We start from the raw sequence: 70,448 nt of genomic DNA on the forward strand, positions 1-70,448 counted from the left end.
CCCCTGCAAACTGTGGGAGCAGACAGCTGCTGCCAGGGCAGCACAGCATGCTGCTTGTTGCAGTGAAAATGATCCATGCTCACAGCTGAGGCAGGACAGTGTAGCAGGGTGCTCTGTGGAGATGGTCACACAGTTATGCAGCCTGTGAAGCAGTCTGTGTTCTGAAAAAACCCAAGGGGGAGAAAGTAACTGAGATTCTTACCTTGGCAATTAAGATGTGACTCTTGATGGACATTGTGGAAGGAGCAGGACGGAGGATGGGCAGGAAAAGCAGGATAGCTCATTGGGTAGCAAGCTGGGTCATCTGTGCCTGAAGCAGAGACTGAACTGCAGCAAGGAGAGATGTGCCTGGGACTGACCACTGAAGCATCCTAACACGAGCTTTTGGTTATGGGAGCTTCACGCCACAAATAGACTTGCCTGGCTGACCTGTTGGATTTGCTGATTGCTGACACATCTGTCTTGTGAATGGAGCTGATTTTAGTCCCTGTTAATTCCTTTCTCAGTTTCCCCAAAAGGAAATTAAGCCATGGAGCTGTGTGTACCCAGAGCACAGCCTTAGGGTGCCAGCCTGAGGATGACCTCCTGATGCCACCTGTGCAAATTTGCTTGTTTCCACTGTATTTGTGGTGTTGGTCATGAGAAAAACATGCCTGAAATGACCACCAATTTGGTCACAGTTTCTAGCTTGAAGTTATGGCCTGAGTTATGAAGACATTGGTCCAGGCAGCGCTCCAGGTTGCTGCTGCCCTAGGTCTTGGTGCAATGAGTGCCCAGGAAGCAGCACTCAGCCCCCACACTCCAGTGGGATGACACTGCTGGAGATGGTCTCTGCATCTTAGCAACTCTTTACAAGGTCAGAGTAAATGGGCAGCAAATATTCTAAAAGTAAGGTGTCTAGAAGCCATTAAGATGGCTTAAGCCTTAACAGATGGCTATGTCTAAATGCTGTCTTTCTGTACTAGAAAGCATCGATGAAACTGCATCTTCTGTAGTGATCTCCAGAACTGACCTCTCATATAGTGAACATGACCCCTGGACATCCCAGAGAAGGAATTGCTGTTTGCTAGTTGAAGTACAAGGCGCTTCAAGATGTATTAGGGGATGTGGCAAAACATGTGGTCTGTAGCAGCTGGATATTGCTTTCCACACATCAGTGCCCCGTGCTAGCTCTGAAGGAGGGCTCTGTGGTGCTTGAGGGGAAGTGGGTCTTTGACATGCCTAAAATAAAATTTCCTGCCATATGCATCCTGTCATCCTTGCTCCACCTGATTTTTTTCTTATTGGAGGGAACTACCTAGGCTGGTTCAGCTTTCTGCAGGGGGTATTTAAGGACCCTCACTTGGGAGAGTCTGTGTGGCTGCTCCAGGTTTCTCCCCTGTAGCTGTATCACTGTCAAGATAAATACTGCTTCTGACTCTGTATGGGCACAATGAGGGCATCCCTGGGAGCCGGCAAGGCCAGAAAGGGCAGTAGGGTGCGCACAGCCCCTTTCTGCTGGCACCCCATACTGGCCTCTGCTGTTCAGTGTGGACAGGAGTACTGTGGAGGGGATAGAGGGCTGAGCACGTGCCTTGATCACACATTTACTGTCTTAGGAGCCCTGTCCTAATCTGGAGGAGTCGGAGACATTAGTGTCACCAGAGTCAGTAGTGCAGCACAGATGTTTCTGGTTGTGGTTGTCCAGTCTCCCCTGTCACCAGCTGTGTTCAAATCCCAGCTACCACTAGCTTCTGTTTGTCCTCATCAAATAACCTAAATAAATCTTGGCTGCTCTCAGAGTGGGGTTGTTATAAACCCACAGGGCACCCTCACCCGTGTCGCAGCATCGTTCGTATTTATGTGTATTTATATGTTCGTCCCATAAGTGAGGAGGTCACCGCGCTGCTGCGCCGTGCGTCCTTGGAGGTCTGCAGCGGAGGTGTGTCTGTGGCCGGAGCTGCTGCTGCTGAACATTCCGGGGCCTGCTCGCGGTTGCCTCGGGAGCGGCGTGTGCGCGGCGGGGCTGGAGCTGGAGCGGCCTCTGCTCCGAGTAGCCTTCGGCCTGTGCCCGGGGCCGGGGATGCGGTCCTTTGTTCAGGAGACGCAGCCGCGGGGGAGCCCCGCAGTGTGAGGGGTGGCCTGGGGGGACGATGCCATGTGGAGGGGTCGGGCCGGGCGCGGAGAGTGGCGTATCCATCACACCGCCGGGGCGGGAGGGGCCGGGCCGGGCCGAGCCGAACCGTGCGGGCTCACGCGGGGGAAGCGGCGGTAGTGCTGAGCCGAGACGCAGGGCGCACCGCAGGAGCCGCGCCCCAACGCGGCCGAGCCGCAGCCGGTGAGTCGCCGCTCGGGCTGAGCCGGGGCACCACGGGCTGCTTTGCGCCGCGTCCCGTGTCCCCGCCGAGAAGCTGCGGAGCGGGCGGCCTGTACCCCCTGGGACATGGGGCACCTCCAGCCCGCTCCCCGGGCCCCTCGGAATCATCTCTTTCCCTTCTCCAGCGACACGCGTCGGGGGCTCCCCCGGTATGCCCTCGCCGGGCGTAAAGCCTCGGGTTTGCTGCAAGGCGACTGCTTCGTTAATGCAGCTCCGCCGGCTGCCCTGCGCTACCTCCGGGGCTGGAGACCGATCTGGTTCTAGTCTCCAGAGGCCTCGTTCTAATGGGAGCGGGGCCGGTGGAGCTGGTCCGAGGGAGATAGTGGGGAGCAGCAGCCTCGGGGTGGAGCGGTTCGGCGGCTCTCCCGGCTTGGGCTGGTACTCAGAGGAGCCTCAGGGGTTTTCCCAGCTGCAGCCCAGGCTCTGTGCAGGATCCATGGAGATTGATGCCTCTCACATGGTCCTTGGTTTTGACAAGGGCTCTGGAATTTTTGGAAGACTGCAAGAAAAAAGTAAATCCCAAGGGACGGGGCAGGGGGAAATGGAGTTTGTGCTTGGTGTGCAATTCTAGGCAGTGGCTCTATGCCAGTCTCCCTGTGTCCAAGCAAGCAGTTTGCTTCCGCTGCTGCTCTGCTGCTTGCACATACCATGCACACCTGACTCAGGTTGCTTTGCTGAGGGAGGGATGGATGTGTTTTCAGCCCGGTCTCTGCTTTGTAGAGAGGATCCCAGTTCCCCTGCTTACCCTTGGTGAGGGGAGACATGGATCTGTCCCAGGAGGAGGAATGTGCTGCATATGGCAAAAAATGGCTCAAGGTGGCTCAGGTAGGATTCTTCCACATTTGTGGCCCAGCAGCTCCAGGATGTCTTTCTTCCATTTTCTTTGCCAAGTTCAGCAATTCCAGTGCAGAAATAGTATCCAGGAGAGAGCATGCTGAAGCTGCAGAATCCTGCCTTCAGCTTCTATCCCAAATGCATCTTGGGTTTCCTTTTTTTTAAGCCAAACTCTAAGAAAAAAGGAAAAGTCGAGTTAGAGAACATGTAAAATCTGCATGCAAAGAGTAGATAAGGCTGTGGGGTAAACAAATGGTAAAAAGCCAGTGCTTAATGAAAGGATTGCTGTTATCATACAAGGTCAGTCGCAGCATGGCACAGCCCTGTGAGGGACTCTACAGACCCAGCTGGAGCTGTAATGTTCAAAGTGCTATCTGTGGGTGGGGGGCTCTAGATCACTAGGTGGAAATTACAGTGCTCCTATCCCTGAACACAAAAATAATAGACAACCATGCTGGACCCAAGCAGTGGAGCTGAGGGATGCACCAGGCTGCTAAAGTGAGACGTCAGCTTATGCCAGCATAGGCCTATCAGCATGGAAAAGACCGGACAGCACTGAGGGTCTTGCAAGGACCTCACTGGAGGGTCCTCACCTGGCCTAGGGTCCTTTCACAGAGAAGTCAGGGCTGAGTCACTCAGGGCATGTATTCTTGTCCTTTTCCCATTGAATCTCACTCTGCTGGAAACAGGAATGTCCCTGCTCACACCTGCAGGGTGTCTGTACATGGTGAGATGCAGCTGTGTTTGCAGCACCTCTGTTGTGTGTTGGTCCCTCTGTTGTGTGTTGGTCCACCAGGCAAGGTGGTTCTGGCACAGTACATCCCTCAGCACTCCCCACTGCTCTTGCTTGCTGCACTGTAGTTATTTTCTCTTTCAGTTACTAACCCTGTGATCATTACTTTTGGTGTTTCTAGTGATGTTTCAGCAGTGCAAAAAAAAAAGCAGTGCATAAGCTCATGGGCCAAAATGGGAAGTTCTTTCATAAGCAAAGGACACACCTCTTCGTAAACTACACCAGCTGGCAAAGCTTCTGGGAGTATGTTCAGTATCTCCAGGCTGCAGCCAAATGCATCTGCATCTGGAGGGGTGGTACAGAAGTTACCTGGAGAGCCTAGGACATAAATGGGGAAGCCCACTCATGGCGAAAGTTGTGATTTTTTTGCCACCTCCACATTTCTTGCTGCATGGAGATATCTGCTGCATCTCTGCCTTGTGAGTACAGAAGCTATTTTCTTCTGGGGCCTGGAAGCTTCTTGCAGTCAGAGCTGAAAACATCACGGCCTTTCAAGAAAACACGTCAGGGTCATTCCTGCTGTTCATTAAGTCTTGTGTAATCTCCCCTAAGGGCAGATTTTGCAATGAAAATTTAGTGTAAAGCAGCAGCCTGGCTGTTCATGAAGTAAGGCCACAGGCCATGGGGCCTTGACTTGGAGCACAGTTTCTGAGGCAACTTTCAACTTTGAGCATTAATGGATAAAACTTTGGCTCCTACCCCATCTAATCTTCAGTCTGAGTGCTTGAGGCTAGAGGTGCACTTCTCTTTAACAGAACATGAAGTGTTGTGTTGCGGCTGTTTAGCAGATGGTTGGCTGGTGTTGAAGCCCCTCCTGTGTCCTCCTGCGACACTTGTAATTAGATAAATCACAGGTGCTGTGGCTCAGCTCTGCAGTCAGCTCCATACTGCTGCGGGTTTGTTGAAGCCACTGGAGTTACAGTGGCGTGGGAATGTCATTGATGTCCTTGGAGAGAAGAGTTGCAGGAACTGCATTTTCACCATTCTTCTACTTCTCAACTGCTCTGTTGCTGCCATGATTCCCCTCTGCTGCCCTCCCTCTTCTGTGTGGAATTGGGCAGCAAGCACGTGAGCCTGACAGCTGGGGACTCTGCTGGGCACCCTGCAGCTCTGTCAGAGTCGGTCCATGGGCTTCACAGCAGGACGGGGCATGTGAACAGCTGTGGTGGGCAGTGCTGGCAAAGGCACAGCCTGGGCTGATGTTCAGTCCCAGGAAACCTGATCTTGCTCTCTGTGCGGTGGACCACGCTACCGAGGTCTAAACCTCTGGCCAAAGTATGTGGCCTTGAAAATGTCACTTAACTTGCTTTTCTTCTGTTTTTGCTTTAGTTTTTCAACTTGTTATCAATAACTAAGATTTCCTGCTTTGTAGTAGTGGACTAATAAGAGGTAACATCTGCACAGAGGCTGGGTTGCTTTAGCAGGTCACCCTGCTGTGGTACATTGATAACAAAATGCTCATCTCAGGTACAAATCTATTTCTCTTTCCTTGACCCTTTGGGAGCTGCTGAGCCTTTACTGCACTCAGCCATCAGGTGGCTGTGACGTGTATGGAGCTCTTGGGAACAGCTTGCTTGCCTGGAGAAACCATGGTGTTGTGCAAATAGTGCTTGCTTATATAACATTACATGGAGATATGGATTTAATGAGAGTAAATGACATTGATTTCCCTAGCAGGGGTAACCTGGCTTTCTGGGGCATGCAGGAGAGCTGGGCAGTTGTCAGCCTGCTGAAGTTCATCTTCCATAGGCCTCATAGTTTTTAATAAGCCAGTGGAGAGTTAGATACAACAGGCAATCACAAGAGAAAGGCTCAAAGTGGAGATGGGCAAGAGGAGTGAGGAGCGGGGAGAGCAATTCTGGATGCTTGAAGGAAACTCAGTTTGGGGTACTGCCCCCAAAGCAGAGGGACAAACCCCACCTTGGCATAGGAGGATTTTAGCTTGCTCTCTTTCACTTCCCTGGGAAAGACTCCCGTCTTGCACTATTTATCCTGTGGGCTGATAGAGGAGGGCTCATGTCCCCTGTACCTGCACAGCTTGGCTGCAGGGGGCAAGAGCCAGGTGAGGGTCAGGGATGTGGGGCCCAAAAGGGCTGTGGAGATGCTGAACTTCTGAGAAGGCACTTTCCTGCTGTGCTGAACTGGGTCCTGTTACCTCCATCTCAAAGCACAGGCATTAAAATTCTTTCTTACCTTCCTACCTCACATAGCCTCCAGCAGTTAGATTCTTGTGATTGGTGTCCCTGTGTACGGATGGGATGGAGAGGCCCAGCACCCATGGGTTGTTCCCTTGCTGGCCCCCCACCATCCTGAGTGGTTTCTTGAGGTGGCTTTTCTCTGAGCATGAATTAATCTGTTGCAGGGGGAAAAAAAAGCAAACGAATATATCTGTGTTTGCAAGTCAAAAACTACTGCCACAGCTGAGACCTGGAGCCTCAGTCATGTTTTTATAATACTGAGTCGTGAAGCTGGTGTGTTTTCTCTCATCCTGTTGATGCAGCCAGGGCAGCAGAGTTGCATACTTGGCCATACAGCAGCTCCTGGGAAGATTTGGGTGGCAGAGCCTGAGAAATAGGCTGGCTGAGATGAGCCCTTTGCAGTGTAGGTGAATCTAAGAGGATTCGTCACCTCCTGACTTTGCCTGTGTGGTGTGAAGGGGTGGTTTGTTTTTGTGCATGAGCTGCCTCATGCAGTGAAAGCAGGTCTAAAGATGTGTTTTTCCAGTTCTGACAAAGCTTCAAAGTACAGGAGTCTTTTCCAAACTTGTTCAAAACTCAAGCATTTTGCAGGAAGAGGGCTAAGAGCAGAAAAGAGGTTTTCTGCCCCTTATCTATGAAAGGTTGGGGAAATTTCCTCCAAATTCTTTGTCTTTCATTAATTTGTTTTAAATTCCTTGGAAAGATCAATTGTTTAGCAGCTGAACACCATAGTTCCAGCGTTGGGGTTGAGCCAGCTAGAGTCAATGGGGCTGCTGTGATTATTTTTCCACTGCTGGGAAAAGCAAGAGGTGCTCTAGCTGGATTTCAGCTTTATCTACTGGATATTTACTACAGTCCTACTTCAACTGGAGAGTGGAAAATGCAAAACAGAAAATTTGCTGGAGGCTTCTTAAGCTTACAAGGGGCAGAATTTCTCCCACGACGACTCCTCTGAACCAGCAAGGTCCCACACTGTGCTTATCAGCCTTGTGTCTTCAGTTGGATTCAGATATGCTGCAACTGAGATGCCTCTTGCTTGGGGACTCACCAGCACCTCATCCCAGTTGCACTGCCCTGTCCAGCACAAGGGTGGCTTGGTCCATCTGCAAAGATGCTGGGGAGAATGTGGCAATGTGAGAGCTTGGGCTCTTGTCTTGCCATGACTGGGAATTTAAAGACAGAGAGGCTATGGGGAACACAGTATCGGGCTGTGCATTATCTGGATGGTGCCCCAAAGGCTCTTGTAGATGATGGAGGGAGAGAAATGCATCCAGAGGGCAATTTGGTGCATTTAAAGTCCCTATTCTGAGTTTTCCCTGTCTGGAGTCAGGTGAGCTGAAAGGGCTTGGAAATATGGATATTTTGGCATGCCACAGCCCAGAAGAAGCTCTCATGATGGATCAAGATTAAAGTCACACTGGAGCTTCAGGGAAGCATGTGGATCTTTAGAGGCAGAATTAGGAAGTGTGAGTCAAACTCACTGTTGAATTATACTGACTTAAAATTCATTCAGCTGGGGCAGCTCCATTGCTTCCTGTGGATGAGGAGGCTGGGGCAGATTTTCTTCATCCTTTCAGCTCCTTTAGTTTATCTTTTTCTTTGAAACATGACCTGCACATTTGGAGAGGGGAGAAGTGGTCTCTGTAAGAATGGAATAGGATGAATGAATTCTGCTTAACAAAGAATTTTTTTACCTTAGATATTGCAGATCTCGAAAAATGAAGCTGACTCCAAGCATCGCTGAATGGGGAAGGGCATTGGGGCAAGGGTGGGAAGCTGTGATGGTGGAGTTAGGGAGGGACACATAGCAAGGCTGGTTAATGTACCTTTGTTGTAACCAGATCCAGTGGATGCATTGGTGCCAGCTTGAGTTAAAACATTGTCACCACTCTTTGCCTTTCCTTCTGTGCTGCTGCTTCTTGCATAAGGCTGATGGGTTTGCCGAGTCTGCAGGGTCACAGCTGAGGGACCGTACTCTGCCAGAATGGGGGTGGCCTTTGCATTAATGTCTGAGTTTCCTTTATTTTAATTCTCAAGTTGTTTTGCTCAGGTGTCTCTCAGCTGCTGTTTGTCTCTGCTCAAATGGCTGCTGCCAGCAGAAGGACAAACTAAAGCCTGGAGCCTTAAGGGTATTTGGGTCCCAGAATCACCATTCACCAGGTTAGGTCTCTGAAAGTGGGGTTGTCTGGTCCAAGCAGGTCGTTTTGGGCATTCTCCTCGTAGCTGAAGGTCGAAGCACAGGCTGCAGCTTCCTCTGCTCTGGAGATGTGGGTGCACCCATGGCTGTGCTCCCACAATCAGGAGCCCCTTAGGGGCAACTCCTGAGCCCTGCAGGGCAGAGCAGCATCCCCTCTCCATTGAGCATAATGATCAGACCTCTAACAAATTACATGTAGCCTTCATTCTTCTTTTGGTAGATACATGGAAAGACTGGGATTGGAAGTTCATCTCGTTCCAACACCCTGCCATGATTAGGGACACCTCCCACTATCCCAGGTTGCTCCAAGCCCCATCCAACCTGGCCTTGAACACTTCCAGGGATGGGGCAGTCACAGCTTTTCTAGGCCACCTGTGCCAGGGCCACATCACCCTCACAGGGAAGAATTTCTTTGTAATATCTAAATCTCTCCTCTTTTAGTTTAAAATCATTCCCTGTTGTCCTGTCACTGCAGCCCCTTGTCCAAAGTCCCTCTCCAGTTCTCTTGGAGCCCCTTTAGGCAGTGGAAGGGGCTCTAAGTTCTCCCCAGAGCCTTCTCTTTTCCAGGCTGAACACCCCCATCTCTCCCAGCCTCTTTCCAGAGCGGAGGGGGTGCAGCCCTCAGAGTGTCTCCATGGCCTCCTCTAGACCCACTCCAGCAGCTCCACATCATTCTCATGTTGGAGCCCCAGAGCTGGAGGCAGCTATGGAGGTGGATAGATAGTGTAGAGGGGTAGCTTCTAGCCTCCTGGCAGCTCCAGTGCACAGGATTCCAAAAGGACCACAGCTCATTCCAGGTACCCTGTTTTTAGGACAGCTGCTGCAGTTCTTTCTCGCGTGCCATTTTCCACTGAACCTTCTACTCTTTCTATACACCTGCCCAAGAACAACATGAAGCATTTCAGAGTTTATTCTGGTTCCCATTAGCACTCTGTTTAAATGTTGAGATGTGCCTCTGTAAGGGTCGATCCAAGAATCGAGTTCTGTCTCAACATTTCTCATCAGAAATTACAGGTGCAGGACTTATGCAGAGAATGCTGTGTACTTGCCTAAGGCTGGTGCGGAGCGAATGCTTCGTGCCCGCCTAAGGTAGTACGGAACGAATGCTTTGTGCCTACCCAAAGCTGATACGGAGCGAATGCTTTGTACCTGCCTAAGGTGGTACAGAACGAAGACTTTGCACCTGCCTGAGCTGATACAGAACAAAGGCCTTGTGCCTGCCAATGCGGGTATGTGACGAAGGCTTTGCACCCGTTGCCCTGACACCCATTGTGAAAAACCTGCCGACCATGCCTCGGACACTCCTCCCTTGACCCTGCCAAGTGGAGTTTGACAAATCTCCACAAGAATTAAGGGGGGGCAAAGGCGGCTGGCAAGGAGGGACCAGGTGTATGGACTAGCATAAAAGACAGCTTTGGAGTGGCTGAACTCCGAAGATCTTCCCCACCGAAAGATCACATCGATCTTTGCAGAGGCCAAGGAATGCCGACTGACCGGGACTCCAGGGACGCCGGACGTCTGTGGACCCGTGGTGGTAGCTATAGCCCCTTTCCTTCCCTTTCCTCCCCATCTTTTCCCAATTTTCTCTCTTTCTCTCTCTATCGCAGGCCGCTTTACAGGCCAAATTAATAAAGTTCCCCCTTGGATTGAAATTTAACTCCCTTGACTTGTTGCATTTTGTGTTTTCTTTTCCCTTTTTGCACTCTGAGATCGTAGCTGGTATGAACCATCACGCGTCTGCTTACGAGTGGACCATGACAGCCTCGTACTTGTGCTTGGTGCTACAGTGTGAAAGGTGGGACCATGGTGATAGTCCACCGCTCTTTGGGCGGCCCTGGACTTAACATGAGAAACTTTGCTCACCTGAGAGTGGTAGCTGGGATGTGCATGTGATGAGTGAGTGCTTTCCATGCCTGCTGAGCCAGGCATTGAGTTGCTCTGCCTTAAATTCATCAAGCCCCTGAGACATGTGGGAAATATACCACATTCCATCCTGCATTGCTGGTGGGAAATGATGATTTGTAAGTGGATATGGGCCCAAAAAGCCACCTGGAGCCAGGGAAGGGGTGTAGCAGATGCTCCTTCACTGTCAGGCAGCAGCTGGTACGAAAGCCCCTGGTCCAGCCCTGGAGATGTTGATGTCACCATGTCCATGGCTTTCTTCTTCCCATCTTGGCTGCAGAATGCTGCAGAACGTGGCTTTCCTGTGGAGAGGGCAGCAAAATGTCTTGAAGGGCTGTCCCTTTGTTCCCCCCCCCCGCCCCCAGCTTAATGCAAATCTGGCTTTGAGTGAATGTCAGCAGAGTGCTGTTAGTCAGTCAGGCACTGGGCAAGGTACAGCACCTGACCCAGGGTGCTTTTACACTGTTTGGGAGGACATGAAGCTCTGGAAGGTCCTGGAAGCTGGGCTGTACTAACTCTGCACTCATCCAGTGTCCACCGGGCTCTGCTGGAGGCTGCTGTGCCCTGCCTGAGCATGGGCCAGGCTCAAGGGGTCCCAAGTGAGACTTTCCACTTTGCTTGGGGTCATAACAAAAGAAATGATGAGAAATGGTGGGTAATAGTGGGAAATGGTTGTCTCTTGGGCACCTGTTTGCCACGATTCTCCACCTCCAGTAGCACTTGCCCCATTTTGCAAGCTTTGCGGGTTAAGAGCTGTTGCAGAGGGCTGAGAAAAGCCAAGAAAAGGAAGAGGAAAGGTGATGCCAAAGAGTTGCCAGCTGGGACTACAGCCCAGGTGTCCAGACTCAACTTCTTATGGGGCTGTGCCACTTTTGCAGGATTTTCTGTGCTATACAATAATAATCACGTGGAACAGCACAGTTACTGTGGTGACTCTGGTGTCTGCCCACCTATAGATTTCAAAGACCTTAAAATGTTTAATTAATTTTATCATGGTTAGTGCTTTCCTAAGAATGGTTCGAAAGACCAGGGTTTGTCTCTCCAGGCTGTCCCTATCCCCAATGGCACTCAACAGTGCAGTGTTGGAGGGTATCACAGGGACCCATTGAGCTCTTCTTTTCATGATTCCCTGGGAATCTGTAAATACAGCTCTCAAGAGGAGGTGGGTCTGCATTAGCTGTCTTCTTCAGCCAGCTCATCCAGTTGTCTCTGAGGGTTGGAGGTATGTCTGGAGCATAAGTCTTGGGTCTGCTGGATCCTCTCCAAAATGATGCTGGGGTAGTTCTGTGACTTTGAGCTATTTTCTGATGGTTTTCCATGTGTAAAATCAAATTTCTCCCAATCTGGCTCCCAAACTGCAAAGCCCGGTTACTGCCCTCCGAGGATCCCCAAAATGAAATGTTTTCAGAGGATATCGAGCTGTCTATGTAGAGTTCTTTGTGGGTGTTATAAGAGCTAGCAGTAACCTAATGATGTCCAGTGGTTTGAAAAGAGACAAACCGGGCTTAGAAGGAAAACTACTCACAAAGGTGGTGTCTTGGTTTGAAAGACAGGTGTCTGCCAAGAGAGGCTGAACCCTCCCCTAGAGCAGAGGATGTGATTTTCCTTCCCCTCCTCCCTCCGAATTATTTAATTTAATAAATCAAGGCTTTCAGGCAAAGGTATGGGAAAAAAGGAGTATCAGTTCTTTACTAGTATCTATAAACAAACAATAACAATAATAGCAAGCCACAACTAGAACCAGAAAACCAAACAGCAGATAATGTGAGCTGCTGAACTTTCTCCCGTGTGGTGTAATCACGGTTGCAAGCAGCAGGGGCGCTGTTGAGCTCCCGGCTGGCCAGGGCAGGTGCAATGACTCCCGAGCGGCTGCAGGTGGCGCTGTGGCGCAGGGTCAGGCCACTGTCCGGCAACTGCAATGGCGACGGGCTGAGGAACACGCAGCGCAGCAGGAACAGCTCAGGGCAGCGAGGGAACAGGGCAGCAGGAGCGGGCGCTCTCTCTCTCTCTCTCCGGCCAGCGAGAATTTCTACAGTCACAGCAAACACTGTGGTCTCATGCGGCAGAGGGCGGGGGCAGGCAGCAGAGGCAGCCGGACTCTCCCGGCAGTAGCCACGAGGGAAACGCAGCCCGGGGGGGGGAAACGTGCCCTTCCCCGTGAGGAGAAAAGTTGAATCAAAGCTCACCCAGCCAGGAGGGAAGAGAAACAGGGCACAGTTGGATCTCCTCTGGTAGCAGCTGGAAAGCCAGGAGGCAGCAGCCTCTCCCCTCAGCGTCCGAACCACGAGAGAGAGTGTTCCCCAACAGGCTCTCCCTTACCTAGCCCTGCCCAAAACCTAGCCATTGTCTTTTACAAAAGGCTTGATCACTCTGAACATCGGACCATTTGTAACCTGGCAACAGGAATGGGGAGGAATTCTCAACCCCCAACATAATCTACCCCGAATTTTTTCCCATTCCAACACGTTACATTGAGCTTAAACATTTAGATTATATACACACATGCATTACTCTAATTATATACATATATACATACAGATATGGATACACGCACAGTGTTATGGACAATTCAACCCCAGCTAAGGTCTCCCTGAGGTATGCATCGTACTTCTCCATCCTTTTGCATCACCCACCAGGTACACCCTGGACCCTGAGCGAAAACAACCCCACGGGTGGGTCTGTCTTTGCCTGAGGTAGAATCAATCCAAACAGTTTTCCCTAGCATGCCTCTCATGTGTACCACTGGAACTTTATCCCCGTCTGCTGTTTGCAGGGGTTCAGATTGAGCAGGGCCAGCTCGGTTGGTGGAACCTCGGGTGTTAACTAGCCAGGTGGCCTTGGCTAAATGCTGTTCCCAACCTTTAAAAGTCCCCCCGCCTAAAGCTTTCAAGGTGGTTTTTAGCAGACCATTGCATCGCTCCACTTTGCCAGCAGCAGGTGCATGATAAGGAATGTGGTACACCCACTCAATGCCATGTTCCCTAGCCCAGGTGTTTATGAGGCTATTTTTAAAATGAGTCCCGTTGTCTGATTCAAGTCTCTCAGGGGTACCATGCCTCCACAGGACTTGATTTTCAAGGCCCAGGATGGTGTTACGGGCAGTGGCGTGAGGCACAGGGTAGGTTTCCAGCCACCCCGTGGTGGCTTCTACCATTGTGAGCACGTAGCGCTTGCCATGACGGGTTTGAGGCAGTGTGATGTAATCGATCTGCCAGGCCTCTCCATACTTATATTTAGACCACCTTCCACCATACCACAGGGGTTTCACCCGCTTGGCTTGCTTGATGGCAGCACACGTCTCACAATTATTGATTACCTGGGAGATACAGTCCATGGTTAGATCCACCCCTCGGTCTCGTGCCCACTTATAGGTGGCATCTCTGCCCTGATGACCTGAGGCATCATGGGCCCAACGAGCTAGGAACAGCTCCCCCTTGTGTTGCCAATCCAAATCTATTTGTGACACTTTTATCTTTGCAGCTTTATCCACCTGTTCGTTGTTTCGGTGTTCCTCATTAGCTCGGCTCTTGGGGACATGGGCATCTACATGACGGACTTTCACAGGTAGCTTCTCCACCCTAGCGGCAATGTCCCGCCATTCATCAGCAGCCCAGATTGGTCTTCCTCTACGCTGCCAGCTGGCTTTCTTCCACCTTTCCAGCCAACCCCATAGAGCATTGGCTACCATCCATGAATCAGTGTAGAGGTAAAGCTTTGGCCACTTCTCTCTTTCAGCAATGTCCAGGGCCAGCTGAACGGCTTTGAGTTCAGCAAGTTGACTCGATCCCCCCTCTCCTTCTGTAGCCTCTGCGACCCGTCAGGTGGGGCTCCATACAGCTGCTTTCCACTTCCTATTTGCCCCCACAATACGACAGGAACCATCAGTGAACAGAGCGTAGCGTGTTTCATCTGGTGGCAGTTGGTTGTAAGGTGGAGCTTCCTCTGCGCGAGTCACTTGTTCCTGCTCCTCTTCATCCGTGAGGCCAAAGTCTTCACCTTCGGGCCAATTTGTAATTATTTCTAAGATCCCAGGGCGATTCGGGTTTCCAATACGGGCGCGCTGTGTGATGAGAGCAATCCATTTGCTCCACGTGGCATCGGTGGCATGGTGGGTTGAGGGAACCTTTCCCTTGAACATCCACCCCAGCACTGGCAGTCGGGGTGCAAGGAGAAGTTGGGCTTCCGTACCAATTACCTCTGAGGCGGCTTGGACTCCTTCATAGGCTGCTAGGATTTCCTTCTCGGTGGGAGTATAGTTGGCTTCAGATCCTCTGTAACTTCGGCTCCAGAATCCCAGTGGTCGACCTCGAGTCTCGCCAGGCACCTTCTGCCACAGGCTCCAGGACAGACCATTTCCCCCGGCTGCAGAGTAGAGCACATTCTTCACTTCTGGTCCTGTCCTGACTGGGCCAAGGGCTACTGCATGAGCGATCTCCTGCTTGATCTGAGCAAAGGCTTGTTGCTGTTCAGGGCCCCAGTGGAAATCGTTCTTCTTGCGTGTCACCAGGTAGAGAGGACTCACAATTTGGCTGTACTCGGGGATATGCATCCTCCAGAAACCTATGGCGCCTAGGAAGGCTTGTGTCTCCTTCTTGTTGGTTGGTGGGGACATCGCTGTGATCTTGTTGATGACTTCGGTAGGAATCTGACGTCGGCCATCTTGCCACTTCACTCCTAGGAACTGGATCTCTTGGGCAGGTCCTTTGACTTTGCTCTTCTTGATGGCGAAGCCGGCTTCCAGGAGAATTTGGATGATTTTCTCTCCTTTCTCAAACACTTCTTCCGCTGTGCTCCCCCACACAATGATGTCGTCGATGTACTGCAGGTGTTCCGGAGCCTCACCCTTTTCCAGAGCGGCCTGGATCAGTCCATGGCAGATGGTGGGACTGTGCTTCCACCCCTGGGGCAGTCGGTTCCAGGTATACTGCACGCCCCTCCAGGTAAAAGCAAACTGAGGTCTGCACTCTGCTGCCAGAGGACTGGAGAAAAATGCATTTGCAATGTCAATAGTGGCATACCACTTTGCTGCCTTGGACTCTAGCTCATACTGGAGCTCCAGCATGTCTGGCACAGCAGCACTCAGAGGTGGAGTCACCTCATTCAAGGCACGATAGTCCACAGTCAATCTCCATTCTCCGTCAGATGTGCGCACAGGCCAGATGGGGCTGTTAAAGGATGAATGGGCCTTGCTGACCACCCCTTGGCTCTCCAGCTCACGGATCATCTTGTGGATGGGAACCACAGCATCTCGATTAGTCCTGTATTGCTGGCGGTGCACTGTCGAGGTGGCAATTGGTACTTTTTGGTCCTCCACCTTCAAAAGTCCGACTGCAGAAGGGTTCTCTGATAGTCCAGGCAAGGTGTTCAATTGCCTCACGCCCTCTGCCTCGACAGCAGCTATTCCAAAAGCCCACTTGAGTCCTTTCGGGTCTTTGAAATAGCCGTTACGGAGGAAGTCTATGCCCAGAATACATGGAGCCTCTGGACCAGTCACAATGGGATGTTTTTGCCACTCCCTCCCCGTCAGGCTCACCTCGGCTTCAACCAGGGTCAACTGCTGTGATCCCCCCGTAACCCCAGCAATAGAAATAGATTCTGCTCCCGTAAGTCCCGATGGCATTAGGGTACACTGCGCACCTGTATCAACTAGTGCTTCATATTTTTGTGGCTCTGATGCACCAGGCCATCGAATCCACACAGTCCAAAAAACACGGTTTTCCCGTACCTCTACCTGGCTAGAGGCAGGGCCCCTCTAGCACTGGTCATCATTCCCTTCCTGATCATACATTTCAGAGGTTCCTTCAAGGGGATCTGACCCATCATCTTCCTTTCTATTGTACCTAGCAGGTCGGCCACGGGAAGCTGAGGCTACCTTCGCTTTAGCAGAACCCCCTTGGCCAGCATTTCTCTCCTTAAGCTGACGCACCCGTGCTGCCAGGGCAGTAGTGGGCTTCCCATCCCACCTCCTCATGTCTTCCCCATGGTCGTGCAGAAAAAACCACAACTCAGCTCGTGGGGTGTACCCTCTCTCTCTAGCTGGGGGGCGTCGGGCTCTGGTATCGGGGCCTGTGACTCTCACTGGTGCCACATTAATCCTCCTCATCTCGTCCCTAATTTCCTCCCTCAGGTCCTTCATCTCTTCTTTAATCTCCTTCCTGAGGTCTTTAACCACAGCAGAGACCTGAGCCTGCATTGGGTCACTGATCACACTTGCATAATACCTGAGCCTGTCAACTACTGAACCCACCGTCTCTCGATTGCCAGCAACATTAATAGTTGCAAGGTAAGGGGCATGATGGTCTGGCCCTCACCTTATAAAGTTCCACATCATTGGCGTGGTGCACCTGACCTTATCAGGGTCATTTTCGTGCTGTCCATCCCCCCCAAAGAGCATCTCCATTATGGCTGCTTCTCTCAGCCGTTGGATTCCTTCCTCAATGGTCTTCCAGGACAATTTACGGTAGGGATCATGCATTTGGTCTTTGTCGTCAAGCTTCTCTCTTACACCCATTAAAAGCCTCTCCCAGAGAGAAAGGGGCCCTGTCTCCCTCGCGAACACTTTGTCAACAGCCAGGTCTTGGGCCAAGGGTCCCAAATTCTTTGCTTCATTATTATCCAGCTGCACTCCTCGGCCCATAAGGTCCCAAACCCGAAGTAACCAGGTTAGGAAGGCTTCGTGTGTCCGTCTCTTAACATCATCTCGCAGCTTACGGAGAGTATCAAAGTTGAAGGACTCAGTGATGATTATGGGCTCGGATTCTACTGCTGGTTGTGAGGGCAATGGCTCCCCATCATCATTAACTGGGCGTACTGATTTGGTCTTATACTTTGTACGCACCAGAGGGGCAACTTTGGCTGGCTGTGGCTGCTCTTGGGATTCAGCTGGAACCTGGATGGTCGTAACATCTGTAGGTTCCACTGCTGCACCATCAGACTCTTTCCCTTTGGGGCGAGAAGAGGGTTTTATACCTGCTAGGGAGATGTATTCCTTCAGCAGCTGGTGTATTCTGTGTATCATCTCCTCCACTAGCACACCCACCCATTCTGGACGGTTTGTTTCTGAGGCAGGCTGTTGGACAGAGTCAGGCTGTGGGGTATCCCCAGGCTCTGCAACAGCCTTGGGCTCTGTGGCTGCATCCCTGTTCCCTGGCACAGGTGTTGGAATGGTTACCCAGGGTATTTTCACCTTATCCCGGAATGCAAGGTAGGATAAACCTATCAGCCACAGCAAAACCAGGCACTGTATGATATCATAAGCATTTAGAGAATTTCCAAACCTTTCGAGCATTAGTTGAGTAGGCCCAAAATAATGAATAAAAGGTTGAGAGGAACCTTCTCCTGGTGTTATCTCCTCACAAAAGGTACCATTACCAAATAAACTCCAAAAACATGTACTGACGGTGTCAAAAAACTGTAGCCATGTGGCTGCCGTTAAAATGAACTGAAAGATCCAGAGGTTCTTCACCCTATTGGCCCATTGTGCAAACTGGATGACAGCCACAATAACCTTAGTTATAGGACCCATGTTTAGGTAGGGAGCTGCAAATGGGAAAAATGTGGTCACAATTATGTGCCAACCAAACCAGGGTATACTCAGCATAGTACCACTCAATGAGATTTTCATGTTCACCACACTAAAATAGGTCTCACAGAAACTGTTATTCCTTTTCTTCCAATGCCTTCGTGCCCCACGTTGGGCGCCAAGATCTGTCTTGGTTTGAAAGACAGGTGTCTGCCAAGAGAGGCTGAACCCTCCCCTAGAGCAGAGGATGTGATTTTCCTTCCCCTCCTCCCTCCGAATTATTTAATTTAATAAATCAAGGGCTTTCAGGCAAAGGTATGGGAAAAAGGAGTATCAGTTCTTTACTAGTATCTATAAACAAACAATAACAATAATAGCAACCACAACTAGAACCAGAAAACCAAACAGCAGATAATGTGAGCTGAACTTTCTCCCGTGTGGTGTAATCACGGTTGCAAGCAGCAGGGGCGCTGTTGAGCTCCCGGCCGGCCAGGGCAGGTGCGATGACTCCCGAGCGGCTGTAGGTGGCGCTGTGGCGCAGGGTCAGTTTACTGTCCGGCAACTGCAATGGCGACGGGCTGAGGAACACGCAGCGCAGCAGGAACAGCTCAGGGCAGCGAGGGAACAGGGCAGCAGGAGCGGGCGCTCTCTCTCTCTCTCTCCGGCCAGCGAGAATTTCTACAGTCACAGCAAACGCTGTGGTCTCATGCGGCAGAGGGCGGGGGCAGGCAGCAGAGGCAGCCGGACTCTCCCGGCAGCAGCCACGAGGGAAACGCAGCCCGGGGGGGGGGGAAACGTGCCCTTCCCCGTGAGGAGAAAAGTTGAATCAAAGCTCACCCAGCCAGGAGGGAAGAGAAAACAGGGCACAGTTGGATCTCCTCTGGTAGCAGCTGGAAAGCCAGGAGGCAGCAGCCTCTCCCCTCAGCGTCCGAACCACGAGAGAGAGTGTTCCCCAACAGGCTCTCCCTTACCTAGCCCTGCCCAAAACCTAGCCATTGTCTTTTACAAAAGGCTTGATCACTCTGAACATCGGACCATTTGTAACCTGGCAACAGGAATGGGGAGGAATTCTCAACCCCCAACAGGTGGCAAGAGCTTGTGTGTGAATCTCAACAGAGGAGCTTCGCATTGCTCAGAAACAGCTGGCGGAGACCAGGTCCCACTCCAGTAGCTTACTAAAGATATAAAGCACTGTCAGGTGTTACTGCAGTGCTGCCAGTATGCCCATGGCACAGCACAGGGCTGTCTCCAGCCTGGGTGGTTCTTAGGGACAGGAGGGAGCAATGCTTCCAGAGACCAAATAAGACATGCAGGAGAAGATCTGCAGGGCAGGAAACCACATTCTCCCTGACAAGGAGCAATGCTGGTTGGTGCAGGGTTTTTCCGTGCTGAGATAATAGAATGTCTTGCAAACCCAGCCAAGTGCTGTTCCTGCCTTTTGGCATTTGTAGGGCAGATGTGTGTTGGGACTCAGTCCCTGTGGGGTGATCACCATCAGTGCATGGCAGCCAGCCCAAGCCTGCCTTTATTCTAGCTTAGGGCTCTGGCCATCTGCACCGAGAACAATACTTGAGCTAAAAATAATCCCTTAACTTCTGGGAACATCATAGCATGGTTGAGATTTGAGATTTATCTCTGGGGTTTTGGTTGGAAGCCCCAAAGATTAAGGGCACAGCTTTTATCTGCTGTGGGGCACGTTTCGGTTTGCAGGGAGTCCAGTCCCTCTTGGGCTGTGTGACAGTGCAGTGTCTCCTTCCCTTCCCAGCCCCTCCACAGCCTTTAGCTCTCACCTCTGGGCTGCAACAAGCAGCAAGTTACAGTAATGGCCATCACATGATGTCTGAAACATTCAACAGTAAGGTCACACTGTCTTTTCTCATCCCAATGTGTTTTTCTTGCTGGGGAAGGTCGGCTGGTGATGTACTAACCAGCTTGAATGCTTGACAGTTCCCACATACGTCCTTTCAAACAGGCACATGATCTGCTCTGCTGTTTCATTTGTACAACATCAATTAAATATCAGGGGAAAATAAAGTTTGTATGTGCTGGTGGAATAAGTGCCATGTGACATCACTTAGGGGTCTTGTACCATCAGTCCTCAGAATTAAAATACAAATCACAGAAAATGCATGAGGAGTGTAGCAAAGGGAGCAGAGATAGTAATTGTGTGTGATTTAGCTTGTGACTGCTGAATAGTTACAACTATTTTTTTTCTACTCTCTTCTGCACCTTTCCATCTCAAAAGAATCTGTGTGCCTTATCGATTATCCATTCAACAAAGCAATCCAGCTTGAAGCTTTCTCTGCTGCCTCCCTCAGGAGTGCATTTTCCCTTGTTCTTGTCTTGTTTCTGCTCCTTCAAAACCCCCAGTGATCATCTCCCCCAGCACAGGTACCTTCGCAGGTGGTTGGTTTACACTTACCCAAAACTTAGCGCAGAACAGCCAAGTTCTTGGAAGACTTAGGTGCCTGACTGTCCTTCACCCTATTAGACACCAGACTGTGTACTATCTGCCTCAATATCGTTGTGCAGCCTGGCCCGGTGAGTTGTGGTTTAACCCCATCCTGCAGCTCCTTGCTCACTTCCCCTTTCCCTGGTGGGAAGGAGAACCAGAAAACATAAGTAAAATTTATGGGTTCGGATAAGAACAGTTTAATAATTGAAGCAAAGTAAAATATACTACTACTACTACCACCACCACCCATAATAATAACAATATAAATAAAATTATGTTCTATGGTAATAGAATATCCCTTTGGCCAGTTAGCACTGCTGGCTGTACTCCCCACCTGTGTTCCTGCTTGCAGGCAGAGCATGGGCAATGGAAAAGTTCTTGATTTAGAGGAAGCACAATTTAGCAGCAACTAAAACATCAGTGTGTTATCATCATTACTCTCATGCTTAATGCAAAATGCAGTACTGTGTGTCAGAGACCTCATTGTGGCCTTTCAGTACTTAAAGGGGGCTTATAAAAAAGAGGAAGAAAAACTTTTTAAGTAGAGAGACAGTCCTGGAAAAGGGGCAACAGTTTTAAACTAAAAGAGGAGAGACTTAGATTAGATGTTAGGGTGGGGAGGCCCTGGCACAGGGTGCCCAGAGAAGCTGTGGCTGCCTCTGGATGCCTGCAAATGCCCAAGGTCAGGTTGGGTGGGGCTTGGAGCAACCTGGGATAGTGGAAGGTGTCCCTGACCATGGCAGGGGGTGGAATGAGGTGAGCTTCAAAGGTCCCTTCAAAGGTCCCAGTCTGTGATTCTATGATCAAGGAATGCTGATACAACTCCTTGTACAGTGCAAGGCCTAGGACAGAAAATTCAAGAGGGAAGAGCTTACCTTTTCTCCAGCTGGAAGTGGTGAAGAATCACCCTTCATTTGTCATTGTCTCTGTACCAGCTCCTAAGAAGAAAATTAACTCTATCCCAGCCAAAAATCGTGCAGGAGTCTTTAACAGCTTTGTGAAAGCCATTTCAAGCAGGACTCACCACTTATCTTCAAAAATGTTCATTGCTAAAACTAAAGTTACGGACAATCTCTTCTTTGAAATCCTTGGGGAAATACTGATTTTTAGGGCTAGAAGAGCTGGCCTCCCCCCTGTAGGGAGCATCAGCCATAGATCTTCACCTCAGAAGTTTCTGCTTTTAGATTAAGTTGCTTTCTGAAGAACATGCATCTTGTTTCTAAGTTTGGTGGGGTCAAGACTGTGCTCTGATTGGTTTTCCAATTGGTTTTCCAATTATTAGGTCCTCCCTCAACATAATTTGGGTGGAATCTTTTAACTCTTTAAGATTTTGAAGGGGATTTATGTAACATGGGGGCCAGTTATAAAAAAGATCTATACACTTTTGCCAAAACCTGTTGTCCTCTTGGATCATCTGAGTTCCCATTTGTTGAATCTTATGAGACCCTTGTTCCTATTATTTGGCATTTTCCACTCAGTAAAAAAGATACTGTCAGTTCTCTCATGACTTTCCTTTTTGTTTAAATTTTCTGGAGAAGTAGATTTTAGCTCTTTCCTAAGGTTTCTTTCTTACCTGGCAAGGCATAGGTTTGAAATGAGAGCAGCTAAATCACCGCAGCTAAATCACAGCTGGGATTGCAATCCAAGGTGTGATCCCAGCTCTGAAGCACTTGAATTTGCAAAGTGAAAATGATTTCTCCTGCCAGTAACTTACCCTAAACCTACTTTCTGGGCTGCATTTATTTATTAAATTTTATGAAAAATTCATTCATGTTCAACTGAAATGTGAGTATCCCTTTATTCCTGCTGTATAGTTTACTTTAATTTGCCTTCCTGTGGAGAGAAGAATTTGCCTTCCCTATGATTTTTTTTTTTAATAGAAAATTGTCTTTTTGACTGGAGAAATCAGATACATTTGAGTTAGCTTGAGGAAAATAGCCAAACTTAGGCCTGATGTTCTTGTTTATGTGAGAATGTCTACAAAAATCCAATTACAAACTTGTTTAATGATGGCATCCAGAGAGAACCAGCTGCTCTTTCTTGATGCTGGGAGCTATTGGCCATGGGGGCTGTTTCTGATATCTTTGTGCTGGTGAATGTCACTGTTTTATCTGTGGGAAACCATCCCCTCACTGGGCAGCAGGACCTGTGGTCTCGCTTTAGACTCTCCAGGCCAGGAGTATATGGGAAATACTTTTTCTTGTGGGTCAAGAACTCAGAAATACTGATGGCATGTTTTTAGGGATCAACAATATAGGACTCGTCAGCAAATCCATTTTGGTCTTATTTGACCTACCACATTTTCCTTCTGCTACAAGAAGACTTGCTGGGGTCTGTTATTAAAAAAACAGAATGAAACATTTCTGTTGTCAGAGATAAATGCTGAGATAAGTCTACTGAGGTGTTTTGTTCACCTGGCTGGACAGATCTGATTGTCACCACGCATGCTTTCTTCCATCTGTGTGAGCTATCATCCGCAGAGCAGGACACAGGATAGGGGTGTCCTGTACGAGTGTTTCCAGTGCTCACCATGCACTCACTGCAGGAGAAAACCACTCATCCTTTGTGGTTTACATCGTTTGGGGACTGAAGTGAGTTAATGGCTTGCTGGTGAGATGTAAATTGGCTGTCTGTGAAGCCTGTTATGTTACAAACAACATAACAGGTAAACCCCAGTGTTAAAGCTTACAAGATGTTGATAAACACCTACAGATTGCTAAACGTTCTTCTGTACCTGACCCCACTCAAGGCCAAGTTCTCCACTTGTGCGCACACACGTGCAGAGATGCAGTGAGTGCCTACCCCCTTCACCACCAGGATGGTGCGTTCCCCACTTTGTGAACCCCAGTGTTGGTACCCTGCTGCCCTGGCAAAGATATTTTGTTTACAGAGTGATCCCACTCACAGAACATTTTTGCATGGCATGTTAGTAAGCACCAGATAAGCTTACATGCTGCCCACTAGAGCATGGTTCCAGCCATCAGGCTCTGGGCTTCCTGGTCCAGTGAGGTTACTGAGGCCAGTCTGACCTCTTGCCCACTGGCAGAGAAGACTGGGGAGAAGCTCTCTGCTTTCCTGATAACGGAAAGAAAAGTTCTGGAAACAATAGCAGGGGAGGCTGGTTGGCTCTCTGGTGAGTGAGAGGAGGAAGAGTCTGTTCTTCCCTTTATTTCAGAAAAAAAACCACTGTCTGTAAGAGGGTTGTGAAGCCTGGGGTTTACGCCTTCACAGCAGAACCTTGACAGTTGCTCAGGGTTGTGTCTGGCTGTGTGTGGGTTTGTGAGAGCTGCTGTGGCAGGTGTATGGTGAGTTATGCAGGAGCCACAGGTGCTGCATTGCTGAGCAGTGGGAATAAACCCCAATGCCTGCCTGCTTCTGCCGGGCCCTTCCATGGCAGTGTGGGCAGTACCACACTTTTGGCTTCAGGTGTGTGTGCAAACGGGGTCAATCCTGGGCACTTGCTGCAGCCTTTCCTAGCCCATGGTGTGGGGGTAAGGACAGGCAGCCCCAATGAGCCTGACTGGGTAGCTGGACCCTTCCCTGTTCATGTGGGTGCCTTTCAGGTGTCTGCAGGGGAGGGAAGCCAGAGGAAGTCGATGCCTCAGGGCTGTTCCTATAAATGACTGTTAATTCCATGGTTTTAATGTGGCAAAGACAGGGCTCCCTGCAGAGATGGCTCCCAGCATCTGAACATTTCATGGCTGCCCATGAGCTGCTCCCTTGGTTTCTCTGCCCTGGGGACTGGGGAGGTGGGTGTTGTGCACTATGTATGGAGGGAGATCCCACTCACTGGGGTGCAGCTGAAAGCTTGGGGACATGGGCAATGTCTCCAGAGTGTAGTGGAAGCCAGTGGGTCTGTCTCTCCGTGGGCAGGGGAGCCTTGGAGGTGATGAATCTCCTTCTTTGCCCAAGCCTGGTGTCACCACTGTGGGTTGAATTGGAGCTGGGAGCACTTGGGTTATGGGCTCAGATTGAAGCAGGGCTTTGGGTACCGTGAACCAGAATGTGCCCTACCTGTGTGCTGTTCCTGATCCTTCTACCTTCTCTACTTCCCTCCCTGGCTCCTAGGAATCCTTCAAATAAATCTTGGCATTTTGAAAAGCCATTTTCTCCTCCAACCTACACGTCAGAACTTATCTGGGGACAAACAGCTGCATTCATAAGAAGAAAATAAAGACTTAATCCCCACTCAGCGGCATAATGTGAGGGGCCGTTCCAGCATGCTGGGGATGCTGCAGGGATTCTTTACGGGACAAAGAGGCAATTGATGAACTAGGTCATGGTGGGAGGAGATGGTATGTGGGAAAAACACTGAACAGAGAGGCCTCTGAAAAGGAAGCCCTCTGAAAGATGGATTTGATGCTCAGGTCAACCCTTTGCCATTCCTTCTCTTGTGTTTTGTTGGCGGCTTGGGGTCAGCAGGATCCCTCAGACTTTGTCAGCATCCCCTGATGTCCTGGCCAGTTTTGCATGATATGGAGTATCTCCTCTGTGTCTGGCTGAGAGTGAAGCACCACTTGTCCTGGAGCTGCAGCAACTCCTGTCTCTGACCTCCTGCTCTCTGGCCCTGCTCACTGAGCATGGCCTTGGGCAGTAGAAGCCCTGTACTGCACCCTGGCACACACTACACTGATGCTTTGCCCTGCTGCCCCATGGCCCAATTCCTGCCAAAGCTGGATATGTTGCCCACCAGAGGGCTCTCTGCAGGATCTGGGTGGATTGTCCCTGTGGGAAGGACATGTTGTCAGTGACACAGTCAAAGCAGGGCAGCTTTATCAGCACTGGGTGTGATGGCCATGAGTCCAGTCGTCTGTGCTGCACAAGCCACTTCTCCCATGCCAGCACGCTGGCAGGGTGCAGACTGGGTGGAAGGTGCTGGGCACAGTGGTGGTTCAGGTGGGGCTGGCTGTCAGCCCCAGGACCATCCCAAGGAAGAAACCTCCAGGCAGGTCCTTGCAGCTGTGTCCCATCATGGGATGTCCCTTATTTACCTGTCCCTGGGTCAGAGCCGGGATAAAATGGTGGCTCTGTGACCTCTTTCATGTGCCCTGACTGATCAGTGCCCTGCACTGATCATGACCATGGGTTCCTCTGTTGAGGAGAAGTGTTGAGACTGTGGCTCTGCAGGTGTTTCCCTGCACTCAAGTAGGAGCCCATCAACATGTGTCACGTTGATTTTGCTGGGGCTGGATTCCTGCTGTCTGTGTGTGACTGTCCTCTGGTGGCAGCTTTCAGAGATTTGTGTTGATGTTCCCAGTGTTGCAGCTGCCTGAGTCTCAGCCTGGAGCTTGCCCGCTGTTCACACCTCCCACTCCCTGTCCTGCTCAGTGCTGGCTGCTTGCCCAGCCCCATGTCCTGGTCCTCAGCTTTTCCTGAATTCTTGTCCTGCTTGACCCTGCAGCCATATATCTGTGCCCATTTGGCAGGTCTCTCTTTGGATCTTGGCTGGACTCTGGGTGGATGAGGTGACTTGTGCAAATATTTTCTCAGTGCAGATTATGCCTCACTCTGTAGAAGCAAAATAGCCATGAAATAATCCACGGGATCTGTGTCTTGGGTTCTCAGCACAAGAAAGACATGGATCTCCTAGAGCCCAGAGGAGGCCATGAAGATACTTGGAGATCTGGAGCTCCTCTGCTCTGGCGGCAGGCTGGAGAGAGTTGGGGATGTTCACGTGGAGAAGAGAAGGCTCTGGGAACACCTCTTTCCAGCCTTTCAGTACTTTAGGGGACCTTACAGAAAAGAGGAAGAGAGGCTTTTTACATGGGCATTATCGTGATAGGGCAACAGGGGAACAATGTTTAAGCCATTAACCATAACATTTCAATCTCTGACAACCTGTCCAGTGAGAACCCTTTTAAGATGGGATGTTTCCTGCTGGCACACTCAAGCCATGATGTCGTGTCTGCAATAGCAGCTAACTGCTGTCTAAAGACCTGCTACTTAATAGATGTAGCATTAGGATGTGGTATGTGACCTATTCTAAAAGCCAAAAGTAGGCACAAGAGCTTTAAAGCAATAGCATCAAGATGAGTCATCTCGACGTTTCCTGGACTGCACAACGTTTCCTGTGTTGAAGGTGATACATCCTATCTAGGGTAAACCTTTAGAGGGTCTAAATGAATGCATGCTAATTTAATGTCTTTTAAGTCCTAGATGTCCAAATACAATCTGTATTAGGCAGAACTAAGATTTAAGAATTATGAAGGATGTCCAGGAGACAGAGCCCAAGGGTGTTTCCCAGTGCATCATCTTGGTGTCTCATATCCTCTCCCTCTTCCTGAGGCTTCATCCAGTCCTGGTCTCTTGTGCAGGTATGTGATACCCAAGTGCCGCTGTTGGCTCACTGTGTTCCAGCTGCTGCCCTGATGAGTGAGGCCCATCTGATCTCCCCGGAGCCCTCTGACTCCATTCAGTACAATGGGGAGTCATCTGACACCTACTACCACCTGGACCGCTGGCAGAGGCTGCGCACAGCTGTCAGGAAGCTGGAGTTCTGGGAAAATTTCAGTGCTGAGCTGATAGGCAGCAGCTTCTTCTCCAAGGTCTACAAGGTAAAACTGACCAGCAGGCAACGCTGATCTGTGTGAGAACAGCCGAGCAGTTACTGGGGCTGTAAATAGTGCCTCAACCAAGGAACCCACCCGAAGTTTGTTTCCTCATCTTCATCCTTCCCAGCTCACTCTGGCATGTGGGGTGGGATGAGGGAGGGCACGACACCCCCTCTTGCATACCCTAGCCCATCATCTCAGATGTACATCTCCCCTTTTATAGTGAAATAGCAGATGGAAGGAATTGACCTGTCAATGTTCATTGTTATGATCATCTAGTCATAAACAGGCTTGTCAGGGAGTTAAACCAGATGTTAAATGAGATTAGGGGATATTTATGCTCTGTGCAGATTTTGTTGTCAAAATACAGAGAGAAAAAGAATGTAAAGTTAAGCGGTGTGTGTCTCCCAGAATACCTGCTACACACACACCCTATGGGGATGCCAGTACTGTCACATGCTCTGGCTGCTGCACTCTGTTAAGGTGATGCCAGAGAATAGCAGGGACCTGGGGCAGGGTCAGCCTGGGACAATCTGCTGGTCCAGCCACTTCTGCCTTTGCTACTTTCATGGTGGGAGACCTGTGACTCCCTGCAAGCCAGTGCATGGTGCAGGTGGTGTGTCACCAAAGCAGTGCTTTTCTCACTGGGGCTGTTGAGTCGCTCCCTGAACTGAGCTCCACTGGTGTGGGAGTGTGTTTAATCCTCTCTGAGCAAGCACAAGCAGGGTGCTGCTAGCTTTTCTCTCACCCCTCCCGCTACTTCTCAGCCTGGGAATGCCATTACTTATTTGAGGGGAGTGGAGGGGACTTGGGGCTCTTTCCCTGCACCCCTTGGTGATCACTGCTCTGTGAACAGTATAGTGGAAGGAGGTGCTTCATATTAGGAACAGAGACTCAGCCATCATCACTGAGAGCCACATTGCTTTGCAGTGTGACCAGATTTGCCCACCTTGTTTCTCCTGCCAGTAGTTCTCTAGAATGTGACTGCTGACAGTGGCCTTGGTTGTTGAGATGTGATCCAGGCACAGTGGGAAAAAAATGGGCCTGATTCTACCAATACCTTGAGCTCTTCAGCTTGATCAGCCCCATGATAAACATCAGAATTGCACCGTTCTCCAAAGCCAACATAAGATGCTCTGACATTCAGGGTGAAATCCCTGCCTGGTATAGGCGTATCTGCCCAGCTGAAACTACTGGAACCAGGCTAGCAGGCCATGAAACAGCAGAAAAAATGCAAGTCAGATATATAAATGTACTTTGCTTTCTGAAGGCATTTTTTCCTCCTCTTCAGCATCTGGTCTCAGTGCTGTGATAGAGCCTTTGCCTGAGCCTCAGGCCCGGGACAGTGCTCTAAAGCTGTTCAAGGGGATCTTGCAGGTCTATGGCAGCTCTCTGCAATACATGACAAAATATCTCTCCTCATCACCACCTTCCTCTGTAATTGAGTTTCCCACTTCCGCAGAGTGCAGTTGCCATCATTTTCCTTTAGCTGGCAGATTTTCATAGTAACAGTTGCTGTTTCCTCTGTGTTTGACATTTTCCTGCTGACCTGGCAGTGAATGATATTCCAGCAGGCTGGAGACACATCTTGAATGAACATGAAATAACTTCTTGGAATAGAAGCAGAAAAAGAAATGTAAAAAAAAAAAAAAGTTTGAATGAAATGCTTTGGTTTAAATGGTGAGGAGACAGTGGAGGAGCACTATGAGCAAGGACAGTCCTTTGTGGGGACTTGACATTTTTCTGGGGACTTGAGTGTGACTGTAATCAAGTAATCTGATGACTTGTGGTGCTCCTGGTCAGCCAGTGCTCCATGGACTCACAGCCTCAGACAGGAGCACTCCTGTTGAGAAGCATCACCACCAATAGTCCTTTGGAGCTCTTTGCCAACGGATGCTCTTCCAAAGTGCTGCTACAACAGGGACACAGCCTTCCCAGTGTGCTGGCACAGCCATGCTGGCTGCCTGCTGCCTTTGACATCCTTTGTCCTTTGGCTAAGCTTATCCTTGGGAGTTGTTACTTGAGCCTTGGCTGAGAAAGGAGGATTCACTTGGTTCCACTTGGTGACAGACTTGAGAGATCAGGGCACAGGCTGCTACTCTCTGGGTTGTGTATTGTATGACCTGCATACAAGGTATTTTCCATCTTTCTCTTCCTTAGTTTGTGGATGTGCAGTAAGGAGATACTCAAGCATGAGTTTCCCGCAAGGAAAGCATAAATCTCTTTCCTTTGACTGCTCTCATACAAGGGGGTCTGAGCTGCTCAAGACAGGAGAGAAATGCCGTGTGACTTTTTTTTTTGGAGTCTGGTTTAAAGCACTGCCCTAAGCTTCACACACATTAAGAAGCACAGTCCCACTCCCTGTCCTTCTGCAATTTCCCAGTGCCAGATTTTGACCTTTATTGACCACTCAAGGCTGACATCAAGTCTTCAGCTGTCATCAGTGGTTAGCATGAAATATAAGTACCTTGGAGACCACTCTGCACTTTTGTGATCATTACAAAGCTGGACATTCTGTGTGGTTCAGAGTGGACCAAGGACTGCTCCAAGTTGTCAAGAGCAAAATCTTAGGTCCTGTGGTCTTGGGAGAGGTCTCTGAGTCCATTACAGTTGTCCATGTGTTCCACTACATTTTTTAGGGTTTGGGTCTACCCTTGCCTTTTAGGCATTTCTTCTCTAAACCAAGCTGGACTTTGCATTGCTTTGCAGACAGGACCCCCTGCCAGTGCTCACTGACTCATGGCTCAGGCAGTGTTTGTGAGTTCTGCTAGTGTCCAGCTGGGACATGGCAGCCTCTCACGGAAACTCAGTGTGGCTCAGTGTCCCTCACCAGAGTCTGGGCAAAGGCAATAGGCCTCCTGGAGATTCAGTATTGGCTCTTCAGAAAGTTTTTCGGGTCTTCCAGATTTTAGGTGCTCCCTGTACTCATATGGGCACTAACATTCTGTGGGAAGAGGCAACTGACAGCATCTCTTGTATTTATATTTGTGCAATTACAATTAAGGATCAGTTCCACCTGATTAGTGATGCACAGTCTGCAGTGAAAGTCCCTTTAATTGAGGGGGTCAGAGCCCTGGTTTCCTCATGACCTGCTTGAATAGAGGCAGAGTTATTCCAGTGATAACATTGACCATCAGGTTGTGTTCCTTCAGAAAAGAAACAGTAGTTTGCATTGCTCCCAAGACCCATCACAGGAAGCAATGGGTAACACCTGGGGACTATTTTAAGTGCTGCTCTTAAGTCAGCTTATTCTGTGTCAAAACTAATTTTCCCCTTAAAAAACACCCACACAAATCCCCACAACCCTCAAAATGAGAGAAAATTAAACACATGGGTGGATTCTCTGCTAGCCCTGGAGGAGCTGCCAGGCCATCAGTGTGGGCCACACCTGATAGATGAGTCTTCTCAAAACAGATACGATGGAAATGTTAAAGTACAACAGTGACCTGTGAGGTGATCTGGACTATCAACACAGATAACGTGAGCTGCAGTGCAGGGGCCTGGATGGTCCTGTCAGGGCTGAGAGCCCGAGAGCCACTCCATGAACCTTCTGCATTCAGCACTGGACAGCTCTGGCACCTCCTGGAGTGGGGGTAGCAAAAACCTGCTCAATCTGTTCGGGGAAAGCATTTTGGTTTTTGTCCTTTACTTTCCAGTATCTCTCCCTGGGGGAAGCCCTATGAGTGCCATGTCTGGGGGTATTCCATCACAGATTTTCAGGTCGGCATAAGACAGCTGTCTCTTCACTTTCTTGGTTGTGTCTCTGGCAGACCCTGGGTAAAGGGGAGCTGGCTGTGGACAGGGGTGCAGAATTGGGGTTGAGGAATGTGGCCAGGAGTCTTGTGCAGTGAGCAGACCCAGGTAGGAAGGAGGGATGGAGATGTTGGGCAGGCTGCAGTTTGGGAAAGTCAGCACTGTGGTAACCCAGTATGGGTTGAGAAACAGCTCCAGCCCAAGGAACACACAAGTTTTGGCAGAGAAACAGTGTGGTGATGTCCTGGGATAGGAGTGACCTAGTTGTTTCAGCCACCCAGACAGGCATCACTGGAGTGGAACTTATATGGAAGGAGCAGCACCTTGCACTTGAGCAAGTGAGTGTGCAATCCCTGGCAAGCAGGGAAATGAGATTCAGGCCTCTGGTTGGGGTGGGGGGCTGTTGTGCAGAAGGTTTGGATGACCTCTGGACGTTAAGAGATGTCCTGCTCCCACCTTGGCTCCAGGTGACCCAGGCTGCTGCTTGTAAAGTGATGGTGATGAAGATCTACAAGAATGATGTGGACCAAGAGGTGATCATGCGTGAGATTAGCTTGCTGCAGAAGCTATCCCACCCCAACATTGTCAGGTGGGCACATCATGTGGCCAAGAGCCCTGGGCACTGGTAGGGGCTGGAGCTGGCTTGGTGTCTGCAAGGCAGTTCTGCAGTGAGTGGTTAAGCTGAACCTTGATGGCTTCTTTTCCTTTTTTTTTTTTTTTTTAATGTATTCTTCTCCTTAGATATCTTGGGATATGTGTGAAGGATGACAAGCTGTACCCCATTCTGGAGGTAAAGGTTACTTGCTAGTAAATGTGCTGTGGGCAGGCCAGGACCCTGCAGTTCTTTGGTGGGGGGGCAGCAGGGTGGATATCCTGTAATGCCTATCTATGTCTGTCTGACTCCTGCACTGTGAATGGCTCTGGACTAGCAAGATTGCCTTGGAGGGGCTTCTGGTCCTTTCTGCCCCACAGCTGGAGTGGGGCATAGTCATTGCAGGGTCCTGAGATTCAAACCAAACTGTGTTGCAGGTTGGCTTGGTGCCACCAAAGGGCCAGATCAGGCCAGCTGGCTGATAGAAGAGGAGGCAGGATTGGAGGGCAGGAGTAGAAGGTAAAGCAGTCAGAGACTGGCAGAACCTCCAGGGTGGCTGTGGAATATTCGTTTTGTGGTCTATTGGAAAAACCTGGGCTGATACTAGCAAGGTCTCACCTTCTATGCTGTCAAGAGAAGAAGGTGTTCACTAAACCACTGCCAGGCTGTTTCACTCCAGTTCACTGCCCGTGAGCAAGGGCCATGGCTGGCTTATACAGCCCCCCAGAAGTGGGGCTGAGCCCAGACCCTTACAAGGATCTGTTGTGCTAGGATGTGTATTGACACCAAACCACACACCACATCCCTGGTGTGGTGACATTCCAAACCTCCATCCCAATGGAGGGGCTCTGGGTTGGCAAGCCAAGGTTAAACACCTGGAAGGCTCCAGGGGAGTATGTGCCCAGCTGCTTTTTGTCTCTGTTCACAGTATGTGAATGGCGGTTGCCTAGAAGAGCTCCTAGCCAGCAGAGACATTACTTTGACGTGGAAGGAAAAAGTGGACTTAGCTTCTGACATCACCAGAGGCATGATCTACCTGCACTCCAGAAACATCTACCACCGAGATCTCAACTCCAAGGTATGCAGCTGGAAAGGGGTCATCACTGCTGAAGACAGTGGGGTAGGGGACAGTACTGAGACCCTGTAGGGCTGTAACCAGGGTACCTCAGGCCTCATGCTGCTCCTCTGCTTCATGCTCATCCCTCTGCAGACAAGGAAGCTTTCGTGATGAAACCTGTCATTACATTGCATTCATCACTTGCCAAGCAGGAGACCATATAGAGATAAAAATATATCACTCCTAGTACTCTTGCTACCAGAGAAGAAACTATATGGAATGTGTGCAGGATTTCACATGGGGTTTTATTTCCTGCTCTTGCAGGAAAAGCTCTGACAGATTTAGAGATTTTTCTGTTCACACAAGGAGGAAGCTGTTGCCAACAGGAGCTGGTCATGGGCTCTGGGAGTGAGTGCCATGTGAGATCATCCCTGTCTGTGTGCAGAGCACAGCAGAGCTCAGGAGATGAGTGTCTCCTCACACAAGTGTAGGGAAATCAATCTTCATTGATCCAGAGGGTCCTGGTTACCAGTTTTAGTAAGGTCACTTGCATGGTTTTCACATGATGGCAGTGAAGACTGGCACCTGGAGCCAGGCTTTGGGTGTAATGCAAAAGACATATTACTGGTGCATTGGCCTCTGGCTGAAGGACTGCTGTCCTCACTGAGGGCTTATGCTATTTGGCATGGGCAGGAGCAGCACGGAAGCTTTGCCATTCCTAGGTCTGTCTGTGAGGTCAGGTTTCAATGTGGTTCTTTCTCTGCCACCCTTCTGGCAGTAGTAATGTGGTGGGGCAGTGCCTTGATCTCTCTTGGGCAAAACTACTCAAACCTCAGGTGGATCTGCAGCATATTCATGATGTGACAGGGAATAGGAGCTGTGAGGTCCACCAGTCTGGACCATATAGCCTGGACAAGAGGAGGCCTTATCATCCTCTACAGTACCTGAAAGGAGGTTGTAGCCAGTTGGGGGTTGGGCTCTTCCCCCAGGCAACCAGGGAAAAGAGTACAAGCTGTGCCAGGAGAGGTTTAGGTTAAACTTTAGGAAGAAATTCTTGACAGACAAGGTTTTAGTATGGGCTACCCAGAGAGGTGGTGGAGTCACTGTCTCTGGAGGTGTCTAAGGACAAACTGGACATGGCACTTTGTGCCATGGTCTAGTTGACATGGTGGTGTTGGTCATAGGTTGGACTCAGTGATCTCAGAGGTCTTTTCCAACCTAATTGATTCTGTGATTTTATCTGTGTCAGCTGATGCCAGAGGCTGGTTTGGTGATTCTTGGCCATGGAGCCTGCACATCCTCGCATTTGAGGTTGGATAGATAGTGCTGTATCTCTTACAAGCCATTTTTGTTGATGCTGTGTGAGCTTTTTAAGAGAAACTTGAACTGTTGATGAAGCTTGGCAGTGGGGAAGCCAGTCAGGCATTGAGAGATGTCAGCATGGGGATGAAACTCACCTCAGTAACCTCTGGCACTTTCCTTGGTTCACTTATCAACCATGAAATTGCAAGCACCACGTAAGGACAAGGCATGATCTTGGCTCACTCTGCTCGCAAGTTTTGGCCAATGTGCACTGAAGTCAGGTGAGATGTAATCTCTTATTCGGTGGTGAACAGCGAGCTTGGGGGCTTTCCAGATCTGCTTGTGAAAAATGCTAGAGGTCCCTGCCTGTCCCTTTTCTCACTGCAGAGGCTCAACCCTGAAAAAGGTTTATCCTTGCCTAGGGAAAGCCGTTGAACCTGAAGTGGTGGTGGCCGAAAGTACAAGAGAGAAGTGTGTTACCTTGAAATCTAGTTGCTAGTGTGAGCATTCTAGACAGATACTAGTCATTTCTGTTAGTTCCCTGGAAGCAGCTGCTGAGGAGGAAATCCTGGGCAAGTGAACAGGCTGAAATTGCTGGGGTTTTTAGAGAAATCTTGTAACAATTTTATAGGACTTCCTCCAGAAAGTTGTGTTAGGGGTGTGTAGTCGTGGGCAGTGAAAGGTGCTGTGGCTGTGCCCTCCTTTGGCTGGACACTGAGCAAGGTTCAAGTGTGTGTTTCAAGGTCTGTTTCAGAAAAGGATGGGGATCATCGTGTTTGTTGAATAGCTTCTTCAAAGCACTTTTCTTGTATGGCTTCTTGTGTGATCAGCTCATCCCTAATTTGCCCCACACTCAGTGTGTGCTGCCAGGATGCAGGTCCTGGTGAGGGGACAGCCTGTGCTGGTGAGGTGGGACTCAGAGCCAGCAAGGTGCTGCTCAGTGAAGCATGCAGGTGTTTCCTCACTGCTGTCTCATGCCATGTCCTTTCAGAACTGCCTCATTCGAGTGACACTGCGGGGACGCGAGGCGCTGGTGACTGACTTTGGGCTGGCCAGGGAGGTGGTAGAGCTGCCTATGAAGGATGTGGAGAGGAAACTGTCTTTGGTGAGTTCTGCTTTCTGGATGGCTCCTGAGATGCTGCAGGGGGAGCCCTATGACTGGAAGGTATGGCACTGCTTCCCAGCTCTTCATTCATCCTCAGAGCTCCCGAGCGAGCACAGGAGATGTCTCCTGTGCTTGCTGGTGACATGTCTCAACAGCAGAAAATCCCTCTCCTCCTTCCCAGGAAATGCTCTGCTCCCTGGACCTTTGCTCAGCAGTGCTCTGCTTAGCAAATTGAAAGTTCTTTATGTGACCATGTTAAGCGAAACTTCTAGGGAAATGGATTGCTGCTGTGGGCGGGCATAGTGAAACCTCTCTGAGGAGGGTGTCTAACAAGTTACAGCCCAATGAATCTGTGGCAGGGTCGGGGGGGATGGTGCCAGAGCTGTGGTAGGGGCAACCAAACACATTGAACAAAAGCACAGGGCCAGGCTTCCTGAAAATGAAGCTGGACTCCAGGTGGAGCTGTGGTGTTTCTGGGTGGATTTAGAACCCCAGAGGAAATTTAGGGGTTTGCTGCCTCCATCTCCAGTGAGCTTTTCGAGGGTCTTTTGTTTAACTAGTAAAGGACCTTGTCATTGGTACTCCCCATTCATTCCTTGCTTCTGTGCATGCCCTGTCCCACCTTCTGCTCTGCCAACCCTTCTGCAGGTGGATGTGTTTTCCTTTGGCATTGTCCTTTGTGAAATCCTGGGCAGGATCCCAGCCGACCCCGAAGTGCTTCCCAGGACACAGGTAACGGTTCCTGCAGCCAAACCTAATGGTGTTTTCTCCATGGTACCAGACTGTGGCTTTCTTTCTGGACCAGACAGACCTGCACACACGCACACACATGCGTGCGCGCGTGTGTGTGTGTGTGTTCACATCAGCTTTCTCCCATGAGCTTTTTTTCATGAGAAAATTCAATCTCAGCATTTGCAGTGCGCAAGACTTCACTGCACCTCTAGGTTCAAAACTAAAAAGTTATGATTTGAGATGCAGTACATCTCAAATGTACTGGAAAAGTGCAGCAAAAGTGGCAGGTTGAACACAACTTTCATCACAAATGTTTCTTTTCAAACATTGGAGTTAATACACAGTTCATGTGGAAACAGTGGGCTTCCCTAAAAACATGACCTTTTTTGTTTCAACATTTGCAACGTTTCCCTCCCACAAAGTGGGAGAAGAAAGTTTATCTTGAACAGGGATGAAAAATCCAGCAAGAAAACAGCATATTGCTGCTTTTTAAGGAGCAATACAAAGAAACTTGCAGTGATCAGACATTACTCCATATTTCTGTTAGACTGTGGCTAGCACAGGTCTCTCTCGTGAGAACGTTCCGCTGTGTTTTATAAACAAAGATAAAGTCTGGATGTTTTTCAGACAGTGTCTCGAGACTTGGACAGTTCAGGCCTGGCCAATTAGGCCTAGGGGGAGGTTTCTGGCTGACCAATCTGGGCGACCTCTGAAAAGTCTATATATATATGGAAATCAAAATAATAAAGGCTCTTTCTTGCTACACTGTGAACTGGGGTCCTTTTCTCTGCTAGCGGCTCAACAGTGACATTAGACTGCACAGGAACTAATACTTTTTATTCCCCAAATGAAGGACAATCACATACGTACATACATACATACATTTTGAAGTCTGGATGGACAAAGCTGTAGTTATGGAAACAGCTGGCTGGACCCCTTTAACTCTCAGTTCCTCCTGAAAGATCAGATTACCTGCAGTCCCTGTCCCCAGAAGCCCCTGCTCAGCACCTGGTTTCCACTTTTGTGGCTCTTGTTGCCTCCATCTGAGCTTTTCCAGAAGGACACATACTGCCCTGCAGGGATAGCACAGAGCAGGTAGAAGGATTCTGCAGTCTCCCAGCTCTGCTAATGATTTACATCTGTGCAGTCCTGCCAGAGCTGATGCTGCCCCTTTTCATAACCATCAGCAAAATAGTTGTGATGGTGACCCTAAAAGCTTTAAACCATGAGTATTTTGTGCTTTAACATCTTCAGAAGGATGAAGAGCATTTAAAGGACTTCATAGCTGAAGTATTTTCTACATGTTCTTTCCCTTCCTCACAGGATTATGGCTTGGATGTTGCTGCCTTCCAAGGGATGATCAGTGAATGCCCCAAGCAGGTGATGGACCTCGCTGCTAGCTGTTGTCGGGTGAGATTCTTCCTGGCTTTGGGACTTTTTTCACTTTTGATTTTATTGGATTTGTATCACACTTGTATGACAGAGTCCAAAATTGTTGTGAACCCTGGAGAATCTGAAGCTCTGCTCTCAGTGCACATGATTCTTCCACTTCAGCTGTAAAGGGAGGAAATCTTCCTGGGCCAGCAGTGTGCTTTCATCCAGCACTCAATTTTGTACCTGGAGTCGTCTATGTATCACAGCCTGAGATGTCCCTGTTCCCTTGTATATTGACACAAAATCGGAAGCACGTTGGTGATGATGTCCAGTCCCTCCTAAAGCCAGGCTGCAGGCTGAGGTATCTGGCCAACCCTCTCAGGAGGGCACTGTTACCTGATGTTACAGATGTTATCAGGGCACAGTTCTCCACCCTTTCTTGCTTTAGTATAAAAGGTAATGGTGAAATCTGGGGGCCATCCCCATGTTTTGGAGGGCTGCCCAAAGCTTTGAGAGGCAAAGCAGTGAGAAAGTGAGGATTCAAGTTAATCTCTGAAAGGAAGAGAAAAACAAAGTCATCAGGTGATCATAATGCACCTAACTGCAGGGAGCTCAGAGCAGCATACTGAAGCAAACCTTTGCCTGGTCCTAAGGACATGTGAGTGAATAACATGCCCTGAATCAGAGCAGTGATTTGTGTTGGCCCCTAGATGTGATTTGTATGTTCAGGTCTGGACAAGCGGACAGCTGCTTCCTCATGCATGTTGGTACAATAATGGGCTCTTGCCAGACATGGCCCTTGGAAATGTTGTTCTCTGGCCATGTGTGATGTGCAGCTTTGGGGATTTCCTGGGGCAGCTCCCCAGCTGCCCAATGGGGTCAGGCACAAAGGGCAGCCCCAGCATGGCACAGTGCGGGGTTCAGGATGGGGACATCCCTGGCTGTGCCTCTCATTTTTGGTACACCCCAGTGATACCAAAGACAAGTTGTATCAGGGAGACAAGACAGATCCTGACTATCGTGAAAAAGTTCAGGGAATGATACAATACGTATTGTATGTCTGTATGCAATATGAACCCCTATACCTACCTGCAGACTTGCCCTGAATGGCATCTGTCCCTGCACTGTTTAGATGGACTTTGGGATTACCACTGCCCACACCCTGTGCTGGAGCTGCACTGCACCATGATCCCTCTTCTGCAGCTGCTCATTTGCAGCAGCCTGGGCCTGGATGCCCAGGGAGAGATGCCGGCAAGGCTCCACCAGCAGGCATGTGATTGAGAACAATGCTGATGGTGGATGGATATCACTGCCCAGCCTGGGGGGAGCCAGCAGAGCTGCTGCAGAGCACCGTCCTCCTGTCTGAAAGAACATCAGCTTTCTGTTCTTGTTCCAGGTGGAAGCATTTAAAAGGCCGTGTTTCTCTGAAATCCTGGATGAGTTGGAGAATGTCACAGAGAGCCTGGAGCCTAGGAGGGACAATCAGCTTTTGGGCTGAGCTGCCTGCCTTCTTTGAGGCTTAGCAGAGAGTTACCCAAACTGTAAATTAACTCTCTGGGGGGTCAAGAGTGAAGAAGGAAGGTGGGAAAGGGAGGAGCTAAGTGATGTGTTTTTTATTTAATCATAGTCTTGGTCTCTAATTTCTTGGATGGAAAATGTGGTTAAAAATGAAGTGACTTACCCAGGGTGTATTTTTTCTTAGCTAATGTTTTTAGCAGTTGTAATTGGGACACCAAGCAGCCTTCATCTGTTTGCTTGTTAAATGCAAATGATCTTGGAGGGACCTTGATCCTTCTCAAATCTTCAACAGACACATCCTGCTCTTCTCCTTCCCTGTGCCCCTGCACTCAGAATCTTCCCTTGCCCATCTCTGTGGCCTTGGGGAACCACCTCTCAAAGGTCTGTAGTCTATGCAGGGGGGAGAAGAGCACTCGGGAGCCTTCTATTTCAAAGCCTTAAAGCACCTGTCCTTCACAGGAGCAGGTTCACTCTATAGGTCTCTGGCTGAGTCTCCTGGCATTGCACTCAAGATGCACCCAGGCATGAATGCAGTCTAGCAAAATTTTGGCAAGTCAGCCAGGCCACCTGCAGGGTCCCGACCTGTCCCAGCCAAGGCAATGGGGAAGGTGTGCCTTATCAAAATATGAACTAACGGACTAATGTATCTTCTCAGAAGAGCTTTGTCAAACACATCCCAGCATCATGACAGTCTGCATTTCTCCCTACCACCCTCAACTGTGGCTTAAAGATGGAGGAGTCTGCTTCTCCCCTTCCTGCCCCACTGCTGACTTGGTGGTGAGCACAGTGCCATCAGGTTGTGAGGCTGAAACAGGAAAGAGCTGAGTTAAGCATCTCACCCATTTCCCTGCCTAGCCTAGCACCCATAAACTCCTTGGCAATGTGGGACACTCTCATGGGTCTCAGGGCTCAGGCAGCCAGGGAAGCACTATGTTTTGATATCGGGTTTTTCCTCTGTGTGTAGAGGAGGGTGCAAGTTGCAGATCTGAACCAGAGGCAGGAAGAATAACAGCTAGGAATGGTCTGGCACTGCAAATTTGGAGGTGAACAGTCAAGTCCCTGACCCTGATCAGCTGATTGTTTTTCCCAGCAAAATCTGCCAAGCTGGAGTCTGTTCTTCTGCCTGCCCTGTACAAGTGGAAACTAAAAGAAGATACTCCAGCCTACTGATGCCTCACATGGCCTGGTTTGGGGTGAAGTTGTCTTGTTCCAGGGCCACTTCACACAGGGTGGCTCTTCTGCTGGCCACCACCTTCCCAGGACCAGCAAGACTTGGTGATGGTTGTGCCTCAGACTAGGCTGATCCTTCCTCTGGCCATACATCTAACTGGTCCTGCAGAGCAGTCATGGGGCTGAGACACAGCACAAAATTCGTGTGGAGTTGTGTATGCTCTGGAGATGCTGTGGTATGAAGGAAGATATTTTGGCTTTATTTATCTGCTTGGGGGTAAGAAGCCTGCTCAAGGAATAAATGGATCCAGGGAGGGTGTGTGTGTGTGTGTTTGTGATGGTTTCTGCACAGAGCAAAGAAGACAGCATTAGTCAGCATGGTCTGAGATGTGATGGATCAGAACCATGTTTTCTGGGACTTTCCCTGTGCCTCATTCATTGTCATGGTGTGGTAGATGTGCTGGACCTCCAGTGACCCAAGTTTATCATGTCCTTACTTTGGTGCCAGCTGCAGGTGCAGGTGGGACCAAGACTGTCTGCAGGCACTGCGTGGACTATGAAAGCTAATGTTGGGAGTCCACAGAGAACAGAGTTCTGAGAATTTTTAGGTACATCTTGTGGGCCAAGAGTTGCTCTGCAGTGATGAGAGCTGGAAGGAGAGGCAAACATGAGAAACCCGCCAAGCTGCCCTCCATGTACAAGCCACTGTGCTGGGAGTGCAGGGCCTGGCTTCCCCACAACAGTCTCATGCAAAGTCCAGTTTAGGGGTTGAATCTCATGTCTCTGAGCCCTGGCACTGAACTGAAGCTACTGTGGGTTGGGGGAGAAGGAGATGGTATCTGGGTATTCAGCAAGCTGAACCTGACTAGGAGCTGCCTCCTCTGCCTCTGTTCTTGGCTGGCCTCTTGCAGGTGCTGATTGTTATAAATGAAATCCCGGAATTGGCTTTCGTAAAGGGTTATGAGGTTTTTGTTATGGTTATTTATTAATACGTTATGTCTAATTTTTAAGTGTTATGGTTAAGACAGAGGAGGGCTGGGCAAGCAGCTAATCCATCAGAAGAAGACAAAGAACCAATCCGAGCACCTGAAGGAAACAGGGTTAGGGTGGTTATAAAAACTGTATCCTCTAGCCCGAGGGTGTGCCTCTGGCTAGCCCCCATCAGTGGCTAAGCACCCAGCGCTGCATTTCGCTTTGTGTAACGGCAGACAGCCATTCTAAGCCTCTTACCGTTGTTTGTACTCTGAAAATGGGTGAATAAACTCTTTCAAAATTTGAGTAGTGAGAGGATGTTTCTCACATTGGTCCTTGTGGTGGAAAAGATTACTCCAACACCCTTGGCATCATGCTTATTGTGCTGCTGTCAGCAGAGGATGTCACGACAACCACCACTTCCATGGCTTTTTCTCACCCTCTACTTCTATCCTCCTGTTCAGGCCCATGTTCTTCTCTCGGTCTCAGATCTGCGAATCCTAACAACTAGCCTGGTTAGTCAGGATGTCTTTATTAACAATTTTCCAGGCGATAAAGGTTCAGCTACTTCTGAAGAGGTAAGATATAAACTTCAACTTCAATTAAATGAGCTTAGATTTAAAGTCTAATGTCAATCACACAAGATTGTTAACAGTATCAGGAACAGTAATAGCATTAATTAATCATGCAAGGGTATTCTTTGATCTTTCAGTCTCTGGGTTTATCTTGGTTGACTGTCTGCTTGTGGTCTTTTCTTTAGGATGACTGTGAGGTTTCCGGGTGGTGATGTCACTGTCCAGTCCTCAGGCAGTTCTACTGGTCCCTTTAGTCGGCCAGCATGTACCCAGCCTTTTTCTTGGGTCCTTACAGCTGTTTCGGTGGTTAGCTGCACCTGAAATGGACTCTCCCATTGAGGAGTTAGAGATTTCTCTTTCCAGGGTCTTCACCAACACCCAGTTACCAGGATTAATTTTGTGAATTTTAAAATCTAGGGGAGTTGTCTGGGGGATCAATCCTCGGGATCTCAGATTCTCCAGATTTTTAGCAATGGTAGTCAAATATTTATCAATGCAGGCTTCACCACCTTCCTGAGTGGCCATTTCATACTTATTGATCATAAAGGGCAGTCCAAACAACATCTCGTAGGGCGAGACCCCTAAATCAGCTCTTGGCTGAGTTAGAATCTTCAGTAAGGCCAAGGGCAGACATTTAATCCAAGACATTTTAGTTTCCAACATCAATTTTGTCAGAGTCACTTTTAAGGTTTGATTCATTCTTTCTACTTGGCCAGAACTTTGTGGATGCCAAGGGGTGTGAAATTTCCATTCAATGCTGAGATTTTTAGCCAATTTCTGTAAAATTTGGGAGGGAAAGTGGGTTCCTCGGTCTGAATCTATTTTATTTATAATACCATACCTGGGAACAATGTGTTCTAATAACAGTTTGCTCATTGCATTTGCTGTTGCATTTACGGTTGGTACTGCCTCCACCCAGTGTGGATGATCTACAATCACTAATAAATATTTCCACCGTTGTGTTTGAGGCAATTCAGTAAAATAAATTTGAACAAGTTGAAAAGGTCTCATGGCTATCCCTAAACCTCCAGGTATGGTTTTTCTCATCACTTATCTATTAACCTTTTGGCACACCAAACACCCTGCAGTTACCCTTTTTGCCAATTCGTGCACCCCTACACATCCAAAAGTCCTTAAAAACTGATCACAAAGGGTTTGTGAGCCCCAATGTGTACTTTGATGTAAACCTTCTAATACCTCTCAAGCCAATGCCTTATTTAACATCTGCCTTCCATCTGGAAGTTGCTATTGGCCTTGCTGGTCCTTCTCCCCTCCCAATGACCTTATCACTTCTTCCTCAGCCTTACTAAAAATGGGGACCTCTTGTTCTTCTTCATTCCTTCTGACCAACATTACTTTTTCTACTCCTTCTGCAGCCTCCTTTGCTTCCCTATCTGCTAGATGATTCCCTCTCACTTCTAATGACATTCCTGCTTGATGACCTTTTACATATACCACTGTGATTTCTCTTGGTTTCTTTAAAGCTTCTAAAATTTCTAAAATGAACCCTTCATGTACTAAGCCTTTACCTTTAGAGTTTACCAGTCCCCTCTCCTCCCAAATTTTTCCAAAGGTATGGGCAACTCCATAGGCACATCTAGAGTCGGTGTATAAGGTTCCAGTGCTGTTAGCTAATATTTCCAATACCCTTTTTAATGCACACAGCTCACAACATTGAGCTGACCAATTTGATGGGAGCTTTTCTCTCTCAATTATTTTTTACTTGATGCCATCAGGGCATATTGAGAACATCGTTTCCCTATTATACACCTAGCAGATCCATCCACAAAGATTTTTTCTCCTCCGGGAATAGGGTAGTCTATTAGGTCCTGCCTCACTTTTGTCTGCAGATTGACCATTTCTAAACAGTCATGTAACAATTCTTGTTGAGGGGGTCCATACAAAAATTGAGAGGGATTGCTGCTTCCATTGGTAACCAGGACTAAATGGTCAGAGTGGATTAGCATGGTTTCATATTTTAATATGCGGGGGTCCATCAGCTATTGAGCAGCTCTCTGGCTCAATATATTTCTCACCGCATGTGGAGTGTGCACCTTCAGCTTTCCCCCGAATGTTAGTTTTTGGTTTTCCTCAATTAACAAAGCTGTGGCTGCCACAGGTGGGCCAACCTCGGGTAACAGGGTCCAGTAACTTGGAAAGGAAGGCTACTGGTTTCCGAATATCCCCCCAGTCTTGAGCTAACACCCCATACGCTACCCCTTTGTCAACATTTACACATAAATCAAAAGGCTTTTCTATTGATGGTAGACTCAAAATAGGTGCGGTTGATAATTTAAACTTCAGTTTTTCCAATTTTTCATCATCTTGCTCAGTCCATTTTACCGGTTCCTCTTCTCTTAGTTTTTCATAAAGAAACTTTGCCATTTGAGTGTATTCATCCAGCCAGATTCTACAATACCCAATCAAACCTAATAGTTGTTTTACCTCCTTCTTGCTTTTTGGGGGTGGAAGGGAAAGTATTCCTGCTATTCGTTCAGGGCTTATGTGCCGACTTCCCTGCCCAATGATATGTCCTAAATATTTTACTTCCTGCTCTACAAATTGCAGCTTATGTTTTGAAACCCGCAGCTCATTCTTACCTAAGAAATTTCATAAATTGATGGTACTCTTTCTCACCAATGTTTCTTGCTCCCCTGACACTAATAAGTCGTCAGCATATTGAGTGATCTGGGTCCCTTCTAAGATAATAAATGATTGTAACAACCCCTCTAAGGCTTGCCCAAATAACATCGGGGATTCAGTATACCCCTGTGGTAGCCTAGTTCATTGCAACTGCTGTTTTCTTCCGGTGTTAGGGTCTTTCCAGCTAAAGGCAAAAATATTCCTACTTTTTTCTCTAGGGGACAAGCTCAGAAAGCATCTTTGAGGTCAACTACACTATACCATCGGTGTTGTGGTGGTACTTTACTTAACAAAGTGTAGGGATTTGGGACCACTGAATATCTTATCTGAACTCTCTTATTAACCTCTCGCAGATCCTGCACCAGCCTGTAGGATCCATCTGGCTTTTTGACCAGCAGCACTGGAGTATTGTGCGGGGACATGCAGGGTTCCAAAATCTCATCCTTTATTAGTTCCTCTACAATGGGTTGCAGCCCTTTCCTCCCTTTCAATGATACGGGGTACTGGCATACTTTAACAGGCGGATTCTCGTGAGTGATGGTGATTTTTATTGGGATAATATTCAGCCTCCCCGGTTTACCGCTCTTGGCCCACACTATTTCATCGATCTCTTGCTCATCTTGCTGTCTTAACGTAACATTAGTACCACCATTCTTCCCTGTTTTGGACAAACTCCTATTCCCAGTTGAACTTGAATATCTCTGCCTAATAAATTACAACCTGTCTCGGGCATAAAAAGAATATCACCTCTTCCTAGTTGAGCATTCCCTTTAATGATTATATTCCTAATAAGTGGTGCCTGGAAATACTCCCCTTTTGCCCCCACCACATTCATAGCCTTTTCACTAATAGCACACTCCCTAGGTACCCTACCAATACAAGTTCTCTCCACCCTGGTATCAACCAAAACCTCATAATTTTCCTCCAGGGGACCAACTTGTAAATTTATCAAGGGCTCCATGTGGTACTCATGCCCCAGGAGGTAGAGCCCCTGACACTCCTAATCTTCAGGTGTTCCCACCTGAATTTCCTGGAATGTCCTTTGGTCTTTAAGTCGTTGTTCACAATTTTTCTGGTGATGGCCTTCTTGACCACCATAAAAGCAGTTTCCCCGTACTGGTCTATCTTGGCTCCACTCTCTCACCCTTGGATTCCCTCCTTTTCTTCTTGTATCAGCAGTGTGCTCCTGTGGTTTATTCCCTTCCCTTCCCAAAAATGCCACCATAGTCTTTGGTTTTGCTCACATTTTTTTCCTCATCTCTCCTCCCAAAGGCCTTTTGTGCTTCTTGCAACAAACCATCTAGCTCTCTCTCTTGCCAGCCTTCCAACTTTTCTAACTTTTTACGAATATCTGGCCATGCATCAGTGACAAAATGAATCTTCAATAATGTTTGGCCTGCTACACTGTCCAGATAAATTCCTGAATATAACTGTATATCCCTTCGTAACCATCCCAGCCATTCCGTTGGTGTCTCCTCTTTACCTTGTTGCCCACAAAAGGCCTTTTTAATATTGTTTGTCCGTGGGGCCGCTTCCCTGATTCCTTTTATTATCAAATTTCTATAATTATTCATTTCCCTTCTCCCTCTTTCATCATTTGGATTCCAATTTGGGGCCATTAATGGCATTTTATGTTCTCCTGGTGGACCGTGCTGGTTTTCCCTTTCCCAAATCCTCATTCCTGCTACCCTAATCATTTGTCTTTCTTCTGGGGAAAATAAAATTTTCAATAGAGTCCATTTCATCTCACATACAGATATTTGGGCCTAAGAACTGATCAAATTGTTCTGCCACTCCAACTGGGTCTTCTAATAACCCTTTCATTTCCTTTTTAAAGGCTCTCACCTCTGAAGAGGTTAGTGGGGCATTAACAAAACCTATCCCCCCTTGAGTTCCCCCCAGTGGTACCTCCCACAATGGGAACTTGCTGATCTTCCTTTCTCCTTCACTTTCCTGCTTAAGAGCTAGTTTTCCCCAAGTATTTGCATAAGGTCCCTCATGCAAGAAACTAGGGCCGGATGATCCGGATGGTTCATCCAAGGAACGGGTTGGTTTTGAGGTGGAGGGAATAATTGGATCAGGATAATTGGGTGACCCCACTGGAATTGGAGGGGCAGTAGGGGTAACTGGTCTAGGGGGAATAGGGGCCACTGGAGGTACTGGGCCTGCTGGGATAGGCGACCACAGGGGAGGTAACACATCTAAGGGGTCCCATACTTTCTTCCCCCTCTCCTTAGCCTGCTCCTCCTTATTAGTTTCTGATAACTTAAATGCCTTAGCACTAGTGGTCTCAATGGCATTACCAACCCAGCAGGCTGCATATTTCCTCTCCTCGGGGTCAAAGGGTTCTCTTTTATTTACAAAAGTATTCAAGGCTCGACAAATCCAATTCTCTGAGGACCCATACCTGGGCCAGTAGACACAGAGCTTATTTCTTCTTTTGCCCATTCTGTCATACAATATTGAATCACTTTTACTTGATTTAACTCCTTGGTAGTAAGGTCCTTCTCCCAGTTTGCCAATTTAACCCCCGAAGAGCTATCTGATGGTATGTAGATATTGATGTTCTCGTTTTCTTCCCTTTCTGATTGCGTCTTACTCCCCCCTAGTCCCATTTTCGAGCCGGTTACTTCACAACAATTCAAAATTCAAAATGGCATTTCCTGCCAAAAAAAATTCAAAAGCGGTGCTTCCCCCCGAAAAAATTCAAAAGCAGCGCTTCCCACTGTCAGGGTTTGACCCTGACTAAACACTGACACTCCAGCTCTCTCTTGCTACAGAAAAAAAAACACTATAAAAATACACACTAATCTCGTGAGTCAAATGAGATAGGACATTGGTGTGTAGGAGGACGCACAGAGAAAGAAAAAGGGCAAACAGGCTCCATCTTTCAGTTGCAGAAAGTGATTTAATTACCTAACAGAGTTGGAGGATAAATGCAAGGCAAAAATAAACTTTTCATACATTATCTTGTTTACTCTCCCTCTCTCTCTTACAAACTTATAGTATTCACCCCTTTTCTTTTTTTATAACCAACAAGCCTGGGTAGGGAGGCAGGGTGTGGGGGTATTTTGTCAATCCAAAGAGCAGGTTCATAAATATATTCATCACCACAATTCTTTTACTACAAGTACTCTTTATCTCTACTAGTTTCTCTCTTTCTCCAAACAATTTTTTTAATCTCACCCCCCACCTTCTTAAGAAGCAGTCTCTCCTCTCACGCCCCTTCCTTCTTCCCAAACCAGCAACACAGACAGGGGGCAGCTTGAGAGTGGTTCTCTGGTCAGCCCAATCAGGGAGAAGGGTTCTTTACTTAGCCGTGGGGTCCCTCCCACGAGAGACAGTCTTCTGGGAACTTCTTTGGCGTGGGTCTAATCTCATGAGCAAAATCCCGCCCGAATTCTGCTGCTACATGAGTCTTCTTGTCCATAAAGTGCAGACTCTCTCGAGCCGAGGCCACACTGCTTTCATCCTAGGAGCAAGGCTTTTCTTTCTTTTGCAAGGCTTCTGTAGCTTTAACTCTTTCGAGACTCCAAACTGGATCACAGCTCTCTCCAGGCATCCATCTGCTCTTTTGGCATGGGCTATGGGTGGATTTCTGCATCTTTGTGGACTCCATGGGCTGCAGGGGAACCTCCTGCTACCCCATGGCTTTCACCATGGCTAGCAGAGAGTTTTTGTCTCTGGCACCTGGAGCACCTCTTCCCCCACTTTTTTCACTGACCTTGGCGTCTCTATGCTGTTCTCCCTCACATATTTTCACCTTCTCCTCCTCCTCCAACTACAAAGAAGTGAAAGAGTGCGTGCCTGCTTTGTTTTGATTTCTTCTTAAATATGTTTTCACAGAGGCGTAACAAGCACTTCTAATTAGTTCAAACTTGGCCGGCAGCAAGTCCATCATTTTCAGAGCCATCAGAGATTAGCTTTGCTAGACTTGATGTAAAAACTTCTAAAACTTTTACTTAGGACACACAGGAGCCATCTTTGTGCCACTCCCCACCCCTCAGACACCTCTCCAGGCTTACCACAACAGCTTCTGAGGCGTCCAAATTTCTCTTAAATGTTAAAAATACTTTACTGATGTTTTGAGCCAATCAAAACCACCACACCCCCGAAAAAATTCAAAAGCAGTGCTTCCCACCAAAAAACACTGAAAAGCAGCGCTGCCTGCCAAAAAATTTCAAAACTGGCACCTCTCGCTCTTCCCCAGCTGCTGCCCACCACGCCCTGGGAAAGCGGCCCTGGCCAAAGGACGAACTGGGTTCCCAGCGGCTCGCTTCGGGAGCAGGGAGTTCGCAGACAGCCACCCGCACGGGGGGAGTCCGGGGGTGAAGTCTGCACCTCACTGCCCCGCACCAACGTCTCCTCTCTCTCGGCACCCCCGCACCACCTCTCGCTGACACACACACAGAAACAGCCTTGATTCTGCCAGTACACACACACACAGAACCAGCCTCGATTCTGCTGGCACACACACAGAGCAACAGAACCCCTCCACCGGAGACCAAGCCTCCACACCTTTTGACAAAATTTCAACTGAACCTTTTACCGGAAATTCCCAGAACTCCACCACCAGAGACTCCCAAAATCCCAGATAAATCTCCTCGCCGTCATTCACAGACACACACAGCTTCACTCACTCTGTTCTCACTTCTTCTGTGGCCACAACACACTCTCTTTTTCAAAATAAACCTGGGATCCCTCTATCTAATCGCACACATAGATACCTGAGCCCCGCCTATGCAGGTCACCTGGAGAGAGCACCCTAATTACTCTCTGGACCCCAGACACTCAACGGTATCCTAAAAGGTTTCCCAGTGCCTGCCCAGCAAAACCCTGGCTCCCCCGCGGCAGATGCCCGTGGTTCTTGGTAAGGAATACCTGAGCCCCGTCTACACAGGTTGCCTGGAGAGAGCAAAATTACTCTCTGGACTCCAGACACCCCTAAGCAGTATCCCACCTCACCCTGCCAACAGCCAGAGATTCTCCCTGAGAGCTCAATCACACCTTTCGCAACTGCTCCCCCCTTTGCACACTCGCTTCAGGGATCTGACCATCAGTCCCTGTTACACACAGTCACTCTTTCACACAGTCGCTCTCAACCGCCCCCCGCTGGTTACTCACAGCACCTTTTCGCCAGTGGGTCCGTGCACAAATCGCGGGCCACACACTCTGCATTGGAGGAGCCCGGGTACCCTTCCCTGCTATCCACGACTGTTGTTTGAGTTTGCTTTGAGAAGTATCTTCTTGTTCTTCAGGAATCAGCCCGCAACGGTCAGTGATTCCTAAGGATATCCTCAGAGCCGCCGAAAAGAATGGCGGGGCGCCCCTCCTCCGACGTCCTTTGGGACCACCTAACTTGAGGCTTCTCCTGGACAAAGCCCCTGATTGTGAGAAATGTCCTCTCACTACTTAAATTTTGAAAGAGTTTATTCACCCATTTTCAGAGTACAAACAACGATAAGAGGCTTAGAATGGCTATCTGCCATTACACAAAGCGAAGTGCAACGCTGGGCGCTTAGCCACCGATGGGGGCTAGCCAGAGGCACACCCTCGGGCTAGGGGATATAACTTTTATAACCCCCCAACCCCTCCTCCTTCAGGTGCTGCGATTGGCTCTTTGTCTTCTTCTGATGCATTGGCTGCTTGCCCAGCCCTCCTCTGTCTTAGCCATAACACTTAAAAATCAGACATAACATATTAAAAAATAACCATAACAAAAACCTCATAACCCTTTATGAAAGCCAACTCCGTGATTTCATTTATAACAACCAAACCATAGTGAAACGATTTCCCTTTCCCAGCTGGAGCTTGTTGTATGCTGACTCATACATGGCATTAGTTTCTCTTCAGATTCAACCCTCTCACAAGGCTATTTCTGCAGGAATTGCAGGAAGGTGTTCACCATGCTAGGACCACTGGATCTGCTACATGCAAACACAAATCATGACATGATAGTTTTCAGTGTTAGGTAGAAAGACCTATCATTCCAAAGTCCACGGTTTTTTGAAATCAATCAGCTTTCAGATTTGTGAAATCAGTGGGCACTTACATGTGGCCAAAGTGCTGTGTTCCTCCCGGGAAAGAGCTGCCATGCAGTCCTTGGTGGCTGGCAGTAATGCCATGGGTGGTTTGGACTGCTCAGTCTTCCATGTCCCTGATGAAGAGGGAGGATATTGAGAAAGGAGTAGTCAAATAGAAAACCCAAATCTATTTGGACTTCAACCATTCTTGTTTCTTTGAGCTTTTAGCCCTCCACCAGCACGGTGCCCATCAGTTCTGGCCTTGTGGATTCCCTTAATCTTATCAAGATAAAAGGGGGCAAAAGGAATCCTTTTGCCATTGAGCACAAGAAATCACTAATAATATTAATGACTTATGAGAAGTAATTTGTGTAACCACTCCTAGCCTGAAAAATGTAATGAATATTCATGAATTTTACCTATAACACTGTGTCTTTGGGGTACTGAGGGATGTGTGTTTGGTGGAAACAATTCCCCACACATCCGGTGCACCGAATAAAGCAAATATCCACTTCTCTGACTTGGTCTCTGAAGTGTCTCTGAGCTCGATTGGGGCAAATCAATATGGCTGGAGGCAGCGTTGATCTGGCCCAGAGGCTGGACTGGCTGGGACCTGAGAGGACTGGTTTGGCCATACTTTTGCTTTCAGATAGCTTTGCATTCAGATGCTTCCAACCTCTCAGCATGTGTCCAGCTCCACGATGTGGTACAAATCAGGTTCTCTTCCGACATCCCATAGTCTGTCCCAGCTTGCTCCTGCTGACTCCTCCAAGCCTTAGTGTTCATTATTTGCGGCAAGGGAAATCTCTGAAGAAGCTCCAGGGATATTGTAATTTCTGGGCTTTGATCTATGAATGAGTATAAGAGGGGGTTCAAACACGAAGTACAAACCTGATCCATGAGCTTTCAAGGACAGAGAGGAAAAAGCCCTGAGATGAACAGTGACCAGGCTAAGTCACAGAATGACTGCAGACCATTGGCAAGAGGATGGGAAGCAAGAGGGACTGGATGGTATCCTTAGAGTTTGTAAAACATATTCCTTTAGGACATCTGTAATGTATGAATAAAAAGTAAGGAATGTTTCTGCATTGCCTCTTTGATGATTTAAGTTTGAAAGTCAAAGTTTTGAATAGGCTCTAACAAAAACTTTAGAAATTGTTTCATTTTAGAAAATCAGTTATACTTTTTCAAGGTCATTAAAAGAGCTGTAGTTGATACATCAGCCTTAGAAGCAATAAAGTTTTTGATACATCAGGCAAACTTTGTTTGGAAACCAACGAGCAGCCAATGAACCTTAAGGGAGCAAAGATGAAGTTCTCCATGGTTGTGCTGTTGTTATGAGATGGAAGTGACATTGCCACTCAAAACCCTCTATAAGCAAGTTCCCAACCTGCCACAGATGCTACAAAAATCTACAGTATCAGAGTGTTTGCTGTCCCTGCTGTCCTGACTGCTTGTATGAGGCTGCTCATCCCCCACCCCGCTGATCTGGTTGCCTGGGTTCACACCTGACACAGATCAGTGACATATCCTATCACCCTCCATAAGCCAGTGCTGGACCCATGGTGGTGGTAACCTCTTTCCCATGCTTCTCAGAATTATTCATGGCATTTTCCGACTTTTGTATTTTCTCTCTTTCTTTCCTCCTTTATTAAAAAAAATAAAAGTTGAATTATCACTTTGGATCCCAACATTTAACGTTGTTTGTGTTTTAATCTTGCTTTCAGGTATGTTTAGAACCTAATTCTTTTCCACAAAACTTGCGTCTCCTCACCTTAAGTGGATCAGACTATCACAAGTCTGTTCCTTGCCTCTCACCACACTGGTCAGGTGTGAAAGCTGATGGAGGAGTGAGAATCTTTCTGTTGAGGAGAGGTAGGAGCTCTGTATGTACATGGGGAACTGGATCCTGAACTTAGTGGTTCAGTTCTTTCTGGCTGGAGTCAGTGCAAGCCCTCTCTGTGAGGGCTGCAGGCATAGTACCTGGGATGGCTTGTTAAGCCCCAGCCCTCGGAAGTGTTTAAGTCCAGGTTGAATGGAGCCCTGAGCAACCTGATCTAGTGGGTGCCATTGCTGCAGAGCAGGTGGAACTAGATGCTCTTTAAGGTCCCTTCCAACCCAAACCATTCCATGATTCTATGACCTTCTCCCCCACGTGCCTATATCGGCACATTCCTCTGCATTGCAGTGGTTCGGGCTCATGCTGGAGGGGCTGTAGTGCCAGCCCATGGCTTACTGTCCCACTTTAGGGGACTGTTGTGGTTTTATCCGAGCCAGCAACTAAGCCCCACACAGCCTATTACTCACTCCCCCACCAGTGGGATCAGGGGGAGAATCGAAATGGTAAATGGTAGAAAACATGGGTTGAGATAGACAGTTAAATAAACAAAGCAAAAGCCACACAGACAAGCAAACCAAAACAAGGAATCCTTTGCTTCCCATGGGTAGGCAGGTGTACAGCACCTCTGGGAGAGCAGGGCCCCATCCTGCGGAAGGGTGACTTGGGAAGACAAACAATATCACTCCAAATGTCCCCCCTTCTTCCTTTCCTCCCCACTCTTTATATGCTGAGCATCATATCATAAGGTCTGGAATGTACATTTGGTCAGTTTGGGTCATCTGTCCTGTTTGTGTCTCCTCCCTACCTCCCATGCATCCCCAGCCTCCTTGCCAGTGAGGCAGTAGAAGAAGCAGAAAAGGCCTTGGCTCTGTGTAAGCCCTGCTCAGCAGTAACAAAAACATTTCTGTATTATCATCATTGTGCTTAGTGCAAATCTAAAACACAGCCCCATACTAGCCACTGTGAAGAATATTAATTTTAGCCCAGCCAAAACCAGCACAGCTAATAATTTCACTCTGCAACCAGGTCCAAATCACCTCACCTAGCACTGATGATGGCTTGTCACACCTGAATATTTCTTTTATGTAGTCATATGGTGGTCTGGGAATATGGACAAGATGGGCTTGAATAAACAGCTTTTGGTGTTCTTTTAATCCCTCTAACGTCAGTGTCCTTCACAAACAAAATTTAAACATTGAAGGTTTCTGTGTATTAAGAGGAGAAGCTGGATGAAAGCAAAGAAGGAGGATTTAGCTCTTTTACCTAGGTTAAAGCTGCTCAACGTCTCTGCAGAGGAGTCCTTGGTAGTATCTTGGGCCTCTGAGAAGCTACTTATGGAAGACAGCATCAGTAGCTGATGGGTGAGATACACCTGGATGCTCTGGGACCTTGCTCCTGCTCCTGCTGAGGGCCTATGAAGCTGATTGGGAGTAGGAGAAAAACAAGACTGAGCTTCTGGAGAGGGAGAAGTGATTAGGGGGCTTTCAGTGTGCACTTCTCTGCTCAGACACACACTTTCTTGTGTAACTGAGAAGTAAACTGAGTTTACTTCTAGTGAGTGAGGAGATGCAAAGTGACCTCCTCACTTTTCTCACCCACAAGGTTTGGATTCAATCTTGTAGGGCTTGAGCTGCCCTTCTTACATATCTGTGCAATATGTAGTGAAATAAACCCAGGACCATTAGGAACATAACACAAAGAAATACTGTTTCTACTATCTCTCTCTATCCCTGCAGTGAAGAGTTAGCACTCACTCTCCTGTGTCAGTGGTGGGGAGGAGTCCAGCAGCATGAGCGCAGGAAGAAGAGACCCAGTTCTGTTAATAGTCAAATGCAACACATGAACTGGATTAATTCTGTCCATCCACAAGCAGATAGCCCACCCTCAAATGCTACTGGAAATAGGGTGAAATGGAAGACACTGGCCCTGCGGATAATGTACATGATGTCCACATGTGTAAAGGCTTGACTTGGAACTGCTGTAGTGTCTTGGTACCACACATGCTGCTGAACAGACTGTTTTGGATAAAGCTTTTGGTCCACAGCAGCAAATGGCATCTAGAAACATGCCCTGGAAGAGTGGCTGAAGCTGGCTTTGGGCCCAGCTGCAGCTGTGTCCTGGTGGGACGCGTCGAGCAACTCTGCTGTGGTTTTAGGAGCTGAGTTCCCACCTGAGATCCTGGAACGCTTGGGGAGGGAAGGGGTAAATGGGTGGTGCTGACAGCCCTGTGCTGGAAGCTCATTCTTTTCCATGCTGTTCTACATCGTGGCTCCGTCACAGCCTGCAGGGAGAACAGCACAGGTCAGGAATTCATCGCCTTTCACTTGGCTCTTGGGTCCAACAGAAAGACACTGCAAGCAAATTGGAGGCTTCATATGCATGGATTAGACTGGAAATTACCAGTAATTACCATTTGTGGTAATAATATCAGAGAGCTTTACTGAGGTGCACTGGCCCCACCCATCACTTGGTCTTTAAATCAAGATAACACACTGTCTTGGTTTGAAAGACAAGTGTCTGCCAAGGAAGGCAGGAATCGCCCTTGGAATGGAAAATATGACCCCCCCGACCCCCCCTTCCCTCTGAATTATTATAACTTTGAATTAAGGGGCTTTCAGGCAAAGATAGGGGGAAAGGAATAAGAGTTTTTTACTAGTATGTATATGTATAACAAGATAAACAAACAACAACTACGGCAGCAACAATAAACAAAACCAGAAACCCAGTAACAGCCTTCTTTCAGCTAAGCACCCTCCCTTTTTGTGTGGTTATAGTCACAGCCGGCAGGGGCACTGTTGGCACCTGGTTGGGCAGCGTGGGTGCGATGATTCCCTCGCAGCTGCAGGGGGCACTGAGGCGCGAGTTTGGGCTGGATGGTGAGATGGGCTGGATGGTGAGATGGGCTGCAGCAGGAAACTGCAGCAGTGCAAAACCTGAGGGCAGCCCTCCCCTGCTGCGGGGGAGGGCTGCCCTAGAACCGGAACACGCAGGATGGTCATTCCATGGCCACGAGCTGTGGGGCTGGTCAGACACGGTTCTTGTAGAAGCGTTGCAGGTTTAGAAAGGCAGCTGTTTGGTTCCTGGTCTCCATGGTGTTTTTATTGAGGAAAACAGGGGAGGAGTGGGGAGACTGGGGAGGGGGAAGGGAAGGCAAGGGAGGGTGCAGGTTCCATATGAGTCCAGAACCAAAGAGGCCCGTTCTGGATCTGGCTGGGGATTTTGTCTCTAGGGATGGGGGCGGTCCTGACTCACATCCAGTCAGAAGGGGTCAGGGGGGCGGGGTCAGGGACAGGAAGGACACACATTACAACAGGAAACCTCCGAGCAGCGGCTGGAATGGCAAAGGCTGGCACACTCGCGGAGTGGCAAACAAATTGTAACACAAAACTCCGAAGCCTTAGCAGGACCCACGCGGGTCGGTTGGACACAGGGTGCTGGGTTATAGTGTAATGAAAATGCCCGAGGCAGTGGCAGAAAACAGCGGGGCTAAGTAGTGGCTGCCAGGCTTCTCTGTAGCAGCTGCTACACGCAGCGGTGGATACACACCCTCCAGGAAAGGGGTGGGGATCAGGGTCTAGGGTTTTCCCGTGAGGAAACCAAATAGATCTTGAGGATCCATTTCCAGTCAAGTTGGGTGTTAATAAGGTCCCAGTTCAACAGCTGCTCTTACGAGCAAAGGCTCACCCAGATAAGGAAGAAGTACAGGGCTTGGTTCTGTAGTGGTAGTGAATTCTTCCCGCCGTAAGCAGCAGCTCGACTCTGATCCCAAGAGTGAGAGAGTGATAGGACCTGTGCCCAGCCCCTGCCCCCCAGCCCAAATCTCATGGTATCGCTGCCCTTCCCAAGAGAAACCCCCTAGATAAGAGAAGTGCAGCCAGGTCCTCCCCCTCCCCCTCCTCCTCCCCCCAGCCACATCTTTTGTTCTCTTAAGTAGTGGTAGTTACCATCTCTTAGGCAACAGATTGGAGAAAGTTCCCTAAGAGAAAGGAAAAAAAGGAAAAATCCTGAGCTCCAACATGCACTTTTCAGAAAAATATGTTTGGGCTCAGTTAGCATTAGTGGGGCTGCTGGACACAGTCAGGATGAGAATGAGAGTCAGGGTGAGAATAAGCACCGGGGTTTGGTGCTTACAGAAACTCAAACCGGCACCCATATCTTCCGGCTTCAAAAATCCTGCTCTAGGCAGAAGGCACAGCCTGTAATATCCTTCCTGGTCCATTTTTGTCCCCAGGCATTATGTTTTGTGTCTTCTCTTGGTTGGTGAGCAGCATCTCTTGTAGTTAGTCAGGCACCCTTTCACCATGTTAAACTAGCCTGAACTTCATTTCCGTTCGCTTATAGGAGTAGTGGTATTCTTTGCCCGTCTTCCAGTTGATGCCATCAGCATAGCTCCCATGTGCGCCCATCCAGTACATCCCATTCAGGTTGGAGTAATGGCAGTCATTGTACCACCACGCTCCCTTGTATTCTGTGGCGCAGTTAAAGGAGCTCATGTCATTGTCCTGATCTGTTGTTGAAAATGGCATGTCCCTGTGGTATGATAAGGAGTCTCCTGCAGAAAGCAAATATTCAGTTACTGCAGTAGGGATCACAAACAGGACCCTGATGTATCTGTGCACCCCTGCTGAGCACCAGTGGCCCTTGCCAGGTACAAGGCAGATTGTATAAATTCTGCTGTTCTCTTGCCCAGGTTCCCCAGGTTTCCTCATTGTCTTGGACAAAATAAGTATCCTGAGCTCTGCTAAAACATATGGAGAATTTATGCCTGTGAATCAAATGGGCCAGATTCTCCTCACAGGTACACAGATGTCACTTCTCTTGCAATGCTCAGGTTCTCTGGAGACACATAAAGGTCTAAATTACCAGACAGGTTTGCACTGTACAAAGCCACATAAATCCAGAGCACTGCTCTCTCAGGTGTTGGTTTCACCCATTCCTGAATGATGGATATTGAATTTTGAAGAAGATTTGTTTATTAAAAAAAAAACAAACCAAAACATGGGTATTAAGAGGATGGAATACTGATGCTGCAAGTGTTGAACAGCACCCCAGCCCTGGAAATGCCAAATCTCATGGGCAAATATCTCATGCCAATGTAACCAAAGCAGAACTTGGCCTGGCTGCTACAGAGCTGTTGGGAAGGTCAATTGGATTGGGTGCTGCTCAGAACCAGGCTCATTTGCTGTTAAACCATGTGACTGGGCTTGTAGATAATACTCTTGAGTCACATTTCTTTGGGTGGTGGGTGTCCCTTTCTGTCCCTGTACCCAGAGGTCACTCTGTACCTGAGGTACCATGGCTAGTTTTAAAAAATTGACCCAAAATATACCTAATACAAGGAGTTTGCATGATACATCTCTGCACAGAAGCCGAACACTTCTGAAATGTACTAGGAAACACACTTTCCTAGTGAGCTGCCTCAAACTTACCAGCGTTTCCACCAAGGAAGTCTCCTAGAACCAATCTGTATTTCTCTGACTCTCCTAAAACTCTGAACGAAGCATACTTGGCAAAATAGTAGCTGTTCTCAAAGTCTCTCAGGTCAATGCGGAGTTCACAGGGTCCTAGAAGAGAAGGTGGACAGCAGTTGTGCAGGACAGATGGTGAGAACGCCACTGGATTTCAGGGTGGAAGGTTTAAGGAGCTGTGTGCTAACTTGAGAGGAGCTTCCACTACTTGAGAGATTTTGATTTATTTAAAATTCCTGCAGAACCCCTTATGCCTTTGATGGTTTTCTAGGGAAGAACCATTTCATATACGATATTGGGTGGTCATGGGCACTGAAAGCTACATGCCCAGGAGTCCTGCACACAGCTGTGAGTCCAATGCTATGTATGGACAAGTCGATGCCATCACATCCAGTCCAAGTAGGAAGCTGTGTTGGCCTGTCTCCAGAGTAGATCCTGCAGCCAGCTCGTTCTCTTCCCTGACTTCTAGTTTTGCTTTTTTTTAGAGTGCAATTTCCTATATGCAATGGGCTGCAAGAGGCTGCATCCTGTTTGGGATTAACAATGGGGGCCTCAGATGGATATGAAAAGCTCAGAGGTCTACAATGACCCAGTGTGGTACATGGGTTGTACTCTCACAGACCCAGCCCGGGATGGAGGCTGACCTTACCCAGAGAGGTGAGGAAGTGGATGTTGTCATTCCCAATCCAGAACTCGGTCAGCTGGTTACCAAAACCTCGTTTGTATGAATCCCAATCTCGCAAAAAGTTCACTGACCCGTCCCAGCGTCTCTGAAAAACCTGAAAGAGACCCTTAGCCCCACAAGCCCATCCCTCATTCAAAAGCAACCACAGTGCCTGGGTGACATGCCTACCATGCTAAATCAGGACACACCTGTGGGTGTGTGGGGAGCAAACTCCACAAGAATCCCTTGTTCAAGGATCTCCTCCATCTGCCCTTGGAAATGAGGAGGAAATTATTTGCTGATTTAAGCAGGGAGTGGGTCTGTGGCACTCGGCCTGCTTCCAGAGACAATTCCTGGGGGAATCCCCTGCATCCAGAGGGATTCACTCTGGCTTGCAGACAAAGCTGTCCTCAGCTGTGTGTTTTCCTCCCTTTTGTTTCTATTTTTAAGCCATCCTTTGCAGCTTTGACAAAAATCACTGTAGGAATAGATAAACCTCCCTCTCCTCATCCTACTCACAATCCACCCCCCACCATCCATGTCCATGTCGCAGAAGACAGTGGTGGCATTGCAGCCTTGGGGGTATATGGTGTACCAGCCACTCAAAATCTTCCCTTTGGCCAACAGTTCTTGGCAGTTCCTGGGTTCTGTGCAAATCAGAGAAAGAGAGTGGAAAGAGTTATAATGTGCTCACTGGTCCAGGGAGCACATCAACCTTGAGCCTTTGAGCCCTTCAGCACCCAGCTGGCTCTTTGTACTGCAGGATCCTAATGTGGAGCTGTGGGAACCAAACCCTGCCATGGCTTCTGAGTCCATATGTTGCAGGGGAGAAAGGCAACTTCTAAGAAAGAGATGGTCTAAGCTGCTGAGACTCCTCTCATCAGACTTTTGGGGGTCTGGATGATGGACCTGCTCTGAAAAGCATGACAAACTCATGATCCAGGAATTTGTCCCAGCTCCAGAATGTATGGAGGGCACAGAGATTGTGTGGGTAGTCGACAGCATAGTAGGGGTGACACACAGAAGCAGCTCCCTGTGATGCAGTGAACAGTTTCCAGATTCATCCTCTATGGATTGAATCATAGAATCAGCCGCTGGGTTGTGTTGGAAGGAACCTTAAAGCTCATCTCATTCCACCCCCTGCCATGGGCAGAGATACCTCCCACCAGACCAGGTTGCCCCAAGCCTCACCCAACCTGATCTTGAACACTTCCAGGGTTGGGGCAGCCACAGCTTCTCTGGTCAACCTGTGCCAGTGTCTTTACTTTTGAGTAAAGAATCTCCTAATATCTAATCTCTTTCAGCTGTAAATCGTTCTCCATTGTCCTGTCACTGCCCCTGTAAAAAGTCATTCTCTAGCTTTTTTATAAGCAACTTTTACATACTGGAAGCCGACACTGAGGTCTCCCCAAGACACACAACACTTTTGAATATGTAAATTTATATATATGTATATATATATATTATGTATGCTTTTTTTCTCCCCAAAACCATACCTGCTGACTGAAGTTCAGATTCACAGGTAGCCGAATGGACCCTATCAGACATCCCAGCCTACAGCTGCATCAGTAGCTGTTGTAGGGAAAGCCTGGGGAGATGATCAGAGATGGTGGTGCTGGTGGTACAGGTGTCCCAGTGTGCTGTGTGTGATACATAGATACACAGCTGTACCAGGCTGTCTTGTGACCTCCCTAGTGGAGGGCTGGTCCTAGACTTGGCCTTTTCCCTATAAGTCAAATGTTTTACATGCTCCGAGAAGTGTCTGGGGCAGCAAGGAACCAGTTCAGTGGCATCCCAGTCTGTCAGGTGTTACAGCAGCTTTAAAATGCCTGAGCCTTTGCATGTTATTGAGGCCCTACAGCACCCAGTTGTAGCCAGAGCAGGTTGTAGGCTTCCCTTATAGCTCACGGATACAGATGAGGCAACTGAAACTTGGTTCTTTTCTTTTTCTTTTTTTCTTCCAATGATTAAGTTAATCTGAGCACTATCACACACATGAACTCCACAAGTACTAAAGGTGCCACTGCAAGTGCACGGGTATAACTGCTTGTGAAGTAGCCACATGTCCATACAGCTGTTTTCAGTGTTTTCGTCTTAGAAATCAGGACACCGAGTCCCTGAAAAACTCAGATAGACCTCCCCCAGGATACACAGAGGACAGAACAGCTAAGCAGTGCTCAGAGGACAAGACTTTCCCAGCATGGCTGGAGTACAGAGCAGACCCAAAGAGGCTGTGTCTGTGAGAAGCACAGACAAAAGTGGTATTTCCTTACTCCATCCTTCAATGTCACTCTGAATTTGTTTTTATTCCCATCCTGTCCTGACTTCTGGTGAAGCTAGTCCAGCACCATGCACTCTGCAAAGCTGACCAGTGTCATGAAGACCTAGGATGAAACTCACCCCATATTTCTGGAAATCCAGGCTCTCCTTTTGTTCCTGTTGGACAAACAACACCATCAATTGCTTTCCACTTTCCACACCCAGCACTCCCCTTCCCCAGTACTTGACATTTATCAAGACCAATCCTGCTGCACTGAAGAGCTGTGATGTTAGAGGAAGTGCTTGGCTCATCTGCACCAAGCAGATGAAAGGCATAGAGAAAGCAGGTAGGAAGACTAATTCCATATGAGTTCTGCCCTGGCTGCTACCAGACCCACCAGAGGAGACCCACCAGCCCATCTGCACAGACCCAAGAAAGCATGGAGAGGCAGGTGGGAACCCACATCACAAACCTCTGTAAGTACATTAATGACACCCAGCAGCTTCAGATGCTGGAAACAGTTCTCCATGTTGACCAGGATGTACGTGATATACATGGGGTGGCTACTCGGGAGTACACTATATATATATATGTGTGTGTATATATACACATCTCTATGTGTGTGTGTGTGTGTGTATGTATGTATATATATATATATATAAATAAATATATGTGTGTGTGTATATATATATATATATATGCACTATATGTGTGTGTGCATATATATATATGTATATATGCACACAGAACAACAGCTTTGCCTCTCTTGGTGTGTTGGACCTGGCATGATCTATTTCTTGCTGGCATCTGTTTTAGGGCTTAGAGGTCCAAATGGTGAGACTGACACAAGACATGTCTCTGTTGGACCTGGCTGTTTTGACTGCTGCTGCCCAGACCATGGAGCTGGGTACCAACATTTTGTGCCAGTGAGTCCCATTGGGCTGGGACTTGTGGGGTAGGAGTGGGTGAGTGTGAGTAGGAGGAGGAAATGTTCCTTGGGAAGGTAGAGTCTCAAGTCCCAGGAGGGGAACGATTGCTGCTGTCTCAGGGCTTAGCCAGTGGTTTGGGAGCAGTAGTGACAACTGGAGCACTAGAACCATCTGCCAGACCAGCAGTGTGGGACCCACTGATTGCCAGGCAAACTTAGGAGAGGGAAGCCACAATACAGATAGTGCTCAGTGGCAGGTGCCTGTGGCCCTCACATACATGATGATGGCACAAGGGAAAAACCCCATATTTCCCTACTTCCTTATTGCTAGTGCTGGTAGAGACATATTCCTCTAGCACTAGCAGCAACTGAATTTCATCTGAGCCTCTGCATTTTGCCAGAGCATGGGAATATTAAAGCTCTGCCCAAATCTGGCTGGTCCCTCAGCCCTGTGGTTTCTGCATCTGATGGGGCCAAGTGACAGCACCAGGTGCCCGAGCCGAGGGAAGCACCTGTTGCTGAACATCTGGTTTGGGAGCAGGACAACCCACAGCACCTGGGCCAGGGTGGACCCTATGATGAGGTACAACTGTCACCAAACAGCCCTATCCAGTCTCTATAACTACTCCCATCTAGTGTGTTGTAGCAGAACAGTACAGGGTGGGAGTTGGCAAAGGAGCTCACATAATAAATTCAGAACAGCATGATTTACCTTTCAGTCCTGGGACGCCAGGCTCTCCAGCTGCGCCTACAAAACACAAGAGGAAAATGTTCATCACAGACTATCCGATGCAAATGAATTACTGTGTCTCCTCAAGTGGTTGCTCCAGCCTCTCAATATGTCCCAAATATACAGGGCAGGCTGTCAACCAGCTACAGTGCTCCACTGAGTGTCCCAGGTGGTGCTGCTGTCCCAGCTGGGCTGCTCTCCTGATCAGCAGTATCACTCAAGAAGAGCAGGATACAGAGGAGAGAGAACTGCTGCTCCATCTCCTGGAATGTATGGGGGATTCGCAGTTCCATTTCAGTGACTTTTTGTGGGGCCTTTCTGTTTACAGTCAGACACTTTTCCAATATTTGCAGCACGTGTCCTGCTGAAGGTCCTAAGAAAGCCTGAGTGGTGAAAGCCAGTTACTCAACAAACATCTTCTCTTTTCAGGGGTTTATCCCATTACAAAGAAAACCTTATCCTGTGCCATTCCTTGATCCCATTCTTGTGGTCAAGTGGGCATTGTGTACCAAGTCAAAGCCTGGAGGCTGCTGAAAGCACTGATGTGTTTAGGTTTGACCAGCAGGCCTTACAAGACGGATCCTGGGCCCTGGGTGACTAACACCATCAGTATTATTTAGGTAAAAATAGATTACAAAGATGCTTATGCTAGCTGTTTATAACCTTGTGTAGTTGTCTGCACCAAATGTATCATTTTAAGAAACTTTTCCAACTGACATGAGTAGAGGCTTGTTTGTAGGGTATTTCAGGGGAAAACCCTCCCAGTCAAGGCCTGAGCTCTGGCCAAGCCGTAGCCCCTGCTGGTCAGGAAGTGTGCCATAAGATTCAGGTGTTTCTGTGCTAAAAATATAATCAAGTCACTTAGACTTGCTGATTTGGGCCTATGAAAACTGGACTTCCTTTCAGGGAGAATTCGGAGACCTCACCTATGGGTGGATGCACCACATAGGATTTTCCCAGTTGCCGGGAAGGGTTCTCCAGGTCCTTGCTGCAAAATGGGGCTCCCCAGTGACTGCAGACCTGGATGATGGTAAAGAATTTAGGCAATTGGTGAGGTATCTTTCTCAATCACCATCATGTCTGTCCTATAGTAATGATTAGGTGCATTACCTTGCTATTTTTGCTTGTTGCCAAAGCCAAGCACATAGTTTTATTGAATGTATCATTTACTTTTGTGTTGCTGTAATATTCATAGTAATATGCATAGAAAAATAAGACCATTCTTTCTATTGATGTCTATGTCCTTTAAATCACCCCTGTCAATTGGCAAAACAAGCACCCAGCATAGTGCCTCTGCATCTGGCCTCTGGGCTGAAGCTCCACAGAGAGCTCCAAAGCTCCTCAGAGCTGGGGCATTTGGGTAGGCTTGTTGTGCTGGAGGCAGGGTAGGGTAGGAGTGGGGAATAGGGAAGGTCTGATTTTAGGGCGCTGATAAGGGTCAGTGGAAAATTTTGAGAAGAGTTATATCTTCCTCTGTATTGTGGTCCCACTCAGGGACACTGTTTTTAGTACTCACTCCATGTGAGAGCCATACCCCCAAATCAGGCTTTGCCTATGCTACTTCACTATGGCCAGCCCTGCAGTTCATCTCTGTAGACTCAGTCTCCCAGTGCATGTCCTGAGCTTGGGGATATTTAGAGATTAGAGCTGCGTGTGTTATGCATTACCTTTTGCACCAGGTGGCCCTGCTTTCCCAGGGAATCCCTGATTTCCCATTTCTCCTGCAAAGAAAGAATCATTTTTTATGTGAATCTTACAAACTGACCAGAGGGGGAGGTCACAGAAACCTGGGCAACTGGGCCTTGCCTTTCACAAAAACAAGGGAGACCAGTTTTGTTAATTAGATTCAGTCTTGCAACTTAGTTTACTTTTTTACCTTACTAATTTTTTCTATCCAAGCCTCACTACACCAGTACTGCCATTTTAAGTCTTCATTTTCAGTTCATGTATTAATTCTTATGAGTTTTGTACACTGTGGAGCCAGTCCACAGATTTTGCTGTGGTGGATCATCTCATTCAGCTGATGTAATTCACCATCTCTGTGAAGTTTGCTATGAAAACTCTGAAGGACTCCTATCTCCCTTGCTTCCCAGGATAGGGGCTGCCAGTGCATTTCCCAAACTGTTCCCCAGAAAACAGGCAGGAGCATCTCAGCCTCCCTTCCACCCAGACTGTTCAATACAGACCCAGAAAATAAGTGGACAGTTTTCTGCAGAAGAAACAAATGAGACACTTCACACCCCAAGATCACTTCTGACTTGTGACAGGACTCAAGGAAGAAACAGCTCACTCCATGTGTACCAACATATGTCTGATTGAAGTGTTTTCCACTCCACTTCTCCAGTTGCTCACAGCAGCCAGTGCCAGGACAGCCACTGCTCCAGCCTCAGCTTGCTTCCCCTACCCAAAGCAACAAAACCATCTCATATCACATTGCTCATCACTGGCTTTGGGGGCCTCACCTTTTGTTCCTGGGAGACCTGGTTCTCCTTTTGGGCCAGAGACACCTGGAATCCCTGGACATCCTTGAAGAATGGCGAGTCGGTCAGCATCACCCAGTCCCACTATTCTCACCCCTGAGAAATGAAGACAGTCTTTGTTGAGATTATTAGGGCTCTGAAATGTCTTGGAGGGGAAACCAAACTTCCTCTGAAGTTGAGGAACAGTGCAATCAAAAGTAATGAGTATGGAAGGTTGGGGGTGTTGTATGGAGATCAACAGATGGCACTGAGGATCTCACATACTACAGGAGCCAGACTCTGCACCTCTCCAGCTTCAGGGGAGTTCAGTGGTATAGGAGGCTGATATGTATGACATTGCATGCATAACAAATATACTGTAGTTTAATAAAACAAAAGATGAGAAGTGCCCCAATGGGGTATTGACAGCAGAGTAAGTGCCACTGTGGATCTGTGGACAGTAAGGGTTCTTCTGAATTTCCTGATGGTAGGCCTGTTTGAAATTGCCCCATGGCCTTCCTGAGGAATACAGACAGAAAATTGTGCTGCGCAGCATCCCCAGGTTGATCCTTTGTATTGCTCTGTATCTTTTAGTAACTGCACCAAGGCCCTACTGACAAAAAACCCTAACCAGGGTGGAAGACCTCAATGGGGACTGTGTGTTCCTAGAGATCCCACTGGTGAGGGAACAATGTTATATAATTAGTTGGAGCCAGCAGCTTTCTTAAGTGGCTGCTGAGACTTTAGCCTCCCCCTTACTCTCCACCCACTTGCAGCTGAATTTTAAAAAGCACAGAAAGAAAAATATCATATGCTACTTCTCCCCCTCCCCCCTCCCTCCTCAAGCTCCTTCTCTTATGAGAAGAAACAGGCTGTCTCAGTGAGATGGCAGTAAGATTTGTGCTCTACTCACCTGAGAAGGTGTCCTCAGCATCACAGATAGTCACTCTTAGGCTGAGCAGTACCAGGAGGGCTGGGGCTGCCCTCCCCATGGCCAGCATTGCTCTCTGCACAGCTTCCCTTAGCCACCTCCTGCTGTGATCAGCACTGACCCATCCAAGCATTTTATATCTAACAAACAGCCTCAGTGTAAGCTCCACCTCTGTACTTGCCCACTGGCTGCTCTCAGATCTGGGACCTGGCTGGGTCTCAAGCCGTTTTGCAGATAAGCTGCTTTCCAAAAGTCTAATGGGAAAGTTCTTGCCTGGCTGCCCCAGACTGCCTCACCTCTGTCATCTCCAAATTTTGGATGCCTTTCCCTTCTCATATTGTGTTTCCAGAGAAAATGAACCAGCAAAACCACATTTACCTAAGTGTAGACAGCTCCCTGTATCCTCCCTGCTAGTAGCCCTTTATGAAGAGCAGAACTTACTGTGTAGATGGGGAAACCGAGGAACTGGGCGTCAAAAGCTCAAGGTCAGCTGTGGCCAGTGACAGAGAGAGGCTACACAGCCTAGCTCACACTCCAGCGCTCTTTCTGCCTGGCAGTCCAGCACCCCAGCACCACTTCTCAGTCCCTCAGACTTCCACTTGTACATGATTCATGAATGACAGAGTTTAAACTCAGGCAGGGGTAGGTAGATAGACCATATTTGATTCCCCTCTCCTCAACTGTTCATTGTACTAGTGAGCAGAATTTCTGGTTTCTTTCCTGTTGCTGTGCTTTGCTCATTTGTGGCAGTGTTACTAGACTTTCAATCTGCTTCATCAAGCCTGAACTCCATAGTGCTTTCAGCCCCAGACGCTGTAAAGTTTATGAATTTTAGTGGAGGGTAGAGCTTAAGTTTTTCCTCCTTGTTGTTACATCCCAGTTCAAAGAAGACTGATTTCTTGGAGTCTTTTCCCCAGGATATCAGAGGCAGAAGATAGCTCCCCCTCAAGAACTCACTTCTATCATAAGGTGCCTCTAACAGCCCAACTTCCAATGATACATGACAGTTTTATGTTAAGCAAATGGAAGAAGGCAAGGGAAAGGTAAGTATTTGATTGTCACTTAAATTCTGTGTCCCCCATATAGCCCAGAAAAACACACACTAATACACATACTCTTATTCATATATACAATAATATAAAATAATAACCCAGTAGATGTTGCAGTCATTTTAATTCCTGAGAAACAATTCTGGCAGGGAAATGCACACCTTACTTTCCTTCTCCCATCTGGAAAAATTGCAGGAAAATCAGAGGAATTGTGATGAGATAGGCTGCATGCAAGTATGGGTTTTTCTTTACATGGGAAAAAGTATGTCACTTGTGACAACTGCGGTGTTGCAGTTCTTGCGGCAAAATGAGATCAGCTCCTTTCTTCCTTGAGAAGTAAAGAGAAAAAGGATTGGCAGGTGCCAGGGAAGGAGAGATCTGTGCAGGGCAGCTCTAGGGTGACTGGGAGCTGTATACCTCTCTTTTCTCATCTGTACAGCCTGTGTTGCCCATCTGCAATGGACTGGTGTCTGGACCATGGGGCAGGTGGAGGTGATTTAAAGCCAGCCCCTTGCACTGAAAAGCCTTCTCCTGCCCAGTGCCTCTGCTTTCTTTGTGGAAACAGCTGCAATACCTTGTTCCAACTGGAGGCAAAAGCTGCTGCCTTCATCTGCTTCCCTTGGTAAATGACTCCAAAAAGCAAAGGTGTTGCAGATTACCCCATAGTTACAGCCTCTCTTGGACTCCAGGCTAGATCTGTCCTGACAGGAAAAAAACCAAAAAGGTTTGCCCAGCTTTTCCCTGGGTACTCCATTAGCAGGATCCAGCTCTGGGTTGGACTGAGAATGCATGTTCTGGAGGCAGCTGTGATGTATTTGCCCAGCACTGATGCATCCCCTTAAGTGTTACTAGCTGTGGGCTCCATCCAGCATGGGGGACGCTGATGTCTCCCCACTTTCATCTGAGAAAGCAGCAGTGTCCTTGTTGATGCAACTGCTTTTGGGAGCAGAGAGGAAACTGCCAATGAACAAGCTGAGTCCAAAGTAGGTCAGGCTCCCGAGGGTAGATATTGAAATTGGTGCAGGAATCAATATGTCCTTAATTGCTTTTCCTCATCCCAGCATCCAGTGAAGATTGCAGTGGGCTGATAATTTACACCATCAGAAATGCTTCTGTATGTGTACATTCCCCATTGAGCCCTGGGAAATATCTACTGCAAGTCTCAAAAGTCCAGGGACACTTGAGGTTGAGAAAAGAAATTTAAGCACACTGAGTAAATGGGGAGAACCTCTGAACACTGGGACCCATCACTTCACCTCTAGAAATATAAATGCCAAGAGTGAAGTTCTCAGAATTGAACTGATCTACAAATCCTCAAGAAACTAAGCTTAGGAAATCAGAAGTCATGGAGAGCTTCATAAAGTTCATGTGAAAGCATCATAACCATGTGTAACAGGGGATTAAGCATTGATTAATACAAAAGAGAAAGTGAAGTCCTGAGTTCTAGGAGGGTCCTGGGTCTTTGCTGCCAGAGGGATGCTGGAGCTTTGCAGGGAGGATGGGGAGAGCAGCAAAAGCTCTAAGTACAAAAAACAACAAGCAGCAAGCCCCACTCATTGCATTCCTCTGTTCTGTAGTAACCTCATGATATTGTCATACAACTCCTCAAGCTGCAAGAAGGGCAGATGATGGGCACTGGGAGCTGGGAGGTAGGTAAATGGACAAATCTGATGTGAAACAAGAGTTTGCTTGAGAATTGGCACCGTTGTGGATGTTCAAGGGGCTCTTCCATGTGCTTTGGAGAATTGTCTTACTGGGAAAGGAGTGGTGTCAGCCTGCTAGGATAGTTTACCATCCAAAGCAACAAGGAAAGATGTTCTTCTGTCTTGGCTGTTTGTGAGCTGTGCTATTTATAGCTCTTGACTATCTGTGAATAAGAAAGTTTTCAGGGTTTTTTTTTTGATGAATACTTACATTTCCAAAGGAGAGCTTCTTCTGCCCGTAACCAGTCTCTCTCTCAGTAAATGCAGAGGGGGCATTTGCCCAAGCTAAGATAGCATGTTTTTTTCAAAAGATATTTCTTGTTTATCCCTTTCTGCTTCTGGCTTTTGTGAACATGGCGCCTTTGAGTGCTAGAGCCCCTTGGTGCTAAGAGCTCTGCTGCCCATTGTTCTTGTCCTTACTATGAAACCAGTTCGAGGTTCCTGTGGCTCCAGAAAGGCACAGGTAACTGGTAGAGTTTCTAAAGACATTTGTCCTCACCAGGGAGGGAAAACATGGGGAAGCAAAGGGAAGAGACTTGACCGGGTCACCCCTTTGGTTTCACGTCATGTTGCTTTACTCTCTGCATTCGCAGGGCAGCTTCAAAGGAAGCTCCTGACTTGAGTAGCTCAGGCTGCTGGTTTCACCGGTCTTCACTGGTGTCCACAGACTCTTCTTGCTGGGCAGAGTAAAGCCAGCCTTTCCCATAGCAGGTGCTGGCTGTAGTATGCCTCAGCACTGGGCAGCCAGGCAGTGCAGTGATGCAACACAGAGCAGCTACTTTGAACCTGCCTCTAGGGTCTCCTTCCCCACATTTCCATGTACTGGTTATGGTGTACAGTGGTTTCCTAATTTCATCTTGATTTGCTACATTCTTAAACCTTGTGAGTTCCAGGATGTCCTTGACTAAGGGATGTAGCTGCTGCCTGTTCCACTGATAAGGTCTCTTTTCTTGCTGATTAGGCTTGAAAGTAAACAAAGATCTTATATCAAAGAATATCCTGATTTCATATAATCTTGACATTTTGCAACACCATCAGAGAACAAACATTATTTTGAAAATATGATGTTCTATTTTCAAAACCTTTTTATTTTTTTACTCAATTTTGCTATTTTGTAGGAAACTTCTGAACATGTAAGTTTCAAAAAACAAATTATTGAAATTCAACTTTCCAGGTATGCTTCAAGGTAGAGAAGATAGTTCAAAATAAGGTAACTCTCAGCTTCTTTTCCAAACCTACCCACCCATCACAAAAGCAATATCCAGCTGGTAATGTAATATGTGGTCTGAAGAGTCTGAGTGCATGAGCTCTTTAGTGCTGTCATGATATGAACCAAGACATACACCTCTTCAAAACCACAAACTCTCTCACCTGTGATCTCCATGTGCTGAATTTCTCCCTCTTATGCATAAGGTTCCTGAGCTCTAACATGCAATTTTACTAGCAAGGCATGTCCACATAGTCATGTCTTTTCTAAACCAGCTTTTCCTTCAGCTTCAGTGTAGCCTCAACTCACCCAAAGGCCTTGCAACATAGCAAACTGGGTCCATTCAGCCTCTGCTTTGAACTTAGGGTGTGGGTTTTTAATCTACTCCGAAGTCCCTTGTTTGGTGATCCTTGCCTGATCCCTTGCTATCCGACTGCTATCACACCTCTCACTCTTAGCTTAGCTTAGGCAGCTCAGAGACAATGATACCTACTTTGCCAGCTGCAATGTGGACTTCAGGTCTTCAGAGACCCTTCCTGGCTTTCTTCTAGAAGGAGGAGAGCACCTTCTCATTTCTTTTCTGTACAGAGAAAGCCTATCAAAAACAACTGCAAAAGTACATGATCTCCTACCTTTCTTGTTTTATTAGCCCGTATTCTCAACTACAAATCCACCTTGATTTCTTGACAGAGAGAGCAAAGACACACCGTTCAATTGATTGTAACATCTCTGAAATAGCAACCAAACCTGTAGTTGCACAGATGCATAATAAACATTTCTGTTTCAGCTTTAATACCTCTCCCAGTCCCCAGTTCTAGCCATGAGTTTCATGTCATCGCTGCCAACCCAGATGCTGTTAGATTTCTGCTTATTTGAGAAGACACTGTGTATAAAGGAGTAATACTATGTAGCCCAATAAAAATACAATTTAAGGGAAAATATTTTAAACATATTTTTACATACATAAAAAACAATGAAAAAAAGCCATTACTGAAAAAAAAAAAAATTAAAAAAAAAAATCCTGCTTTCTTTCCAGGAAGCTGGTGGTTATGTTGGGTTTTCAGGGCCTTGCAATCCTAACAGTGAAAGTGCCATGTCAAAATCACCCACTGAAGTTGTAATTTCTGAAATCAAGGGATTTCAACGAGCCAACACAGATCAGTTGGGAAGCCTTAAATTGAGAGTTTGCTCCTCTTGAGACCTAAGGAGGCCATCCTGTTAAACACAATATTTTCAGCCTCATAAAATTCATGCCTGTGTGATGACCAGGAACTATTACTCTGGAACAAGCTGCTCCTGTCTGAAGGCTCCCAGAAGAATGCCATCTACACCCCTTGGCTGTTTGTGGTGATCCAAGGTAAGGACAACAGTCACCTTTGTTAGCGTATGGACTGTTGCCATATTCATGGAAAAAGTGGCCAATACAAAGATGGTTTCATTCAGCAGGGAACGCTTCAGCTAATAATATTTATTCTAAATAGCTGTGAATATTTCTTAAGATAAAACGGGTTTAAATAATACCTTTAATGACATGCAGGCTTGGTCTAGCCTTTAAAAGGACCAAGAAAGCAAGTCTACTCCCTAT

The 70,448-nt window shown here is 48.0% G+C and overlaps 2 protein-coding genes across 2 annotated transcripts; one reads left to right on the plus strand and one right to left on the minus strand.

The window, feature by feature from the left end:
• The first annotated feature begins 2,255 nt into the window (after positions 1-2,255).
• On the plus strand, positions 2,256-39,730 carry LOC146430071 (dual specificity testis-specific protein kinase 2-like). Its single transcript, XM_085076603.1, has 9 exons — positions 2,256-2,317; positions 26,572-26,811; positions 31,029-31,150; positions 31,303-31,351; positions 32,082-32,231; positions 34,504-34,677; positions 35,266-35,349; positions 36,673-36,759; positions 38,120-39,730. Exons 2-9 carry the CDS (start codon positions 26,626-26,628, stop codon positions 38,219-38,221), a joined length of 954 nt encoding a protein of 317 aa, XP_084932729.1. The 5' UTR covers positions 2,256-2,317; positions 26,572-26,625; the 3' UTR covers positions 38,222-39,730.
• Positions 39,731-55,390: 15,660 nt separating this feature from the next.
• Positions 55,391-64,992, minus strand: LOC146430072 (ficolin-1-like). The gene is made up of 9 exons (XM_085076613.1): positions 64,887-64,992; positions 63,977-64,090; positions 63,182-63,235; positions 61,497-61,532; positions 59,997-60,032; positions 58,116-58,243; positions 57,582-57,711; positions 56,894-57,028; positions 55,391-56,016 (listed from the first exon to the last, which is right to left on the minus strand). The coding sequence occupies exons 1-9, from the start codon at positions 64,972-64,974 to the stop codon at positions 55,769-55,771; spliced, it is 969 nt and encodes a 322-aa protein (XP_084932739.1). The 5' UTR covers positions 64,975-64,992; the 3' UTR covers positions 55,391-55,768.
• Between the last annotated feature and the right edge of the window lie 5,456 nt (positions 64,993-70,448).

The sequence above is a fragment of the Lichenostomus cassidix genome, chromosome 17 (assembly GCF_008360975.1).
Source record: "Lichenostomus cassidix isolate B80296 chromosome 17, HeHo_3.0, whole genome shotgun sequence".
Taxonomy (NCBI): Eukaryota; Metazoa; Chordata; class Aves; order Passeriformes; family Meliphagidae; genus Lichenostomus; species Lichenostomus cassidix.

Bases quoted from the DNA above. Each gene is read 5' to 3' on its own strand.
- LOC146430072 (XM_085076613.1), bottom strand. From the start codon at position 64,974: ATGCTGGCCATGGGGAGGGCAGCCCCAGCCCTCCTGGTACTGCTCAGC. The intron at 61,533-63,181 runs GTAATGCATAAC...TGTGTTTTGTAG, and splicing joins AGGGCCACCTGGTGCAAAAG to GCGCAGCTGGAGAGCCTGGC. The intron at 57,029-57,581 runs GTAAGGTCAGCC...CTTCTCTTCTAG, and splicing joins CCACTTCCTCACCTCTCTGG to GACCCTGTGAACTCCGCATT.
- LOC146430071 (XM_085076603.1), top strand. From the start codon at position 26,626: ATGAGTGAGGCCCATCTGATCTCCCCGGAGCCCTCTGACTCCATTCAG. The intron at 31,151-31,302 runs GTGGGCACATCA...TCTTCTCCTTAG, and splicing joins TCCCACCCCAACATTGTCAG to ATATCTTGGGATATGTGTGA. The intron at 35,350-36,672 runs GTAACGGTTCCT...CCTTCCTCACAG, and splicing joins AAGTGCTTCCCAGGACACAG to GATTATGGCTTGGATGTTGC.